At 51.1% G+C, this 59000-nt stretch overlaps 2 protein-coding genes across 2 annotated transcripts; one reads left to right on the forward strand and one right to left on the reverse strand.

The window, feature by feature from the left end:
• Positions 1 to 1764: 1764 nt before the first annotated feature.
• Positions 1765 to 3366, reverse strand: LOC135978686 (maestro heat-like repeat-containing protein family member 7). The gene is made up of 3 exons (XM_065579539.1): positions 3153 to 3366; positions 2340 to 2444; positions 1765 to 1989 (listed from the first exon to the last, which is right to left on the reverse strand). The coding sequence occupies exons 1-3, from the start codon at positions 3210 to 3212 to the stop codon at positions 1765 to 1767; spliced, it is 390 nt and encodes a 129-aa protein (XP_065435611.1). The 5' UTR covers positions 3213 to 3366.
• A 35642-nt stretch (positions 3367 to 39008) lies between these two features.
• LOC135978685 (up-regulator of cell proliferation-like) lies at positions 39009 to 45082 on the forward strand. The gene is made up of 3 exons (XM_065579538.1): positions 39009 to 40642; positions 42487 to 42618; positions 43785 to 45082. The coding sequence occupies exons 1-3, from the start codon at positions 40360 to 40362 to the stop codon at positions 45080 to 45082; spliced, it is 1713 nt and encodes a 570-aa protein (XP_065435610.1). The 5' UTR covers positions 39009 to 40359.
• Positions 45083 to 59000: the final 13918 nt, after the last annotated feature.

The following is a 59000-nucleotide window of genomic DNA, read 5'->3' on the forward strand; positions in this document are numbered from 1 at the left end:
CTCACCCAGAGCAGGTGGTTGCTGGGATAACATGATCCCAGAGCACTAGGAACCGGCTTGAGGCCCGGAGGGGATGAAAGGCTACGAGAGGTGGCTAGGGGAGTTGGCAGCCCCTAGCATGAGCAATGGCAGCGTGGCGTGTTGATGTGATGCCTGTTAGGAAATAGCCTTGCTGGAGAGCTGGGTCTGCCCTGCTTTGAGCTGCTCAGGGGACAAGCTGGCACCTACCAATGGCACCTGCCTGGGTTCATCCTCTCCTTGCTCCCAGGTCAGCGCGTGGGGATGGGATGGGAGTGACTGTCAATGGCCTGGAGGTGAAAGGCCCTGGGGTTCCCTCCCCAGTTGATCCCTCTTTGGTTACCTCGTCCCCTAGCAGCTTGCCGGCTTCCCCAATGATGGAGTAGGTGAGCAGCAGCCCAGCCTGGCTGACATGGAGCAGGGGGTGGTGTATGGCCTCCAGCGCCCCGTGAAGAAAATTTTTTTTCTGCTCTTCCGTGAATATCTCACCAAAGACCTAAAACCAACAGAACCAGAGCCCTTGCAATGGCTCAGAACCAGGCTCCAAATCCCTCTGGTGGCTCACAAGGTGGAGAAGAGTCCTGGGGCAGCCAACCTTTGGGGTCCCATGGACCAAAGAACCCCCTTCAGTAAGAGGCTGCAGGCACTGAGGCCTCCAATAGCTCTTTCTGGAGCAGGATTCAACCCAGGTGCCATGAGATGCTGGAAATGGGTCTCCGCACTTTGAAACCAGCTCACCCAGACACTCTACTGCTCCCAGCAGCAATATCTCCTGCAGCTCACCCGCTAGAGGTGAGGGGTCTTTTAGATCTGGTTCATTCCCACGCCTCACCCCACTGACATTCCCAGGAACCTCACATACTCTGCTGCAAATAAGTAGCAGGCTCTTGCCCTGTGTCCATGACACACTCACTGCAGGGGGAGACAGCTCCACACCTGAGCTGCTGCAAGGCACCGGCAGAGAGTCCTTACCTCTCCCACCCTGGCCAGGTTTCTATAGCCCAGGCTCTCGGTATCCTGGAGCCCTTCCCGGCACCACAGCTCTCTTCCCTCGGTGATGTTGAGCCCTGGGGGAGAAAGACACACCCATTGGGGAGGTTTGGCATTCCGCTTTCACTGCCGGTTTCCGTCTGGGTGCACACTGGCCAGGGTCCTCGTGGCATCCACAGCCCAATGGAATCGCAGGGTCCATACCAGGCGGTTTAGTACCAGAAGGGGGATTTGTTTTAGTCATCACAGTAATCATGTGACCCTTAGAGTCATTGTGCTCTGGGAGTGGGTGCCTGTTAATGGTGGTGTCTAATACTGAGAACCCCCCACACCCACTGAAGTCAGGATCTGGCCCTGACTACCCAACTGGTGACATCCTACAAGCTTTGTGTCCTTCCCCTGTGGTCTCTGCTCCTACCCCTGCCCTCATGATGGGCTCTTTCCCTCCATGTCTCTCAATAGCTCTGTTCCTGTCCCCTCACGAGCTGGCTGCCCTGTGGGTGGGCTATTTCCCTGGGCTGGCGACAGAGCCGGGCTCTGAAATAAAGCAGCCAATTTCCCTGGCACTTTCACACTCATCTCCCTAATTCAGAGAGAGTGGAAGAGAAAGAGTCATCATCTAAGGTGGGATTGGTCTCAGAGGAGGGGGCTTCTTTCTGTAGGGTCCCATTGCCCAGCAGAGGGAGTCTCAAAGGAGGGGCCTTGTTACTATTGGGGTTCCTCTGCCCTTCTACAGTGGGTCTAAACAGAGAGGCCTTAGTCCTCTAGGCGTCCCAATGGCCAGCTGGAGCTAGTCTCCGAGAGGCTTGTTTCCATGGGGTCCCATTGCCCAGCTGGGTTCTTACCCCTCTTCTGCACCAGGAGCCTGTGCAGCCAATATATCCCACCCCTGGCTTGCCGGCTGATGTCCTCGGCTGGGTGGGATACATGGAGACCCAGCTGCAGCACAAAGTCGCCTGCCATGGAGAAGTCGGAGGAGGTCTGGTGGAAGGAGGAGAGGGGAATCCATCAACCTTCTCCCTTCAGCTCTCCAGCGCCCCTGGGCCAGAGCTCTGCTCCCACACCTCTGTAGGAGGCGCTGGGCGAGAGGAGCGAGAGCTCTCTGCCCCCGTGGGAGCTTGGAGCAAAGGGACCAGGGCAAAGGCCCTCTATGAGCACTTACTGCCTAGCTGCTCCAGAATAACAAGGGCCCTGAGGCCAGGCACAAATCTGCCAGCCAGTGGCCTATGGAACGCAGTCCCTTGCGGACCCAGGGGGACCAATTAGCCATGGGATGAGGGACTTGACTCAAGCCCTGACTCTGCAGGATGCTGGGGTCAAAGGTCACTTACGTCAAATCCAGGCAGGGAGGTGGCGAATTCGAGCAGGGCAGCGCTGCTCTGTATGGCCCTAGCTCTCTCCAGGGCCCTTTTTGATGGGATCCAGACATGGATGTGCTGCGGGAGAAGGAGGCAGGGGAGGGTCAGTGGGCAGGCGTACCGGCTCTACAAACGAGCCTCTCCCAGTCCCCATGGGGCTTACACCTTGCGCTCAGGGTGGAACAGCTGACCCCTGGTCGCAGAGCTTGAAAAGGGGGTCCATGACACTGCCCACGTCTTGCTGAGCACAAGCTCATCGTCTCTCCAGGCTGGGACAATGGTCAGTCTTAGGGCTGGTCCGTTCGCCCTGAACCCCTGATCCATGAACAGCACATCAGGATCAAGGCACATGCCCTGGACCCCAGACCCCAGCTGCAAGGGCCTTGGTAGGATGGATGGAACGGCCGTGAGGACAATCCCTCCGGGAACTGCAGTGTCCCTAGGACAGAAGAGCTGATTCCCTGAGGCTCCTCCTGTATCTCAGGGTCTCCCTAGAAAGGAGCCAGAGACTTTTCTCAGAGGCCCATGTCCTGCATCTCACAGGGGTTTCAGTCTCTCAGTCCCCAGCCAGGCCTGCTGCTCACTGTTAGTGCTTAATGCAATCGGGCAGAGCGCTGGCTGACAGTCCCAGCTCCTTCCCCCTGCACTGGCAGCTCTGGGAAAGTGTGGCCGGCTGGGTCCAAGCTGGAAGGACACAATGGAAATGTGGCTCTTCTAATATCTCGTTTGCTGCCCTCCCACAGGGTTCAGGGGCAATTCCACCCCAGACCGTCCCATTCTACTCACCTCCAAGAGGTGCTGCAGCTTCTCCAAGCTGGGGGTCTCGCTCAGCAGGCCCCTGAGCATGCTGTCCAGGCTCTGCAAAAAGCTCTTGTGGAGAGCCTGCAAGAGGAGGGAGCACCCGCCAGTCAAGGGACATGGGGCCACACCAGTCAGGGGACAATTAGGAGGATTCTCTAGGAGCCCTGGCAAGACTCAAAAGGCACATCCTGGCCTCTCCCATTCACATCACTCCAGAGAGACTAAGCAAAAGTTCATGGCCGGATGCCTGCTGCCTCTTCAATCCTTGCTCTTAGCAGTTCTCTGCACAGCGCCTGGTACCCAGCAGACTATGGAACAGCCAAACTGCAGTGGGTGGGAAGTAGGATCCCCGGGAGAGTCCAGGCAGCAGATCACAGAATGAGGAGAGGAGGGAAGGCTGGGATCAGCCACGGAGGGGTAATGCAATCCTCTCTGGAGAGAAGGGGCCCCCACTGCCAGTTTCTTGCGGACCTGTTCCCAGCTCTGCTCACCCCTCCCCTATTCTCAGCAGCTCTATCAAAGTGAGGGAGCAGGGACCAGAGCCTGCTCCTGCTCCGGGGACAGAGAAGTAGGATCAGGACCTACCTGGAAGTGGGTGGTGTCGTTCCCAGTGCCCATGGTGAAGATTTGATGCAGAAGCGCGCTCAGGAGGCGAGATTCCAGCTCCAGGGACAGTGGTGGCTTCAGTTTGCTGGCAGAAGAGAGGAGCCTGTCGTACACTTTGCAGCACCAGCATGGTGCTGGCACTGGCATGGACATCACCCCCTCCCCCACAGTGATCCCCTCCCCACGGCCACTGTAACGTTCCTGGAGTGAAATCCACCCCCCAGCCAGGAAAGAGGGGACGTTCCCGCCTCCTCTGCTGGGGGATGGGAACAGCCACAGCTGGGGGTAACCTAGGCTGAGGAGGATCTGTGACTCCCAGCTCTGGGCCCGATCAGCACCAGGGTTAGGGCAGCTGGACGGGAGGGTCCTGATACCTGAGGCTGCAAACCACGTCCATGGAGCTGGAAATGATGGAGCTCGGCTCTGACACCTCAGGGAGAATTTCAATCAGCTCCTGGGAGATCCCAAGGAAACAAAACCATGTGTGAGACCAGGCCTCGCAGACCCAGAGGCACTTCCCAGGGTGGAGGCCAAAGTGCTCTGCAGAAACAGCCAGTGTCACCCCCACCCCCAACCAGCTGGGCCCCCCCATTCCTCCCATCCATCAAACTTCCTTCTCCCTCTCCCACCCAATTCCCCCCTCCCCTCCCCTCCTTTCCCCTCCGGGCTTACAATTCCCCACTGCCAGCTCCTGATCAGTGTCACAATTATCCCCTTCCCTGCTCCCCAGCCCTCACCCCAGGAACCCCTGTCCTCTGCTTCCCCCTCCAACCCAACTAACGCTTCCTCCCATGTCTGGCTGCCTCGCCCCAGGGGCCGGGCACGGGGTCCCACTCACCGCAATGCTCTCCACAAGGGCCGCTTTGGAAATATAGGGCTCCAGGGTGTCCCACCCCTGCTGCTGTGCCAAGACACACAGACTCAGCACAGCGTCGAGGAAGCGGAGCTGATGGGCCCTGTTCCCCATCAGCTAGGAGTGGGGTGGGGGGAGAGAGAGAGAGCCTGTTACATAGGGACCTCCCCGCCCAACCCAAACCAACTCCAGGGCTCAGGACCTCCATGGGGTTGGACAGGGAAAGCCGCCCCTTCCTGAAACCAGTGTTGCCCGGCACAGACCGGGGTTGTAACTTGGACAGTGTCTGCGGGGAGCGGAAACCTTGGCCTGTGTGGGACAAATGTCCCCACTTTGGGGTGCCAGAGAACAGAGGAGACGTGTCCCCCCATTGGGGGTGAGGGATTCTCTTGGACAAAACCCCCCTGCCTGGGTGGAGATGGAACAAGGGGCAGGACGGACTCGGTGGCAGTGCAGCTGGGGGATTTTTGTACCTTATCTCTGCCCTGGAGATACTCCTGGATCTCTGTGATGATGTCTTGTTCCAGGGACACATCTTCCTCCTCCTCCTCTTCCTCTTTCTCATCATCATGGGCACTGGGGGGCTCTGCACCAGGGAGGGAAGGAGAAAGTATAATCCCTTCTGCTGCTGGGGGGATGCAGTGGACAGAGAAGGCTCCATGTTTCCCCCTTCTCTGTAAGAAGCCCCATGGCAGCGCGGGCCCCACCCTGCCCCTGCGAGAGACGCCCTCAGCCCCATGAGCCTCAGGGCCCCGTGGCAGTCACCCCCCCGCCAACATGATCAGGGGAGGCTGGAGATCCCCAACTCCACCCAGCATCCCCTGCCGCGGAGTGTGGCTGTGCCCCCCCCCCACTAGTGTTAGTGGGGCTCACATGGGTCAGTCCCGGCACCTTGGCGAGCCGATGGGCACAGGGGGTTACTAGTCCCCCACCGCCCCAGTCCTCCTCCCTTTCCCCTGGGTCTCCCCTCACCTGCAAAGAGGGAGCATTCATCCGCACGCCTGTCAGACCATTCAGAGGAGCTGCTGGCCCCTCGGGAGTACGAGAAGCTGCTGGTGTTGGTCCCAGAGTCGCTCAGCTCCTCCTCCTGGCTGGCGGGGGGCTCCTCAGGGACCAGGGTGGGGCTGGTGCAGGGCTCCTCAGGGGCCAGGGTGGGGCTGGCGGGGGGCTCCTCAGGGGCCAGGGTGGGGCTGGCGCAGGGCTCCACAGTTGCCAGGGTGGTGGGTGGCTCCTGCTGGGCCCTGGGGTGCAGCTCCTGGCTCCTTGGCTTCCTGTGAAGGAAGCCCCAGAGCTGCCTTGCCCGGCTCCTGCCCTCTCCTGGCTCCCTCCTCCGTAGCTGTACCCGGGGCCACCTCCATTTGGGCCCAGAAGGTGCCTCAGGGTCAGCTAGGGGAGCTGGTGTCATCCACTTCCTGCAGCATGCCAGGCAGCTCCTCTGTTTATGCTGGCCACCAGCCTCTTCCCCGCCCGTGGGGCCAGAGGGGCCGCTCTCCTCCTCAGAAAGCTGGATGTTCTTTCCCTCTGGCTCTGGAGCCACCTGCCTGGCCTTCCTCCTGAGCATCTGCCTCAGCCGCTCCATCCTGGAACTGAGTGGGGAGCAGCCGTGAGTCTGGGTTCAAGGCAGCCTCTCATTAATGGGGCCTGCCTGCTCCCCTGCCCACCTCCCCTCCGCTGAGGCAATTCCTCCTCCCCACACATCCCACCCCAGGGCACAGGAACCCTCATCCTGGGGAACAAACTCTGCCAAGGGACGGGCTGGGAGCCCTATTGGTGGGATATTTCCACCACACTGGGGATGGCTCTGGAGAACTCCACTTACTTACTCTAGATGGGATGGAGCTGGATGGCAGATGCTTGCTGTTGGTCCTTCCTTTACCCTCCTCCTCGATCCTCTGCACCCAGGTGGCCTAGAAGGGGTGCTGCAGAATCCCCTGCCAGCAGGGCAGGGGGTAGAAGTGGGGAGATCGAAAGTGACTGTGAAAACAAGACAATGTTTTATTGCCAGGGGATGGATAAACTCAGGCGAGCAGCCAGGGATTCACAACACTGACCGACGAACAGAAGGACACCTCCCATCTCAAGGTCTCCTAGTATCTCACGCACATTCCTGAAATGTGAGGGCCCAAGGGCTCTAGGGGAGTGTCTCCAGCCCCACTGTTGGAAACAGAGGCCTTGGCAGGAAAAGCCACTGCCTCAGGGTTGCACTGGGAGTCAGGGATAGAGCCGAGGATGGAGCCCAGGAGTCCTTTGTCCAGGCTCCCGCACTAACCGCTAGAGGAACACTCCCTTCCAGAGCTGGGAAGTGCTAGTCTCCCTGGCTCCGAGGGTGACCTGTTGTAGTGACTGACGCATTTGCTACTTGTCCCCCATCCAAAGCCAATAACACATCTCTGTGTTGGCAATCATGAGTTAGACCTTCTCAGCACCCCTCTGTCTCCCGCAGCTGTCAGGTATTCCTTGGATTATGGAGGCTTGGATGCTAACAGGACTGGAATTTGTTACTGGCTCCCTGGGTGGTTCTAGCCAATGAGGGTCTCAGTCTAGCCTCAGAGGCCCACACCCCCAGACACTAAAGATCAAGGTGGATTGATTTCATTCCAAATGATTTGTATTTGTATTTTTGAGTGATTTTCCTAATGAAAGATTGATTCTCATGAAATTCTAAGTGGTGGCCGATGACAGAACAAGGAGCAATGGTCTCAAGTTGCAGTGGGGGAGGTCTAGGTTGGATATTAGGAAAAACTTTTTCACTAGGAGGGTGGTGAAGCACAGGAATGGGTTACCTAGGGAGGTGGTAGAATCTCCATCCTTACAAGTTTTTAAAGGTCAGCTTGACAAAGCCCTGGCTGGGATGATTAAGTTGGGGTTGGTCCTGCTTTGAGCCGGGGGGTTGGACTAGAGACCTCCTGAGGTCTATTCCAGCCCTAGTCTTCTAGGATTCTATGAATAGGTAACCATTAAAACATGCTGGTTTTGCAGGATACATAAGAACAAAAAGGTTAACTGAAATATTTGTTTTCATTTCAAACACACTGAGGTAAAGAAGTATCTCTAGTTCGTGCATTGAGCTGATTCTTCCTGGTCATAAACCTCCTTCCATATTTTAGAGGTAGTAGCTCACATCTCCTCCTCTCTAGTGTTTATTCATATATTACAAGAGGAAAAGAAGCCTTCATTCTTTTTCAACTCCCAATCAGTTTCTTAAATTGGAATGAAGTAGCTGCATCAACTGAAATGAAGAAAATAGTCTTTTTGCACCTGCAGAAGAGGCGATTGCTGCCGAAATCTGGCTGAGTATTTCAACAACTTCTGCACCCCCAGGTGCTAAGGCCATGACTTCCAACAGTTCAGTGCTTTGACTTCCTCTGAAACTTGGCAGCAAACATGGACTTCTTCATCGATGTATTTATTTCAATGACTTTCCTAGGCTAGAGCAACTATAGGCCTTAACATAGCTTGTCATAGTTTCAAATTTTATACTTGATAGGTTTGTTTAAAAAAAAAACCTTTTTAAATTTAAATTTAAAAAATCCAGTTTAAATTTAAAAAAAAAATCTCTTTGGGGGGGTTTTCATTCTGAAAAAGCCATTGATTGGTATTCCCCTTGATTTTAGAAGAACTACTTCATTTGAGAGAATCATAAACTGCTCTTAAAGGAGAGGAGGCAGCAGAATTCATCATATCAGTAATTTGTTGCACCTTATTTGCTCAGTCTTAAACAAACAAGTGTCCAAAACTCTAGTTAGTCTCTTTTATGTAGGCCCAGCTAAGAGGTGGTAGGGGGGCAGGAATGCTGTCTCCGTCCCTGAACCAGTATTAATTGCACAGGATATTGCCACAAAACCTCCATTTTACTGCCAAATTCTCTAAGCCATTCCTCTTCTGCGCTTCCTGGTTTATACGTTTCAAATCTACAAAACCTTCCCCTTGACTGTCCCTGCCCAGGCGGTGCAGCAGGCAGAGGAACCCGAGCAGTAACACTGTGACCCCAGAGGTAACTCAGCCCCCCTGTCACTCACTGACTCCACTAACCCTGAGCATCAACCCGAAGCCTGCGGCCTGCCTTGGGCATCGCTCCCACGGAAACCTGCAGGCTCATTTACTGACTTATGCAAATCACCTGTGGAGAGTTAGCTCTGACTGTCTGAATTCACTCTAAAGCAGTGGTTCCCAAACTTTAACAGCCTGTGGACCCCTTTCACTAAAATGTCAAGTCTCATGAACCCCCTCCCAAAAATGAATATTTCCAGGGATTTTCAACTTTACCTGAGTATAAATTAGAAAAGAAGTGATCTTGGAAATATACAATTTGTTTTTATGACATGCTTATTACACACTATTCATTATTAATTATTATTTATCATTACAGTATTCTTATTACATTATGAAAACGGCAACACTCTTCCAAGATCTCACTTTCGTAGCTTGTATCACTTGGAATAAGCCTGTTATAAGACAAGGCTCCTATGTTTCATCAAGGAGTATCAGATGTGAAACAAGCATAAAGGTATTTAAGAAGCCAACTTAAAGAGTTCCTCCTACACAAGCATTCAGGTCTTGAGCAGTCCAGGCAAACAACGCACATTACAACAAAGTTTAAACTTGTTCTTCATAATAATTTTAAAAACAATCCTAGCTGCCTATTTCATTTTAAAAACAGCCAAAAATATCTACCTCCCTTTCCATTTCTTATAAGGAGTCTTGAAATTTAAATCTCTTCAGTGTGATAGATATGCTTGCTTTGATCTGCTTACCTCTTGGAAGTCCAGGGGCTCTGGGCTGCTGGCCCCATGGTGCCTGGGGTCCCTAGGGGCAGCTCTGTCCGCCATTAGGGATTTTTTTCCCGAGAACCCCCTGTAACATTTCGCGAACCCCCAGGGGTTCATGAACCTCAGTTTGGGAACCACTGCTCTAAAGTCACAATGCCCTTCAGCTTACAACACCAATGTAAGGGACAAGAGGGAAGGAGGAAGAGGGAAGCAAAATGATCAAATTCCAAACACCCCCAGCGAGTCACAGATTCATAAATTCCAAGCCCAGAAGAAACCACTGCAGTCTGACTTTCTGTTTTCCTTCGGCCATAGAACGTCCCTCAAAACAATTCCCATAGGAATTAGAGCAGATTTTTTAGTAAAACACCCAATCTTGATTTTAAAACAGGCAAGTTGTGGAAAATCCAGCACAAGCCTCAGTGAATTGCTCCAAACTCTGATGTTTAAAATGCTCGCCTTTTTTCCAGTGTGTATTGGTCTAGCTTCAACTTCCAGCCATTGTCTGCTCATAACCTTTATCTGGTAAAGTGAAGAGCCCATTAATAAATATTTGTTCCCATTGGCTCACCGCTTAACCTTCTCTTAGATTGAGCTCCTGTAGTCTGTCACCACAGGGCAGGTTTTCTAATACTTTCATCATTCTTGTGGCTCTTCTGTGAACCCTCTCTGATTTATCAGCATCTGTCTCAAATTGTGGACACCAGAAATGGACACAATATTCCAGGAGTGGTTGCACCAGTGCCCAGTACAGAGATATTGAACCTCTATACCTCTACTTGAGAATCTGCTAGGACAGAGTCCCCTATCTTGTCCTTAGAGCCTATATTTTTTCTTACCTTCTACACAGATGACGATTTCTTTCAAAAAAATCCACACCGATATGAAAAAAAATTCCTCAGAATGTCCTCCACAACAACTGTCTCTTGGTCCTCTGAGAGAACCGCGAGATGGAGACTTGCTGCAGCAAGGCTACAGGGGGTCTCTGAGGTTCCCCCTGCCCTGCATCCCTGTCCTGCCTGGCTGTTGTCAAGGGAGCTCTGTGAGGTCACAGACGCCTCATCATCTTTGCCCAATAGGCTGAGTTCCTGCCAAAGGCCTTTGTGATGTCACTGCCACACTCACCATTCCCTGGCAGGCCTGATGCCTGCCCCTGGCCAGCCTGGTTGGATGTTTGAGCTGCACCCCAGATCTCCCCACTTGCTCATTATTGATTCTGGGGAGCAACCAGGCCACCTGGTAAAACAGCAGAGTCTGTTCCTCACCCCACACTGAGTTTTTCATAGAGGCCCAGATTGTGAAACAATTCAATCTCCTAATCTGGCCTCTATACCACGGGCTATGAAATTTCAGACTCTCAGCACCCTATTAAGCCCAATTGCTTGTAATTAACTAAAAGGACCCTTCCAGAATGAAAGGCAGTTGTGATGTGAGGACACCTGGAAACAGAGACTTCACCTCTCCCCTGGGTAATTTATTCTAGTGACTTGTCTCCCTCACTGTCAGAATTAAACGTGAAATTGACAACCTTTGATAAGGGCAAAATTTATGACAATCTTTTAAATAATTTAAATAGAAGAGAAAAAAGAACATTAAGTGGAATATGTTCACTGCCAAGTTTTTCAGACAGTCGCACCACTGATGTGGTAGCTAAGGCCCTGGAAGGAAAGTTAGCTGAAATGCTAGCCTAGCTTTGGACAGCAATAACTTCCTTGAAAGGTGCAGAAAATATTGTCTTCATTTCAGTTTATTCAAATAGTTCAGTTCAATTGACTAGTTCGTTGAAATTCAAGAAAGCCATTGGGAGTTCACAAAACAGGCAAACTTGTTTTCCTCCCTCAATCTATGGATAAAAACTACCTGTGAAGGGATGAATCTACTGGTTCATCAATCTAGAAACACGTGGAGACCAGAATGTATCATTTCAGTTCACTAACCACACATCAAATTTCCTTGGTTTAAGAAATCAGTTAGTTTTAAAAGCAAAACATTTTGATACAACTTTTTTCTTATGCTTCTCTTTCTAGCTCTGGCATAACCTTGATGTGTGACCAAAGAGAGGTCACTTCTTTTCTTTTTCCCTCTGTATCATGGGGATGGAGAAAATTCTCTAAGTCCTAGCAGGAGAGAGATTTGAGCAAGTCAGGCGTGTTAGGGCCCTTGTGCTCTAAAGGACAATGGATGATTGTTGTTTGGGACAAGAATCCCGACGGATTTGATACTTGTCCCCCAACCAAAGTCAATAGCACATCTCTGTATTTTCAATCATGAGTTAGACATTCTCAGCACCCCTCTGTCTCCCGCAGCCCTCAGGTGTTCCTTGGATTATGGAGGCTAAGAGAACTGGAATTTTTTACTGGCTTCCTGGGTGTTTCTAGCCAATGAGGGTCTCAGTCTGGCCTCCGAGGCCCACACCCCCAGCCACTAAAGATCAGGATGGATTGATTTCACTCAAAGTTTTTTGTATTTGTATTTTTGAATTATTTTCCTAATGAAAGATTGATTCTCATGGAATTCTTAGAGCTGGCAGATGACAGAACAAGGAGCAATGACCTCAAGTTGCAGTGTGGAAGGCTTGGATATTCGGAAAAACTTTTTCACTAGGAGGGTGGTGATGCCTTTGAATCTGCTAGGATAGAGTCCCCTATCTTGAACTTAGAGCCTATATTTTTTCTTACCTTCTACACAGATGACGATTTCTTTCAAAAAAATCCAGTCCGATATGAAAAAAAAAAACGCACAGAATGTCCTCCACAACAATGGTCTCTTGGTACTCTGAGAGAACCACGAGATGTAGACTTGCTGCAGCAAGGCTACAGGGGGTCTCTGAGGTTCCCCCTGCCCTGCATCCCTGTCCTGCCTGGCTGTTGTCAAGGGAACTCTGTGAGGTCACAGACGCCTCATCACCTTTGCCCAATAGGCTGAGTTCCTGCCAAAGGCCTTTGTGAAGTCACTGCCACACTCACCTTTCCCTTGCAGGCCTGATGCCTGCCCCTGGCCAGCCTGGTTGGATGTTTGAGCTGCACCCCGGATCTCCCCACTTGCTCATTATTGATTCTGGGGAGCAACCAGGCCACCTGGTAAAACAGCAGAGTCTGTTCCTCACCCCACACTGAGTTTTTCATAGAGGCCCAGATTGTGATACAATTCCATCTCCTAATGTGGTCTCTATTTCCAGGGCTATGAAATGTCACACACTTTGCACCATATTAAGCCCAATTCTTGTTGTGCCTTTCTTGGCTAGATCGAATTAGCCCTGCCCCATGATATCCGATCTCCCCGTCCTGCTGGGAGCCCCCGAGCCAGGAGCACCCCAGTAGGGGCCTCCTTGCTGTTTGTCTGCCGGGCTGGTGACAGGACTTCCTCTGCGTGGGGATATCAGATGCACCTCCAGAGGCAGTGCAGAAGTGAGTGCACTGCATCAGCCCAGCGTTGGGCTCAGGGCTTTGCCCTTGGCAGCTTCTGCTCCAGTCACATCTCTGGGTGCCCGGACTCAGAGCTTCTGGCCCCCTGTGGCTGCAGCCAGTGCTGGGGAACTGGGCTCAGGACTTTCATGCCCCTCCCCACTCCTGCTGGCACTCTGGGTGTCCGGGCTCGGGTCTTCTGCCAGGCATCTGCAGCTGAGGCTCGGGGCTTCCCTTGCCGTTCCTTCTGGGTCTCAGGTGTCTCTTTTTCTAGATGTCCCGAAAATGGTAGGAGCCGAGGTGCTCCCAAGTAGTAGGTAGGAGCTGAGGTGCTCCCAACAGCAGGAACCCTCCTGCACATCTGGGAACCTCCTCTAGCTTCAGAAAGGTTGCTGGCTGCTGCCCTTGGAGCCCAGGTCTGAAGGCACCACACACGTGAGGGTGGCCATGCTGTGACCCCTACAACAACCGCTGAACTCCCCTATTCTCCTATTTTGGTCGGGACCCCCATGGTTACAATACCATGACATTTCAGATGGAAACAGTGGTCAATTTCAAGGCCAGAGTGTTTTTAAATTAGTCAAACTGAGCCCTGAATTTGGTAGGGACCTGGCTATTATGGAAGTCCTAGCAGGTTTGCACTCCCGGTTCTCCTGAAAGGCCATTGAGAATTCATGCTGCCTGAGAAACTTCCCAGAATAAGCTACCGGGACTGGGGGGGGATGAAGGAAACCAACCAAAGCCTGAGCTAGGATGGAGAGCATTGATCCCAGCGGTGTTTGAACCCCTCCACCCCCACCTGCCTGCCTGCGGTGAAACGGACAGAGAGACACTGATTTCTATTGGTGAACTTGCTACAGACCGTGGGCTTCAGCACAAGCCGTGCAGCCCATACTCTGACCTCTTGGATAAACAGCAACGTTGGCTTTTTAGAAACCTTCCCCCCAGTGCTCTGCATCCACTTGGGATTGTGCCCAGCAGAGGCTGGTGGAGGGGAGGGGAAGGCAGAGGAGGCCATGCAAATGTCGTGGCGTCTGCACTACCCCACAGACACACACCCAGCAATGCACGGCATAATAGCCAGGACAGTAAATGATTTGGCCTTAACCTCCAAAATCCTCAGTGTTGAAAGTACAATTTATCTAGAAAACAATGGGAGGGAGGGGTTAGAGAGTTGCAGTAACCACCTGGATTTCCAGTCTCTGGCCAGGCACATCCCCCTCTCCACAGTTTTCACTGATATCTTCTCCAAACTGTATCAGAGGGGTAGCCGTGTTAGTCTGAATCTGTAAAAAGCAACAGAGGGTCCTGTGGCACCTTTGAGACTAACAGAAGTACTGGGAGCATAAGCTTTCGTGGGTAAGAACCTCACTTCTTCAGATGCAAGTGAAGAAGTGAGGTTCTTACCCACGAAAGCTTATGCTCCCAGTACTTCTGTTAGTCTCAAAGGTGCCACAGGACCCTTTGTTGCTTTCTCCAAACTGGTCCTCCTGATATAATCTGAGGTCACATCCTGGCCTGCAGGGACATTGGCAGGATCTTCACTGTTCCCAGCTGCAGCATCACCCTTGTTATCCTGCCTGATAAGGATCCCGCCAGGGCTCAGCTAAATGGCATGTATCATGACAGGCTCTTTGCTGAGGGCCCTTGACAGCACCCGCACCCAAACCCCTCAACCCCAGCCCCACCCCAGAGCCTGCACCCCCAGCCGAAGCCCTCACTCTCTCCCACACCCCAACCCCAATTCTGTGAGCATTCATGGCCCTCCATACAATTTCTATACCCTGATGTGGCCCGTGAGTCAAAAAGTTTGCCCATCCCTGGTCTAAGGCCACCAAATGTTCGCAGTTACATGGCCCATGAAGCTCGCCTCCATCACTCACTGGTTAAAGCTTCAAACAAGCCCCTTTGTGCTTTCTCCCATTCTGCCCCCCAAACTCGGGAGGAGCTCCCTGTAAACATCAGCAAAACGACCTCCTCATCCCAGGGATTGTTTGATTCTTCAATTATTCCCATGTCCAGCAGGCTAAGCTCCTTCTGAACCTGCTGCTGCAATGTACCAGTTCTGTGGGGTGCTTTGCTGGGTGCAGGTTGTGATCCCACAGTGTTAATCTTAGGCAACTTTTGTGAGTCAGGCCTGGCCTGCTAGATAATACCTGGCAGTGACTTTGCAGCACAGTCATAACCTCTGTCTTTTCAGTTACGGTGACCTCTTCACACACCTCAATGCTCTCGAGTGGTATTCAGGCATCAGATCCGTAAGGGGCTGTCTTACAATCCTCTGCACAGAATAGCATCTTGACAACAGCTTCACTATTGTGATGCACTTTTAACAGCCTGAGGTGCATCCCTGCTGGGAGGCCTGTGTACTTTGCAGGTAACAGTGTGACCCCTCCCTACCACCTCGGAAGGCCCCTCCCATCAGTTTTGCAATTTGTACTTTTCCACGAGGAGTAACAACTGCAGCAGATCACCTGCATCAAATGATCACTCACAAGGACAGCAGGACCCCGTTTATCCCCTTGAATTGGGACCAGGGCCAGACTGGTTAACTAAAACTTCAGATAATCGGATGAATGGGAAAGTGCGAGGCTGCAGCGCCATCTAGTGACCATAGCAGATACTGCTCATTTCTGGACCTGTGTGTGCTGGTTGTTGGGTTAATATGGAGAACCGGATAATGGAGGGTCGGATAAACAGAGTTCTACTGTATTGTGCTCATCCCATTCTTTCCGAGCTGCTTGGCTTTTAGTGAGGCTTCGCTTCGCTATTCCAATCATGGATTTAGGGAAACCTAATTTAGGCTCCTCCCTGTGAAGGGGAAAGGAAAAGTGAAGTGCTTCAGTAAGAGTAAACTTACCATTGTTTTCTGTTTCAAAAGGGCATTTGGCTTCAGAATTTTATTTCACTTTTTATGAGATTGTGTCTTTTATGTTTTGTGGCACACAAGCAGAGAAGTTAGAGAAAACATAAAATTCTCTTGCTGGAAGTTCGCAATGTTTTGCTAATTGGTTTCTTAGGAGCCAGAACAATAATGTGTGTGGAATCATCATTACTGTGTATTCTGTGTAGTTATGTTGTTGGCTTCTTTAGGAAATTTGCAAAAGAGGAGCACTGGGAAAGCCTGTCCCCCCCCCCCTGTTCCCCCCCCCCACATACGCACTACACATTTGCTGCCCACTGGTGCTGCCTGAGCAGTAGCATTGTGACATCAGAGATAATCCACCACTCAGCACTCCCTCCCTCCAGTTCATTTTCATACTTGGGGAGAATGACTGGCACCCTGGCTACCATGGCAACAGTTACCTTTGACAACTGATTGCCCCCAGAACATCATCACAGGAAGGAAGTTGGTAATGAAACAGGGACACATTTGGACAGGCAGGACAGCCTCCTGCTGTGCTCATTTGGGTTTGTCCTGTGATAGGGTCCAGTGTTTTTTTCCAAAGGGCAGTTGTTTGCTACTTTCCCTAGTAAGGGCCAGGTGAAAACAAGATGCAAAATTCCAGCTCTTTTTCTTGGATATTGTTTATCTGCTTCTTACACATTCAGGGTTCTAGCTGAGAACTTTCACTGAACAGAAAGTTGCATAAAATAAGTTTTGTTTTAATACAGTTTAATTTAATTACTTTCCATACTCTGATCAACACGGCACTGAGTGGTGAAACAGAGATTTTCACAAAGATAACAATGGCAATAAACTATATACTGAAAACAACACATGAGTAAGAGCTTCATTGTTTAAATAACACATATATAAAATATTTTCTTTCTATTTAAAAAAAACAAAGGAAATCAACAAACAAAAACCCCTTCCTTTAACGTTACTTAAGTTTGCTTTCATCAATAAACTAAACCATAACATAATTAGGAAACACAAAGTCAAAGTTTTAAAAAGGATTAAAAGTTTACAAAGTTTTGCATTCTCAGGTTAGCAAAGGTCATGCTCTCAGAGTTCAAGTAAATTGGAAAACCAGCATCATACATTGCAAGTAGCACCCTGGGCCGGCAAACAGGATGGAACATGGCAGGTACCATTGCTGGAGCAGATGCTGCATGCCAGGGACCAAGTCACGCTCTCCGCCGCACTGTTACAGCCCCTTGGGAATCAGTGATGAGAATGATGTTAAACCTACCCCGGGCCATTCCACCAGCACAGTATAACCACACCCTGTCCTTCCCCTGGATTGCTCCAACCTGCCTCCTAGAGCAGGTGCTGGGTCGGGGAGACAAGGGATGTGTTCTACATCAGGCACAGAGCCCATATCCCCCCAGTGGCAAAAACCTTTGCAAAACTTTTCAAGATAATGCATCTGCATGTGATTATCCCCTGTCCCCTAGAGAAATACGGTGTATTTTAATGAGTCTGCCCTTACTTGTCTTGATGATCAGAGCTCAGAGGTGCTACAGGGATCCTCTCCCAAATGATGCTATGCCAAACATAAACGCACTTCCATCCTATACTTTGAAATCAAGAGAGATGACATCTCTCCGAAGGTAGGAGTGAACACTATTTCCAGTACAATAAAACTGAAATCTCCTTTTGATAGTTACATCAGGAAATAGCTCTTTTCAGAACACCTTGCCCAAGGCAGAAATTTGCAGAAGTCAACTTGTTGATTATTTGAATCTATAATGCAGCCACGTGGGAACAGAAAGGAGATTGTTCTGAGTCTTTCACATGAATTCTCTCTTACAGTCCATACCTTGGGTGACTTCTGGAGTGGATTATTGCAATGTTCTCTACAATGAGCCACTCAGCCCAAGCACAGCTACTGCCAAATGCAGGTGTCCACTGAATTGCAGGGGATATTACACCTAGGAGGACATCCGGGACCATTGAAGCTAATGGGAATTTTGCCATAGACTTCAATGAGGCTGAGATTAAATATGTGGGGAGTGATGGTCGAGCATTCTCACTGGGGGTCTCCTACACCTGGAGGTCATTTCCCTGGGCACACATGTCCAAACTCTGAGTTTTCAAGGCACAGCGTAAGGCTCAGCTCTTTCTCTGAGTGCCGAGGTTTGGTTGTGGCGAGCACGGCGTGTTGGAATGCATGTTCATTAACACTTTGTAGAACATCACTGCTTTGCCGAGCAGAGACAATGTCTACAAAGGCTCAGTCCAATGAAAGTAAATCATTTTCTGTGAATTGGATGGGCTTTCAGTGACATGGTCAGCTCAGATGCTCTACTGAGCATTATGTAGAATGTGTTTACATTAGTCTTTTCTCTGATGTTTTTAACTCCATCTTTCCTTGACTTAAATAGAGGGGAATTCTACAGCCTCTTTTGAGAGCACTTTTCGCTTGCACATAGATAGATAGATAGATAGATAGATAGATAGATAGATAGATAGATAGATAGATAGATAGAAAATGTTTTTTAGGATCTGAGATCTGTGAACAGGCAGGAGAGTTCTTTTAGCATTAAAAATGTATTTATGGTCATCAATCCTGCACTTCCTTTAAAAGTGGGGGTAGGAAATAGCTTAATAGAAATTTGCTAGAATGTAACTATCTGATCTCTGCTTCTGATTCTCTTCTTAGAAGGAATTTGGTCTGCAGAAGCATTTGGATTCACCGGTCTTTTTATGAAACACTGAATAAACACACAGAAATTACCAGATTGGATCAGACCCGAGCTCCATCTAGTGTCTTGTCTCTGATACTGGCTAGTACCAGATGTTTCAAAAGAAGGTTTAATAACCTTCAATTGGCAGGTGTGGAATAATCAGCCGTTCCCCCATCTCGCCCTGATCTCTAATAGTTAGAGACTTATTTAAGTCCTGAAGCATGATGTTTCGTGTCCCTTAAGCATCCACATTGATTCACTATGCCATATAAAGCTGTCAAATCCCTGCAGTTTCTTTGTAATTCTGCTTAACAGCACTCCTAGGATCTTCAGACATTTCCCAACTTCTCAGCTCACCCAGAAGAAGAGCTCACACCACCAAGGTACTGAGCACGTTAGCCCCAATCCAAAGAAACATATATGCACATGCTTAACTTTAAGAATGTAAGAAGCCCCATTGAAATCAACATGCTTAAAATTCTGGGTGCTCCACTTCAGGAAAGATGGAGCTAGATTGGAGACATCCCAGAGGAGAGCAATAAAAATGATGAAAGGTTTAGAAACGCTGGGGGATGGACTAGATGACCTCTTCAGGTCCTACGTTTCTATGATTCTATGAAAAGTTATGCACCTGCTTAAATGTTCTGCTGGACTGAGGCAGGAATGCTCAAATCCCTGCAGGATCAAGCCCTGAATGACCTATTGTTCTTTGCTTGGATGCATTTGATGAAAGAAATCAAGTCCTTCTTCCTTGGTACCTTCTGTAGAACTGCACATTAATCAAGCTGCCTTTGAAGCTGAATAATCATTTTATTTGTAATATTTGTCTATGTGCCGACTGACTGACATGCTAGTTGGCCAAAACCAAAGAATGGGTAAAGAAATAAATGACACACATGTGTATGTATGTCATGTGTATGAATATGTACACACACACACACCCACACACACTTCTTCTTGATCTTTGGCCACAAAAAACATACCACACATACATATCTGATGATCACACTAGACGTTCACTACCTTTTACATTGCCAGGGTGTTATGAATGCGAACCAAGCCATGCCCATAATTTCAGAAACTGGCATGTGCGACATGAGCTAAAAACAATTAACAATTATATGATTTGGCAATCACTATTGTGACACGGGGTGAGGAAAGAGGTGCATTGAGAATACTGACATATGATGAAACAGATTTACAGGCACTTTCTTATCTCTATAAAGTCAGGTTAAAAGATAAATCTATACATAGAATATTTTTTCTCCTGCTGAGTATAGCTCATCTTAATTAATTAGACTCTTCGAGTGGGTAGGACAACCCCCACCTTTTCATGTTCTCTGTATGTATATATATCTCCTCACTATATGTTCCATTCTATGCATCCGATGAAGTGGGCTGTAGCCCACGAAAGCTTATGCTCAAACAAATTTGTTAGTTTCTAAGGTGCCACAAGTACTCCTGTTCTTTTATTAAAAAATTCAGCACCCTCCCTAGAAGCTGATGCTGCATCACTGACCACCAAGTTCAATGAATGAGAACTGCATGGGACAAAAAAAGCTCGAGGGTTTAACACTCGGATCAGTGTCTGCGCTCCTCTCTTCTTTCCTCTCGTGTTGGCACCATTATCGTAGCCCTGACTTCTCATGTCAGCTATCGCAATTCCCATATCTTCCAGCTTTTTAAGAAGCATATTTGCCATTCCAGCTCCTGTAGTATCATCAATGTCAATACATTCTAGCAAATGCTCTCTGACAGCCACCATGGCAGGGACATTTTCACTAGGTTCTGTTGTTGGTACAACACGCACCAGTAAAGTCATTCAGTAGGTGAGGTCCTGGCTGTTGTGGAAGAAGCGGGAGATGTGCTGCGCCTTGTGCTGGAAGATGAAGACGGCCGGCTTGGCGCTGCCGCTGGAGGTGGCGGGGACGCGGCGAAGGTTCGGGGAGCCCGGGAGCGGCAGCACCTCCCGGGCGGGCACCGAGCTACCCAGGGGTCCGCCAGGGTCCTGCCTTTGGCTGCGCCAGCGGATCTCGGCCACCAGCCAGGGGAGCAGGGGCAGCGTGGTCCGTCCGCCCAGGCAGGACCAACCCACATACCACAGCCTGAAGCGCTTCTCCCGCATCGCCCTCCCCCCGGGCTGCGGCTGTCACCCCCCCTCCGCCCCGCCTGGGCTCGCGGCTGTCACCCCACTCCGCCCCGCCTGGGCTGCGGCTGTCACCCCCCCCCCGCCTGGGCTGCGGCTGTCACCCCCCCTCCGCCCCGCCTGGGCTGCGGCTGTCACCCCCCCTCCGCCCCGCCTGGGCTGCAGCTGTCACCCCCCCCCCGCGCCTGGGCTCGCGGCTGTCACCCCCCCTCCGCCCCGCCTGGGTCGCGGCTGTCACCCCCCCCCCCGCCTGGGATCGCGGCTGTCACCCCCCCCCCCCCGCCTGGGCTGCAGCTGTCACCCCCCCCCTCCGCCTGGGCCGCGGCTCTCACCCCCCCTCCGCCCCGCCTGGGCTGCGGCTGTCACCCCCCCCCCCGCCCTGCCTGGGCCGCGGCTGTCACGCCCCCCCGCCCCGCCTGGGCTGCGGCTGTCACCCCCCCCGCCCTGCCTGGGCCGCGGCTGTCACGCCCCCCCGCCCCGCCTGGGCTGCGGCTGTCACACCCCCCCCCCCCGCCTGGGCTGCGGCTGTCACCCCCCCTCCGCCCCGCCTGGGCCCCGGCTGTCACCCCCCCCCCCCCGCCTGGGCTGCGGCTGTCACACCCCCACCCCGCCTGGGCTGCGGCTGTCACCCCCCCTCCGCCCCGCCTGGGCCCCGGCTGTCACCCCCCCCACCTGGGCTCGCGGCTGTCACCCCCCCTCCGCCCCGCCTGGGCCACGGCTGTCACCCCCCCTCCGCCCCGCCTGGGCCGCGGCTGTCACCCCCCCCCCCGCCTGGGATCGCAGCTGTCACACACACACCCCCGCCTGGGCTGCGGCTGTCACCCCCCCTCCGCCTGGGCCGCGGCTGTCACCCCCCCCGCCCCGCATGGGCCGCGGCTGTCACCCCCCCTCCGCCCCGCCTAGGCTGCAGCGGTCACCCCCCCCTCCCGCCTGGGCTGCGGCTGTCACACACACCCCCCCACGCCTGGGCTGCGGCTGTCACCCCCCCCCGCCTGGGCTGCAGCTGTCACCCCCCCCTCCGCCCCGCCTGGGCTCGCGGCTGTCACCCACCCCGCCTGGGCCGCGGCTGTCACCCCCCCTCCACCCCGCCTGGGCTGCGGCTGTCACCCTCCCCCGCCTGGGCTGCAGCTGTCACCCCCCCTCCGCCCCACCTGGGCTCGCGGCTGTCACCCCCCCCTCCGCCCCGCCTGGGCTCGCGGCTGTCACCCCCCCCCTCCCCGCCTGAGCTGCGGCTGTCACCCCCCCTCCGCCCCGCCTGGGCCGCGGCTGTCACCCCCTCCCCGCCTGGGCCGCGGCTGTCACCCCCCCTCCGCCCCGCCTGGGCTGCGGCTGTCACCCCCCCTCCGCCCCGCCTGGGCTCGTGGCTGTCACCCCCCCTCCGCCCCGCCTGGGCTGCGGCTGTCACCCCCCCTCTGCCCCGCCTGGGCCCCGGCTGTCACCCCCCCCCCCCGCCTGGGCTGCGGCTGTCACACCCCCCCCCGCCTGGGCTGCGGCTGTCACCCCCCCTCCGCCACGCCTGGGCCCCGGCTGTCACCCCCCCCCCCACCTGGGCTCGCGGCTGTCACCCCCCCTCCGCCCCGCCTGGGCCACGGCTGTCACCCCCCCTCCGCCCCGCCTGGGCCGCGGCTGTCACCCCCCCACCCGCCTGGGATCGCGGCTCTCACACACACACCCCCGCCTGGGCTGCGGCTGTCACCCCCCCTCCGCCCCGCCTAGGCTGCGGCGGTCACCCCCCCCCTCCCGCCTGGGCTGCGGCTGTCACACACACACCCCCACGCCTGGGCTGCGGCTGTCACCCCCCCTCCGCTCCGCCTGGGCTGCGGCTGTCACCCTCCCCCGCCTGGGCTGCAGCTGTCACCCCCCCTCCGCCCCGCCTGGGCTCGCGGCTGTCACCCACCCCGCCTGGGCCGCGGCTGTCACCCCCCTCCACCCCGCCTGGGCTGCGGCTGTCACCCTCCCCCGCCTGGGCTGCAGCTGTCACCCCCCCTCCGCCCCGCCTGGGCTCACGGCTGTCACCCCCCCTCCGCCCCGCCTGGGCTCGCGGCTGTCACCCCCCCCCCGCCCCGCCTGCGCTGCGGCTGTCACCCCCCCTCCGCCCCGCCTGGGCCGCGGCTGTCACCCCCTCCCCGCCTGGGATCGCAGCTGTCACACACACACCCCCGCCTGGGCTGCGGCTGTCACCCCCCCTCCGCCTGGGCCGCGGCTGTCACCCCCCCCCCGCCCCGCATGGGCCGCGGCTGTCACCCCCCCTCCGCCCCGCCTAGGCTGCAGCGGTCACCCCCCCCTCCCGCCTGGGCTGCGGCTGTCACACACACCCCCCCACGCCTGGGCTGCGGCTGTCACCCCCCCCCCCGCCTGGGCTGCAGCTGTCACCCCCCCTCCGCCCCGCCTGGGCTCGCGGCTGTCACCCACCCCGCCTGGGCCGCGGCTGTCACCCCCCTCCACCACGCCTGGGCTGCGGCTGTCACCCTCCCCCGCCTGGGCTGCAGCTGTCACCCCCCCTCCGCCCCACCTGGGCTCGCGGCTGTCACCCCCCCTCCGCCCCGCCTGGGCTCGCGGCTGTCACCCCCCCCCGCCCCGCCTGGGCTGCGGCTGTCACCCCCCCCTCCGCCCCGCCTGGGCCGCGGCTGTCACCCCCTCCCCGCCTGGGCCGCGGCTGTCACCCCCCCTCCGCCCCGCCTGGGCTGCGGCTGTCACCCCCCCTCCGCCCCGCCTGGGCTCGTGGCTGTCACCCCCCCTCCGCCCCGCCTGGGCTGCGGCTGTCACCCCCCCTCTGCCCCGCCTGGGCCCCGGCTGTCACCCCCCCCCCGCCTGGGCTGCGGCTGTCACACCCCCCCCCCCGCCTGGGCTGCGGCTGTCACCCCCCCCTCCGCCACGCCTGGGCCCCGGCTGTCACCCCCCCCCCCACCTGGGCTCGCGGCTGTCACCCCCCCTCCGCCCCGCCTGGGCCACGGCTGTCACCCCCCCTCCGCCCCGCCTGGGCCGCGGCTGTCACCCCCCCACCCGCCTGGGATCGCGGCTCTCACACACACACCCCCGCCTGGGCTGCGGCTGTCACCCCCCCTCCGCCCCGCCTAGGCTGCGGCGGTCACCCCCCCCTCCCGCCTGGGCTGCGGCTGTCACACACACCCCCCCACGCCTGGGCTGCGGCTGTCACCCCCCCTCCGCTCCGCCTGGGCTGCGGCTGTCACCCTCCCCCGCCTGGGCTGCAGCTGTCACCCCCCCTCCGCCCCGCCTGGGCTGCGGCTGTCACCCTCCCCCGCCTGGGCTGCAGCTGTCACCCCCCCTCCGCCCCGCCTGGGCTCACGGCTGTCACCCCCCCTCCGCCCCGCCTGGGCTCGCGGCTGTCACCCCCCCCCCCGCCCCGCCTGGGCTGCGGCTGTCACCCCCCCTCCGCCCCGCCTGGGCCGCGGCTGTCACCCCCTCCCCGCCTGGGCCGCGGCTGTCACCCCCCCTCCGCCCCGCCTGGGCTGCGGCTGTCACCCCCCCTCCGCCCCGCCTGGGCTCGTGGCTGTCACCCCCCCTCCGCCCCGCCTGGGCTGCGGCTGTCACCCCCCCCCCCCGCCCCGCCTGGGCTGCGGCTGTCACACACACCCCCGCTTGGGCTGCGGCTGTCACCCCCCCTCCGCCCCCTGCCTGGGCTCGCGGCTGTCACACACCCCCCGCCTGGGCTGCGGCTGTCACACCCCCTCCGCCCCGCCTGGGCTGCGGCTGTCACCCCCCCCCTCCCCGCCTGGGCTGCAGGTGTCACCCCCCCTCCGCCCCCGGTCTGGGCTCGCGGCTGTCACCCCCCCCCCCGCCTGGGCTGCGGCTGTCACCCCCCCTCCGCCCCGCCTGGGCTGCGGCTGTCACCCCCCCCTCCGCCCCGCCTGGGCTGCCGCGGCTGCAAGGTCCCCGGCGAGCCCCGCTCTGCAGGCAGCGAGGCGAGCGAGCAAGCGCTGTGTCTCGCCGCTGTCCCACCGCCAAGCCGCCGCCTCCCTCCCCAGCCCTGCGGGGTCAGCCCCGGTGCGAGCGCAGGGGACGGAGGAGACGGTGGCTCTGGGGGCGGAGGGCGGGAGCTGCGCTCCAGCCGGGGCTCTCCACTCGCAACCCCGGTCAAGGAGGCGGGAACTCGTCCGGCCCAGAGTCCAACCCAAACCAAACATGGCCTGGCCACTCCCACCCCGCCGCCGCCCCGCCCGCCCGGCCAGGGGTAAGAGCCGGCTCCGCTCCGGCCCCGAGCGCCCCCTGCTGCTGCTGCTGCTGCACCTGCTCGCGCTCCGCCGGCCGCCCAGCGAGCCCGTGAGAAGGGCCCGCACATACCCGCCGGGAAGGGGCAGCGGCTGCCGCTTCCCAGCGCTGTCCTCTCGCTCAGCTCCAGTGAGGTTCGGCTTCCTGACCCCCCAGGAGCAGGATGGGGCGGGAGGGACCGGGAAGAGATCAGGTGGGGGAGCTGAGCTGCGAGGGAACGGAGCAGAGCTGAGAAGTTGCAGGGAATAGACGAGAACGATTCTAAAAAGATGTCTAGGCTTTAACATCTGGATCTCTATGTCCAATGCTGGAACCGCAAACATCGAGAGCGATCGAAAAAGTAGAATTAGATTCAAGCCCCCATGCGGCAAGCTGAGCTGTTCGGGAGGGTCCCTGAGCCCTTATGGATCAGGGCCGTGCTAACTATCTCCTTGTGCCTGAACAGTCCCCCCCCCATTAATGCGACTAATTGTTTTGTTTGCAGTATTGTTGTAAGACTTTCCTTTGCACACCCCACACAGGAAGAAAAATATTTTGCTGGAAAAAGGAACTCAGCCAGTAAAGAACGGTACATAATACAGCAGCATCTCACTGTTGAGTGATTTTCAGGTTTCCAGATGTTTTTTTCTTATTTTCATTTTTGCAAGTGTTGGATATTTTAGGCTTTTTCTTGTCATAATGACATCTTTTGATGTCAAATTGGCCACCTACTGCAAATGTTGATTATTATTTTTTACTTGAAGACACATATGGACAATTCCTTTTCAATCCCATCCCACCCATGGTCATGACACTGAAATATTTTTCTTGACTATTTCCTTTTGTACACATTTGTGGTATCGGATAGCAATAGCTTCGAGCCCTAGTTAGTTCATAGTAATATAGTGTAATGGTTATCATCTTGACCAACACAGTTGCTTGAACCAGGAACTTCTGGAGCTGAAAGCTTAAGTGTTTACAACTTAAGCTGAAGAAGCAGTCTTTAGTGCTGGGGAATTCAACAGCCTTACATCCTCTGTGACTCAAGGACATGTAACACACATTGAGCAGTGGATTATTATTTATTATTTGCATTACTATAGTGGCTAGGAGCCCTAGTCAAGGACCCCTTTGTGCTAGGCACTGTACAAACAGAACAAAAAACAGCCCCTGCCACAAAGAGTTTGCAGTCTATAAGACAAGAGACAACAAATTAATACAGCTAGAGGGGAATACAAGGAAACCATGAAACAATATTGAACAGAACTACAGCTAATCAGAAAGGAAGAAGGCAGTGCTAATAACATATATCAGAGGCATAACCGTGTTAGTCTGGATCCACAAAAACAAGGAGTCCGGTGGCACCTTAAAGACTAACAGATTTATTTGGGCATAAGCTTTTGTGGGTAAAAAACCCCACTTCTTCAGATGCATGGAGTGAAAATTACAGATACAGGCATAAATATACTGACACATGAAAAGAAGGGAGTTACCTTACAAGTGGAAAACCAGTGTTAACAAGGCCAATTCAGTCAGAGTGGATGTGGTCCACTCCCAATAATTGATGAGGAGGTGTCAATACCAGGAATGGGGAAATTGCTTTTGTAGTGAGCCAGCTACTCCCAGTCCCTATTCAAGACCAAATTAATCGTGTTAAATTTGTAAATGACATATGAATCTAATAACATATGAATCTCATTGTTAAAATATAATTCCAAAAGTGGCTGAGATTGTAAAAGGTGCCTCCTCCAAGCAGCAGCAGCATATCATATACCTCCAAGAAGCAAGAAGGTTTTTCAATTGGGAAAGCACAAACTGCAAATCATTATTGTTTACTGGTTTTCCCAACAAAATAGCATTTTGTATTTTAGATACAATTATAGATAGGGTGTGCCTTTCATCTCCTAAGGACATGCTCCAGTTTTATGGAATGTTTCTCTAAAGCAGATGGTGAAGACATGAGGAAAACTAAAAATATGTGAAACCTGAGACTGAAATTCTGGGGTTTATTCTAATGTGTGTGTGTGTCTTGGTACAGCACCTGTAAAATAGCCAGAGATTTCTCTTTTTATTACTGTTGCTGCCCACTTACGTAAAGCTATTTGGCTGACTTGCTTAATGCAATGTTAGATTTGGTTATTTTGATCCACCCAATTTATTTTTAGTGCTAAATTCTTTCTAAACGTATACACATTTACATAAACATTAATACTTTTGAGATAATTAAGTTCTCAACCTTTAATCCAGCTACCATAAAGTTTCAGTTTTCAAAGCCAGTCCTCTCTCGTCTCAACTTCATTCTTTTACACATCTTTTAGCATCTAGCCAGGCCCTTTCCTGGGCTTCACCAATGAATGTTTAGATGGTGCAGCCAGTGATGCAATGGTGAGTGACAGGTGCCACTTAATAAACCTGTCTCTCCAGGAGAAGCTCCAACGGCTTCAGGCATAGGAGTGCCTATGGGTTGAGCAGTCGAACCCCTGGGGGAAGGAAATGTCCCCAGAAAAGCAGATGAGCCTGAATTTTGTTGGCCAACGGTATCCACTCTATTGGGACCATACCCATCCAAAGAAAAGGCGCAGCTGCGGATGACAGAACAAGGAGCAATGGTCTCAAGTTGCAGTGGGGGAGGTCCAGGTTGGATATTAGGAAAAACTATTTCACTAGGAGGGTGGTGAAGCACTGCAATGCGTTACCTAGGGAGGTGGTGGAGTCTCCATCCTTAGAGGTTTTTAAGGCCTGGCTTGACAAAACCCTGGCTGGGATGATTTAGTTGGGAATTGGTCCTGCTTTGAGCAGGGGGTTGGACTAGATGACCTCCTGAGGTCCCTTCCAACCCTGATATTCTATGATTCTATGGCTGATGTCAGGTGTGCAGTCCAGAATAACAGAGTAATATCTTGCTGACTTCAGATCTGCCACAATCTTCTGTTTGACTTTTGTTGCCAGTAATTGTATGATCTCATTTTGAATTGTTTTTCCAAGGTGGTGGGGTGTGTCCATTTCTTGGGTGGTGACTCTTCTTAGATGCTCCTGGAGTACAGCATCAAATTCAGCCATCAGCTCCACAATTTTAAGGAAGTTTCCATTCTTTTCCCCATCAGCTAGGAGTGGGGTGGGGGGAGAGAGAGAGAGCCTGTTACATAGGGACCTCCCCGCCCAACCCAAACCAACTCCAGGGATCAGGACCTCCATGGGGTTGGACAGGGAAAGCCGCCCCTTCCTGAAACCAGTGTTGCCCGGCACAGACCGGGGTTGTAACTTGGACAGTGTCTGCGGGGAGCGGAAACCTTGGCCTGTGTGGGACAAATGTCCCCACTTTGGGGTGCCAGAGAACAGAGGAGACGTGTCCCCCCATTGGGGGTGAGGATTCTCTTGGACAAAACCCCCCTGCCTGGGTGGAGATGGAACAAGGGGCAGGACGGACTCGGTGGCAGTGCAGCTGGGGGATTTTTGTACCTTATCTCTGCCCTGGAGATACTGCTGGATCTCTGCCCCCAAGGGAGCTTGGAGCAAAGGGACCAGGGCAAAGGCCCTCTATGAGCACTTACTGCCTAGCTGCTCCAGAATAACAAGGGCCCTGAGGCCAGGCACAAATCTGCCAGCCAGTGGCCTATGGAACGCAGTCCCTTGCGGACCCAGGGGGGACCAATTAGCCACGGGATGAGGAACTTGACTCAAGCCCTGACTCTGCAGGATGCTGGGGTCAAAGGTCACTTACGTCAAATTCAGGCAGGGAGGTGGCGAATTCGAGCAGGGCAGCGCTGCTCTGTATGGCCCTAGCTCTCTCCAGGGCCCTTTTTGATTGGAGCCAGACATGGATGTGCTGCGGGAGAAGGAGGCAGGGGAGGGTCAGTGGGCAGGCGTACATGCTCTACAAACGAGCCTCTCCCGGTCCCCATGGGGCTTACACCTTGCGCTCAGGGTGGAACAGCTGACCCCGGGTCGCAGAGCTTGAAAAGGGGGTCCATGACACTGCCCACGTCTTGCTGAGCACAAGCTCATCGTCTCTCCAGGCTGGGACAATGGTCAGTCTTAGGGCTGGTCCGTTTGCCCTGAACCCCTGATCCATGAACAGCACGTCAGGATCAAGGCACATGCCCTGGACCCCAGACCCCAGCTGCAAGGGCCTTGGTAGGATGGATGGAATGGCCGTGAGGACAATCCCTCCGGGAACTGCAGTGTCCCTAGGACAGAAGAGCTGATTCCCTGAGGCTCCTCCTGTATCTCAGGGTCTCCCTAGAAAGGAGCCAGAGACTTTTCTCAGAGGCCCATGTCCTGCATCTCACAGGGGTTTCAGTCTCTCAGTCCCCAGCCAGGCCTGCTGCTCACTGTTAGTGCTTAATGCAATCGGGCAGAGCGCTGGCTGACAGTCCCAGCTCCTTCCCCCTGCACTGGCAGCTCTGGGAAAGTGTGGCCGGCTGGGTCCAAGCTGGAAGGACACAATGGAAATGTGGCTCTTCTAATCTCTCGTTTGCTGCCCTCCCACAGGGTTCAGGGGCAATTCCACCCCAGACCGTCCCATTCTACTCACCTCCAAGAGGTGCTGCAGCTTCTCCAAGAGCCAGAGAGAGACCAGCCTGTCCCTGATGCAGGAGTTTGCGGGCAGGGGGGGTGGATGAGACTGGGAGGGTTAAGAAATCTGTTTCCTCTCTCCCCAACCCCTGTTCAGCATCTGCTCTCTAGTATTTGTGTGCATGAGCTCTGCTTGACACCAACCTCAGCCTCTATCTGCAATACTTCTCCACTAGCAAGCACAAAGTGTGAGTGTAGAAGAGAATTTTTTAATGAATGGATGGAAGTCACCCAACTAATTAGGGAAAATGCTGCAAGCAGGATTCATAATCATAAAACTGTGAGCAGGACACACACCCCAGAGTGCGTGGGGCAGTGCCTTCCACCTCAAGTTCTTGAGTTTTACAACCAAAAGTTCCTTTTCTGTGCCCCTCTCTGGTCCCTCACCACACCCCACTCACTGTAGTTGTCCTTGGTCGGTGAGGCCCCAGGGTTCAGAGGTGCATCTGTGTGAGTTCACCTCCCACCCGAGGAAGAAGGCTCCGCAATCTGAACACTTGCTCTGAACATGCCATTCCTTTCCACTCCGCTGGCCGGCCCACCAGCTGCCCTTCTGGCCATCTGCTTACCAGTCACCTGCTTGCCACTCCTGCTGGCTGCCTGCTCGCCAGTCACCTTCTGCTGTCATCTGCCTCCCAACTCTTAGTGAGTATCAGCTCTTAGTGGGGGTACCTGAAGAGCAGGCTGGGCAGAAATGCTGCCCCCCGCAGTGATTTCAGCTCTAGTGAACACTTAACAAAACAAAAAACTCCTAATAGAGCCTATCTAGCTCTATCATTGAACAGGGGGGAGGAACAGGTTAAACCAGACTGGGGGACCCTTGGGCAGAGACCACACCTCCTGTCTGGGACACCTGTCCCCACCCCTTTTACTCTCACAGGGGTCTGGCATTTGAGCCCCTGGCTTAGTGAGTTCCTTTCAGCTGAGGGTGACCCCTCACTCAGGACAGGCTGAGCACAGTTCTGCTCCCCTTTACTCATACAATAAAGACAACAACGTTGATAACAACATTTCACTACCCCTCCATTCAGTACTAAAGTGATTTGTAACCCAGCACCAGCCAAAGTTGATCAATTTGAGCAAGGCAGTTCTATCTGCTAGATACATAAGCAATTCGCTCCTGAAGTCTCTCCCCCTCCCCAGCTAGCAGGTTGGCAGGTTTTATTAAGAAGTGATCTTTCTTCTTTGTGCAAATTATACCTGTCAGTATGCCCAGCTTGGGCCGCTAGGTAACTTTGGACAAGTCACTTCACCATCTTGTGCCTCAGTTTCCACATCTATAAAATGGGGATGATGATACTGATCTCCTTTATGAGGCACTTTGAGATTTACTGATAAAAAGCATTAGATGAGAACTAGGTATAATTATTAGTATTAGAAACAGGGAGAGAGACAATATTACATAGTGGAACATGATATCCCTAGATTAGTCATCAGTCAAGGTTATTGGTCAACCTGCAGCTCCGGAGCCACATGTGGCTCTTCTGAAGTTAATATGAGACTCCTTGTATAGGCACTGACTCCGGGGCCGGAGCTACAGGCGCCAACTTTCCAGTGTGCTGGGGGATGCTCACTGCTCAACCCCGGCTCTGCCACAGGCCCTGCCCCCACTCCACCCTTTCCCACCCCCTCCCCTGAACCTGATGTGCCCTCGCTCCTCCCTCCTTCCCCCCACCCCGAGCCTCCTGCATGCCACAAAACAGCTGATCGGGAGGTGCAGGGAAGGAGGGGGAGGCGCTGATTGGCGAGGCTGCCGGTGGGTGGGAGGCGTGGGGAGGGGGAGCTGATGCGGGGCTGCTGCCGTATTACTGTGGCTCTTTGGCAATGTACGTTGGTAAATTCTGGCTCCTTCTCAGTCTCAGGTTGGCCACCCCTGCCATAACCTCTGGCTCTAACAGCATAAGCCTCTACTGCCTGAGCTAAAAGAGCAAACCTAGTAAAACGCAAAGATAGTAGGAGACTTAAACACTACGTTTGGTTTAGTCACTAGATGGCGGCAGTGAGCCATTTCTGTTCAACTGGGTTATGCTATAATTTATATAGATTGGCATTAACAGGTCAGGTTACAGGCCTGAGTGAGTGGTGGTGTTGTCCACAGTGATTGAGAATGCTAGCAGGGAGGGCAGAGGGGAGATTGAGAGCTCTGTTTTAGCCATGTTGAGCTTGAGCTGATGACTAGACATCCACAAGGTGGGGACAGAGAGAGAGGCCTGGATTTTAGTTTCTACAGGAGACAGGTCTGGAGTAGAGAAGTAGATCTGTGAGTCGTAAGCGTAGAGATGATAGCTGAATTTGTGTTGTCCTTAAAGCTGTAATGTTAACTATTTTTTAAATATAAATAAAAATATTAAGTGCTCATAAATTATGGAGCTAAGGGACAGATATGGTAGAAAATTACACATTCCATCCCATGAGAAATCCCAATATTTTGACATTCTTTTTTTGTCCCGAATCAGTATGAAAAGTAAAAATATTGCATTTTTTCATTAAATGAAAAATTCTAAACAAATTTCCATTCTGAAATGGCGAATTGTTTTGCATTGAGCCAGTTTGACATTACACTGCATCTGACTAAGGTGATGCAGAGCTTCATGGGAGTTGTAGTTCAGATACCTCGTGCCTTCATTCTCCTCTATGGGACATGTGTCCTGCTGTACGTCTGGAGCAACTCCACTGGAATCAGAGGAGTAAGGGCCAGATTATGATCCTGGTGATCCCACTACAAAAATCCAGACCAACCACACTCATGTCAGTGGAAGTAGGGCTGGATTCGGCTCACAGTGACCCCAGTGTAAATCCAGAATGATCCTGCTGATGTCAATGAAGTTAAGACTAGGAGGGAACAATTCTGCTTGGCTAGGGAAGGGCTGAGGTTCAGAGAAATACTAGACTATGCATCTTTGCTGTCATAAATGTCCATGGTTCTGCAATACTGCCCCAATCTCAAAGAAAAAAATTACATAGTAAAAAAAGGCTGCAAATTTGATTTTGAGATGACATCAACCCTGAAATCTCTCCTTCTGTTTTACTCCCTTCCTGCAGAAAGAAGAGCATTTCATGACATCCTGGCCAAGCTAAACCTGGAGCGGCACAGAAGCAGGAAGCTCAGGCTGAACAATCTCCAGGAAATCAGCACAGAGAGTGTACAGATCTGGGCTCCCCACACATTAGGAGATTTACCATGGCATTTCCTGAGGAAGCTCATGGCTCTGAGTGGGATGGCCAGAAACACAAGTCTTGGGCATCAGGCACCAGATGAAGGAATCAGTGAGGATGAGGAGGAGCTGGATAGTGGGGACAATATTTTCCAACGTAGTGACCCTGGCACTACTGATTCTCTGAACCCCCTCGATGTTCTCTGTGCAGTTCTGCTTTGCTCAGACAGTTTCCTACAGCAGGAGATCCTGTCCAGAATGTCCATGTGCCAGTTTGCCCTCCCTCTGCTGCTACCTGCCCTCGACACCCCCAGGTGCATCCTAATGCTGTGGGCCGTGAGGGACATTGTGAGGAAGTGGAGGCCGCACTCCCTGGCAGAGAGCAGAGGGTTCAGAGAGGAGAGCCTGGTGCTCATGTCCGTGCCAACTATTTCCTTTGTGCGGATGGGGAGCTGCAGCTTCTCCAAGTCCAAACTCCTCAATGAGGTTCTCAGCCCCTCCCAGCAGCACCACGATTTCTTCATCCATCGGGACATGGAGTCTGGGAACGTCCCTCGGGAAATCGCAGATGGGCTGGTCGAGATTTCCTGGTATTTCCCTGCTGGGAGGGAGAATTCAGATCTTTTCCCAGAGCCCATCTCAATTACAAACCTACGCGGAGACATTGAGTCTCACTGGCTGCAATTTAGCTTTTTAACAGTGGTCTCCTCAGCAGTGTTCATTGTTACTGAGAGCATCAACGAGAGACAATACACGCTCTTATCATCTCTGCAGGGATCAGCCACTAAATACTACTTCATCCTCAGTGCCCTGGCGGACAAACACAGTGAGTCACTTGAAGAACTTGCAAAGTTGGCTCCTGTCTTAAAACTGGACAAATCCCATGTGCTGGAGAATGTGAACACCAGAACTAACATGCAGCTTGAAAAGAAGCTTCAGTCCACCATAGGCATCCTAACGATGTCTCCTAACAAGAGTATCAGTATTGCAGCCATGGCTGTGACGGCACGTAAACTAGGAATCCAGGTAGATGAAGTTGATGAACAATGTCAGAGCACAAGCAACTGGGCTAAAGAAATCACTGCAGAAATACAAGATGTGGCAAAGTACAAGAGGGAAATGCTGAGACTGCAAGGGGACATTTGGAAAACGGGGGTTAAATTAGAAAAGAAGCTGTGTAGAATGAATAGGGAGGCATCCACGGAGACCCAGGAATCTCATCTGCGTGAGAAAGTGTTAGAGTTACAAGCGCAATGGAATCAATGTGATATCAGTGTTGGTACCATGAAATGTATTACTGGAATAGAAAAACTTTCGAAAGTGGAAGTCCACAGCTTCCTAAAATGGATGAGATTTAATCTGGAGAACATTAGTAGGGGGAATAAAAAACTCTCTCTAATGGAAAATAAATATAAAGAGAAATATAAAACTGGAGGCAATGTTTATCAGAACTAGATGAATTATTCTCTGCCAGATCCTTACGGGTAGAGCATTTCATGCGTGAGTTGGGGCAGTTTTATGAGACAGAATGCACAAAGGTCAAAGAAGGAATAAAAGCAAATTGGCAAAGGCGATTCATCCATCTCCCAGATATAGCTGCTGACCTGATGCTGGAAGGGTTTCCTCTTGAGCTGATAGATGGAGATTCATCCAACATCCCACTGCAGTGGGTGACAGATGTTCTGACTCAGCTCCATGCCAAGGTGGGGGGAAGGTCCAGAATGGTGGTTCTAACAGTGCTGGGCATGCAAAGCACTGGGAAATCCACCCTCCTCAACACCATGTTCGGCCTGCAGTTTGAAGTGAGCAGTGGCCGATGTACCCGAGGAGCCTTCGTGTCATTTGTTAAAGTTGCAGAGAACTTTCAGCAGGAGCTGGGCTGTGATTTCATCCTGGTGAGAGAGACAGAAGGCTTGAAAGCCCCTGAAATGCCCACACTGGAGGATAGTTATGAACATGACAATGAGCTGGCCACACTGGTGATTGGACTGAGTGGCATAACAATTATTAACATGGCCATGTCGAACGCCACTGAAATGCAACATATTCTGCAAATTGTGGTCCACACATTTCTCAGAATGAGGGAAGTCAGGCACAAACCTTACTGCCAGTTTGTGCATCAGAACATCAAAGATGTGTCTGCACATGAACAAAATACTAGGGATATGAACCGTATCCTGGGGCAGCTAAATGAAATTACCAAAGCTGCAGGAAGGATGGAAAAACAATGCAGGGAAATTAAAATTTCTGACATCATGGACTATGATCCACAGAAATACAAGTGGTACATCCCTGGGCTATGGCATGGAGTCCCATGGCACCAGTGAATATAGGATACAGTGAGAGTGTATGCAAACTAAAGAAGTATTTGTTTAAACTTATAAGGAACTATTCACTGAGCAGCCCCCGTAAGGACATTCCCCACTTTATTAAATGGGTGAGGAGCCTGTGGAATGCAGTGAAACATGAGAACTTCATCTTCAGCTTTAAAAAGAGCCTTGTTGCTGAGGCCTATAGCCAAATGTCTGGTAAGTTTGAAGAGTGGGAATTGAAACTCCGTGAGCTGATGATTTTCTGGGTAACTTCAATGGCAAATATTATTCAAAGTCAGACACCAGATAAAGTGGATTTTGGTATCTTACAATGTAATGTTCAGGACCATCTTGTATTTGCTGAACAGAATATTTTGGATTGTTTAGGAAAATATTTTGACATTGGAGAGGAACACCTGATGGAAAAATACAAAGAAGACTTTATCAGGCGCACAAGCAGCCTCAGGCAGGAACTTGAACATTATGCAATAAACAAGTTGGAGGAATCCATTTATATTAGAAAATACTGGCTCAAGGTAGGGTTTCTAAAGTTGGAGTACATGAAAACCATTGAAGAGAATCTAGACAGACTCGGGAGAGACTGCAGGAGAAGACAACAGAAATTAGACAATAGGGAACTGGAGAGTGAATTTGAAATAATGTGGAGAAAAACTTTATCAGAGTTACCGTTTGCATTTTCACAGGAATGTGCCATAACTCAGGAGATGATGTTCCAACTCGCAAAGGATCTGAGTAATGGAGCAACTGTTGATACTTTGGCATCCGTAACCATGAAAACCTTGTTGAGTTGTGAAACCAAGTCATTCCCAATGAAACAGCAGTACTTAGACTTGCCATGTTTTAAAGCTCTGATTCCATGGTTTACACAGGAATGCTATCATAGACTAGAAGTACTGGCTAAATCCTTAATGGCCAAGTGCATTAGTTACACTAAAAGAACAGGAGTACTTGTGGCACCTTAGAGACTAACAAATTTATTAGAGCATAAGCTTTCGTGGACTACAGCCCACTTCTTCAGTTACACTGAAGCAAAAGTAAGGTCCAAAGCAGGCTACGATGAAACCTACTTCAGAGAACTGCTGAATATGGTTAATAAGAGGCTCCAAGAGGAGGATGTTCGGAAACTTCCCACTACCCTTTCCTTTGAAACTGACCTGAAATTTCACATTTTGTGGAAGGCGGCTTATGCATTTCAGAAGATGAATAAAGATTTTATCAAAGGAAATTATCCTCAGCAACATGTGGAACAGCTGAAACCTCAGTATCTCTCCATATTTAAATATCTTTATTTGGAGACGGATTCCTGTGAAAACAGGGTCCAGGATTTCTGTGATCGGTGTCTGAAACCTGCCCTGAAAGATTATGTTAATAACAGACTTGGAATGGAAATAGTGGATGACTTTCTCAGCAGGGGGAAGTCCACTGAATACCGCAGCCGGAGTGTCTTCCACTTCACAGTGCAGAAGAAGCTGCTGGAGGAGATGAACTTTGACAACTATGTAGAATACATTAATAACTATGAAAAAATTGTGAAATCCTGGACATGGAGATGTCTGTTAGATAACTACTACCAGTCGGAGGGCTTGCAAGATTTGGAGAAAGAGATTCTGTCCACAATAATAAAGAAAATCAGGGACGCACTGGAAATGACCAAAGATAAAAAGACTAGAACAGTCTGTGCATTTTTATTCCATTTTTGTGAGATGATACAGAAGGACCTAGTCATCCCCAGTTACAGTTTAGTGGGTGTATGGGCTCTCAACACAACAGACACTGGGAGTTTCTTTGCTTGTATTCAGTCCTTCCTTCCTGATCTAGAACAGCAAATCTTAGCTGAATTTCAAGATTTGGAAGTTGAGTCTAAATTCTCCAGTCTGTCAGTGAAGCCCCAGGATGAAATCTTTAAACGAGTGTTTGGCTGTGGGAAGCAGTGCCCATTCTGTAAAGTCCCTTGTGAGGCAGACAGCCGTCATCACAGGGAGCATTTTGCATCAGTGCATCGGCCTCAAAGTCTACAGAGATTCAGGAATAGCCATGCTAAAAAGCTTCATTATTCTTTATGCTCTACTGATGTACTTTATAATAACAAATTCCAAAATTCAGACACAGAATGGAAACCTCATCCTTACAAAGATTATCGTGACTGTTACCCAGACTGGTACATCCAGCCTGATCCCAGCATCGTGGCTTCTGATTACTGGAAGTTTGTTTTCAAGGAATTCAATCACCAGTTTGCTAGAGAGTACGATGCTCTGCCTGCTGATCTCCCAGAGGAGTGGGAGGAAATAACCAAAGAGCAGGTACTGAGAGCATTAAAAAAAGTGTGATGAAATAGCCCAATTGCTGAGAAAGTCTGTATAAGTGAGTGAGTTCTATTTTGACAGAACAAGGAAGAATAATTCCTTTTTTCCTTTTTTTTAAAGGAAGCAAATAGAGCATGTGATGTAAAATATGTAATTCTTTTTCTATGGAGAAACAAATAAAATTCATGATTCCTAAGGAAGATTAATAAGGAAACCGATTTTTTTTCAATACAATTCCAATCACCCATCAATTTATGCTACAATTAAAGGTGATTGAAATACCCTAAATAAACATTCTGAGTATGTGTTTAATGACTAACCACATTAGTTACACTGAAAAAACATCCCTGTATTCAGGTGGGTTTCTCTTTGGTTGTTGAAACTTGCTCTCTACCTGTAACTTGTCTTTCTTACTAACACCTACCAGCGAAAACAATCCTCAACCAAACATTTCTGCTGAGCTTAGCTGTGCCTATGGCCTTCCCTACAAAATCTCTTATGTTCTTTCCCCTAGTTTTATTCTGTCTCATTGAGACATTCAGAAACTTTCGGTACCCCCTGCTCAGGGCTGATAGAATTCACCTGGTCTGACACAAGGGTGAGTCAGCACAAACAACTGCATCTCTATGCGGGGTTCTAACCTCTGATTCAGCAGGGTTAGCTCTGAATTCCTAGGCAGGGTCCCAGAAAATGGCATCCTCTTACATTTTCTCAAGACTGCTGGAGCAAAGGTGAAATCCAGTGAGCAGTTAATCCAGGGACAATGGAGAATAGCTGGAGAATAGATCAAGACCTGCACAACCCAGGTATCTTGTGGCTAGCAACTGTCTGTGCATGCAATAGAAAGTGGAATTCATTACAGGTCCCTCTATGGTCTGGCCCATGCTACATGCTTTGTTCTACTGTCATGTCTGGGAAGCAGCAGACAGGCTCTTAAATTAACATTGTACTTTTATATTGTTAAGTGAATTTGATGGATGAGGATTTATTTTGGATGCTGTGTACTTTGCAGCAAAATGTTTGCAAAAGGAACAATTGGAGGAATAAAGAGAAACAGTTGAAGACAGAGTCTCCGACACAAGGCAGTTCCCCTCAGCTCCCTCTCACACTGATAAGATGTTGTCTTTTACTTCTTTTCATTTATTTGTAGACATCTCTAAGTGGCTCTTCCCTGTCGCTTCGTAGCAGTTCAGTAGTTATTGCTTAGTTAAAGGACATTTTGAACTGAAAAGTAATTTCAAACTGAAAAAAAAAAGTTTCATTTTGCAAATGTCAAAAAAAAAGTGGGGGCGGTTTTGGTTTGGTTTGGCTAGTTGTTTTGTTTTACAATTTGGCAGAAAGGACACAAATTAACAAAATGTACACAATTCTTGCAGACTGTCTAATAATATGCGCTAGTTGGTGTGCAAATGAACTCCCCTTTATACACAAGGCCCTTACTAAGGGTACGTACAGCAGCCAATATAATGCCGCCCCCTGTCTGCACAGAGCTCACTGAAGGGTTGGAACTATAGGCATTTGGGGGGGGAAAGCACATGTAATGTGTTCCACTCCGCCACATTATTGACCCAACATCAACATACATATTTACCCTCAAAGAAAAATAAAATCAATAAGTTTTGTGCCTCAAACAGAATTTCTTCAGCTCTGAAAACTTGGGCCCATTTTCACATCTTTCTACAGAGGTGAGAAGACAATTTCAGAAAGTCCTGTCAGAGCTAAGAGTTTCACAGAAGCAAACTGCTCAGGCAGAGCGATGGCCTGGAAATTCACCCAGAAAGTGCAAAGGACTGGCCCATTCGGACGCTAGGCACTCTTCCTTGGCAATTCCTGAGAAAAGCCATGGGGGGCTTTGAATGTGGGGGCCAGAAGTACTAGCCATTTGATCTGGGCTTCAGATGATACAGGAATTAGTGACTAACACAGGATATCTTGGCATAGAGACACAGAAGCCAGAGTTTCTCTGCACCCCCTCAATGTTCTCTGTGCCGTTCTGCTTTGCTCAAACAGCTTCCTACAACAGGAGATCCTCTGTGTTTGGCACTGGTGCTACCGCTGCTGGAATCCCATGTCCAGTTCTGCTGCCCACAATTCAAGAAGGATGTTGATAACGTGGAGAGGGTTCAGAGAAGAGCCACGAGAATGATTAAAGTATTGGAAAACCTGCCTTATAGTGACAGATTCAAAGAGCTCAATCTATCAAGGCTTTGTCTGCACTAGAACTTTTGTTGGTAAAACTTTTGTCGGTCAGTGGTGTGGTAAAAAAACACACTCCGACCAACAAAAGTTTCACCGACAAAAGCGCTGGTGTGAACAGCGCGATGTCGGTGGGAGATGCTCTCCCACCGACATAGCTACCGCCACTCGTTCGGAGTTGCCAGCAGGAGAGCTCTCTTCTGTCGACACAGAGCGGCTACATGGGAGACTTTACAGCAGTGGTACAGCTGTGCCACCGTAAGGTCCGTAGTGTAGACACAGCCTTAGTTTAACAAAGAAATTAAGCGGTAACTTGATTACAGCTTATAAGTGTCTTCAAGGAAAACAAATATTTAGTAATGGGCTCTTCAGTCTGGTAGACAAAGGTCTGACATGATCCAACGGCTGGAAGTTGAAGCTAGACCAATTCAGACTAGAAATAAGTTGAACATTTTTAATAGTGGGGGGAGTTAACCACTGGAAGAATTTACCAAGGGTCGTGGTGGATGCTCCATCACTGCCAATGTCCAAATCAAGATGGGATGTTTTTCTAAAAACATCTTGGAGTTATTTGGGGAAATTCCCTGGCTCGTGTGACACAGAGGTCAGATCACAGGAGATCATGCTCAGAATGGTCCTTTCTGGCCTTGGAATCTAGGAGTCGGAATGCAGGTGCCGAACTCTCATGGGCCTAAGTAAGTGACTTGGCCAAGGTCACACAGGCCATTGAACCAGGCCTCCCAAGTCCCAGATATAGAACAGAACACCTAGGCCTTGCCTGGGAATAGTCACTTTTGGGGTGTGTTTGATTTCACAGCTTGCATTCCTTCCTTAAAATCAGACGGGCAGACCTATTTAGTGGGTGCCTGGAGGATTTGCAGTTGGAATGGTAAGTGACATGCTTAGCCCTGTATAGTGTCCTTTGGGGAGCTGTCACAGGAAGTGCAATGGGAGGGCTCTGCTGAACTCAGCAGGGTTTTAGTTTCAATTTTGGTCTAGCTGCTTCCTGGTTCTCTCTTTCTCGGTGATGGCCCAGCAGTTTGCTTTGGGTCCTGGCTGAGGGGGTGGTATGGAGAAGACAGGCAGCAGCAACTCCTTGCTGCTAGAGACCCTGGATGACCTGGGGGAGGATGATCTCAAGAGATTCAAGCACAAGTTGAAAAGGATTCAGCTGGAGAAGGGATACCAAGCCATTCCCTGGGGCCGGCTGGAGAAAGGGGATCCGGTGGATGTTACTGACCTGCTGATCAGGCACTACGGGGAGCGCTACGGGGTGGAGGTGGCTGTGCAGGTGCTGAGAGAAATCAAGCACAGAGCACTAGCAGAGAGACTCACCGAGGCTATTTCAGCTGGTAAGGCATAAGCCAGAGAGAGCGATTCCGACCTGCCCCTCCTGCAAGTGACTGAGGTGGGGAGAGACTCGGTGGACTAACAAATCTGTTCTCTCTCTGGGTGATTCTTCCCTTTCTGTGATCAGCTGCTGCTGCCTGTTACCTAGGTGCCTGAGCCCAACTAGAAACCGTCCCTAGCTGGAAGCACGTGAAAGGCCAGGAGCACTGATCCCTTCAGTTCTTTGGCCTTAGCTCCCAGCAATAACTGAGCTCTGCAGACAGCTGACAACCTGGGCATGTCACATGAGGGTGGACTATGTGCCCTTTGTGGTAAGGCACCGAAAGACGCTTCTGTTGGGATCGACCAACTGGCAGCACCACTCCAGAGTCCAGAATGTGAAACGTGTCAGCCTAAACTGCGTGCAGTGTAGTTGTAGCCATGGTGGTCTCAGGATATTAGAGAGACAAGGCGGGTGAGGAGGTCATACCTGAAGAAGAGCTCTGTGTGGCATGAAAGCTTGTCTCTCTCACCAACAGAAGTGAGTTCAATAAAAGGTATGACCTCACCCGCCTTGTTTCTCTAAGACAAAATTGTCAGTTAGGCCTCAGCCTTGACATATTTCACCAGGATCAAAAATATTGCACCCACAGATCAGGCAGTTAGCCATCCCACTGCTACGTTTTGCACACGGAGTTCATTTGCAGGCACCCCCAAAACCGGCACATATAATATTGCCGAGGCCCCTCATTTTCTTGCTTTTATTTTGTTTTAAATTTCCTGGGAATTTCATCTGTTTTTTTTTTTTTTAAGTGTGAAAATTGGTACAAACTGAAAATGAAGGGCCAACAGCCCAGAGGCAGTGAGGTGCCCTGTACTCATCGGGGAGGAATGGGGGGGCGGCAGCAGGAGGGGGGTGAGTGAGGGAATCTTGATCTCAGGTAGGAGGTGGGGGGAGGCAGAGGTAGGGAGTTTGTCTGAAAAGCACCTAGCACAATGCTGAGACAGAGTCTGAAACCATTACTCACTCATTTTCTGAAACTGACTAGATTTCACAGGTGGTGGTTTCCTTTTAATATGTTTTTCACACACACACACACACACACGTGCATGCCTAGTTACCTGAACTATGTACAACTACACCGACTATGTACACCCACACTGAGTAGGCACACCCACACAGACCACACACACTAACCCGCACATTCACTGCAGATATACTGACTGCATTCACACATTGACTGCACGTGCACACGCACATACACACACACTGATTGAACACATCCGCACATGATTGAATGTACACACACTGATTGCAATGTACACACACAAGTGTGCACTGATCCCATGTACACATATTGCACATACACACGACTGCACACACACACTGATCATACATACACTGATTGCATGTACACACATTGCCTGCACACGCACAAAAACACACACACACACACACACACACAGACTCTCACTTTACACCCATACACTGACTGCATTCGTACACACTGACTCCACATACACACATGCACAGACTCTGACCATGCCCACAGAGATACCCAAAATCTCCATTTCTAAGATCAAATTTTAAAAAATATTGTACTGTGTGCTGTATTCTTTTTTTTAAAAAAAAACAACCCCACAAATGCCCCATTTATGCTAAGAAACACCCCCCCAAAGGTTTATATAGAGAGACCCACAACCAGCTCATTTCCGACTGCCCCAGACTGAGCACTTTAAACCAATCTCTCCTTGTTTGCAGATTGTTCCTGTTTGCTCACTGAGGCAGGAGTTCGAGATGCCCGAGCTGGAGGGGGTCAGTGACTGAGAGCCATTCATTTGTGCTTCCTCTTGTTTTCCTTGCTAGATCTTTTAAGACGGAAGCAGAACTCGGACACGCCACAAGCCCCAGAGCTGGGGGAGAAAGGTGATTTTAACCCAGAGCAGGAATCAGAGACTCAGAGACACCCAGAACCAGAGGAGAGAGACATTTCCCAAGGTATTTGCATTTACAAACTCGTCTCTGCAAGGGATGCAGTCCAGGAAAGCAATGTAACTGCGTCCTCCATACTCCACTCCCAGGGGATAGCCCCATTAGCTGCCACATGAAGGACATTCAAGACTCCTGTGATGTACACATGAATTGCAATAGCCAGAGATTTAGCTGTACAATGAAGTAACCTGCACTCACCCCACCTGCGTATGGCAGGTGCTGAGGGATCCGGGGTGCATGGGGGTGTATGGGGCTGGTAGCGAGAGCGTCTCAGTGCCTACATATCATGAACGAGATGGGAAGAGCATCCATCTGGTCTGTGCATGGAGGTGGGGACTCTGACCAGTTGTGGGAGGGTAAATTGAGGTAGAGTGGGCTATCTAGCCAATAGTAAGGTGGTGATCAGGAGGGGGTGGGAGAGACGCATATCCTTATATGGAGAAGTATAAGACAGAGGGTATGGCCTCTGGTCCTAACATGGGAGTGAGGGGGGCAGTCTGGGATCCAGCTTATACCATAAGAATGGCCATACTGGGTCAGGCCAATGGTCCATCTAGCCCAGTATCCTGTCTTCCAACACTGGCCAATACCAGATGCTGCAGAGGGAATGAACAGAATGGGGCAATCATTGAGTGATCCATCCCCTGTTGTCCAATCCCAGCTCCTGGCAGTCAGCCAGAGAGTATGGGGTGACTGCAATGTTTAAGGCATTATGTCACGGGTGGCAGGGAAGAAGAGCCTGTGACTTGTAGCTGAAAGCAAGATGAGGCGTTGTGAAAAGGGGAACACTTAATATGGGGGATGATAGACAAGGGTAACAGGGCAGAGTTAAGGCTAGAGGCGGATGGACATGGGTAAAGAGGCAGAGTTAAGGTTGGGGATGGGTGGTGTGAAGGTGTAAGGGGCCAGAGTTAAGGTTAGAGGAGGGCGTACATAGGTAAAGAGGCAGAGTTAAGGTTGGGGATGGGTGGTGCGAAGGTGTAAGGGGCCAGAGTTAAGGTTAGAGGAGGGTGTACATAGGTAAAGAAGCAGAGTTAAGGTTGGGGATGGGTGGTGTGAAGGTGTAGGGGGTCAGAATTAAACTTGTGGGGCTGGACATCTGGAAATGGGCACAGTAAAAGTTGGAGGAGGCTGGACATGGGTAAATGTCATGTTCTTATTTTTTTCTGCAGAGAGAAGACGAGCCACACAGGGAGTTCTGGAGAAGTTGAACTTGGAGCAATACAGAAGCAGGCAGCTCAGACTGAGGGATCTCCAAGAGATCAACCCAGAGAGCATAAAGAACTGGGCTCTTATCACCTTAGGGGATTTACCATGGCATTTCCTGAGGAAAGTCATGGCTCTGAATGGGACGGCCAGAAGCACAAGGCCTGTGCATGGGGCATCTGATGATCAAGAGTCCAATGAGGTGCAGAAAGCACATGTTGATTACAATAATCTTTCTCTGAGTAACATGGACAGTAGCAATTCTCTGCACTCCCTCGATGTTCTCTGTGCTGTTTTGCTTTGCTCAGACAGTTTCCTACAGCAGGAGATCCTGTCCAAAATGTCCATGTGCCAGTTTGCCCTCCCTCTGCTGCTACCTGCCCTCGACACCCCCAAGTGCACCCTAATGCTGTGGGCCATGAGGGACATTGTGAGGAAGTGGAGGCCGCACTCCCTGGCAGAGAGCAGAGGGTTCAGAGAGGAGAGCCTGGTGCTCACAGCAATGCCAACCATTTCCTTTGTGCGGTTGGGGAGCTGCAGCTTCTCCAAGTCCAAACTCCTCAATGAGGTTCTCAGCCCCTCCGAGCAGCACCACGATTTCTTCATCCATCGGGACATGGAGTCTGGGAACATCCCTCGGGAAATCGCAGATGGGCTGGTCGAGATTTCCTGGTATTTCCCTGCTGGGAAGGAAAATTCAGACCTTTTCCCAGAACCCGTTGCGGTTACAAACCTGCGTGGAGACATTGAGTCCCACTGGCTGCAGTTCAGCTTTTTAACAGAGGTCTCCTCAGCAGTGTTCATTGTTACTGAGAGTATCAACGAGAGACAATACACGCTCTTATCATCTCTGCAGGGATCAGCCACTAAATACTACTTCATCTTTAACTGCAAGATTGAGAAACCCGAGGAGACCCTGCAATTCCTGTATAAATTAGAGTCGGTGCTGAAACTAGACAAACTAAGTGTGCTGATGAGAGAGAACACCCTAAATCATGTTCAGTTTGTGGAGAAGCTGCAGCTCACCATTGGAAGCCTCATGGAGTCCTCTCTCAAGAGAGCCTCCGTGGCAGACACGGCTGCGACAGCACGAGAATTAGGTATCTGGGTGGACGAGGACTCTGAGGAATGCCAAAGTGCGAGCAAACGGGTGGCAGGAATCACAGCGGAAATAAAGGACGTGGCAAAGTACAAGAGGGAAATGTTGAGACTCCCAGGGAGTCTGTGCAAAAAGTTGGCCAAGGCGGAGAAAGAGCTGTTCTGAATGCAACAGCAAGGGGACGCAGCCTCTGGGCTCCATGCATCTCAGCAAAGAGAGGAATGGTTGGACTTATATACCCGGCCGGATAAATGTGAGCTTACTGATGGGATGGTCAAGTTTATTACTGGGCTAGGAAAACTCTCTCAAGTGGAAACACACTACTTCCTAAAGTGGATGAAATACCATCTGGGTCATATTGCTCAGGGCAATCTCTCCAGCCTGCAGGCTGACTATAAGGAGAAATGTCATGTTAGAGGAGATGATCCCCAACATAGAGCAAAACTGCATGAACCAATTTCCTCCAGTTCCTTAGGGGTTGAGCATTTCATGCGTGGGTTGGGGCAGTTTTATGAAGCTGAATGTGCAATGGTGAAGGAAGGAAAAAAGCTAAAAACCCAAAGGCAACTCATCCATCTCCCAGGCATAGCAGCTGACCTGATGCTGGAAGGGTTTCCTCTAGAACTAATCGACGGAGATGTATCCAACATCCCACTGCACTGGGTGACAGATGTTCTGACCCAGCTCCATGCCAAGCTGGGGGGAAGGTCCAGAATGCTGGTTCTAACGGTGCTGGGAGGGCAGAGCACTGGGAAATCCACCCTCCTCAACACCATGTTCGGCCTGCAGTTTGCAGTGAGCAGTGGCCGATGTACACGAGGAGCCTTCATGTCAGTCATTAAAGTGGCAGAGAACTTTCGGCAGGAGCTGGGCTGTGATGTCATCCTGGTGATAGACACAGAAGGCTTGAAAGCCCCCGAACTGGCCAAGTTGGAGGACAGTTATCAACATGACAATGAGCTGGCCACACTGGTGATTGGACTGAGTGACATAACCATTGTTAACATGGCCATGGAGAACGCCACCGAAATGAAGGGTGTTCTGCAAATTACGCTAGATACACTTCTGAAAATGAAGAAAATCAGGCAACATCCAAACTGCCAATTTGTGCATCAGAACGTCAGTGATGTGTCCGCACATGAACAAAACACGGGAGATGGGTATCAGCTCCTGGAGCCGCTGGATGAAATGACCATTGCCGCAGCTTGTACAGAAAAAGGAATCAGGAAAACGAAATTTCCTGGTATTATACATAATGATGCAGAGAAATACAATTGGTACATCCCTGGCTTGTGGCATGGAGTCCCTCCCATGGCTCCAGTGAACATGGAATACAGTGAGAGTGTGTTTGAGCTAAAGAAATACCTGATTGAATTCATGAGACGATACTCATCTAATAGACCCCTTAAGGACATCCCCCAGTTTAGTGAATGGGTAAGGAGCTTGTGGAATGCTATAAAACATTCAAATTCTACCTTCAGTTTGAGAAATAGCTTTGTGGCTCACTCGTATAACCAGCTGTTTACAAAGTATTCTGAATGGGAATGGGATTTCCGCAAGGAGATGCATCTCTGGGTGTCTGAGCAAGAAACTTTTATCCAGAATCAACCTCAAGCTGAAGTAGACCATGTGGCTTTAAGCAGGTTAAACCGTGAAACTTGGCAGAAACTGCAGCAAGAAGAACGGAGGGTCTTGGATTCTTTGCAAAACTACATTGGAAGCGGAGCTGCAAATGTGCTTCTGACAGGGCAGTACAGGGAAGATTTCATCAGGAGCACCAATGGCCTGACGAAAGAACTTGGACGGTATTGGCTCAGAAAGTGTGAAGAAGCACTTGACCACCAAAGCAGCCCTGAGAGATTGAACCATCAGATCCAAGCCGTGAACATGAAAACAATGAAAGGGAAAGCGGACGGTCTGTTGGGACACTGCAGGAAAAGAAACCTTTCCACCTTTCCAAAGGGGATCAGGATATTCTGTGAGGCGTGTCTGAGGCCTGCCCTGGTGGATTATGTTAATAGGATGCTTGGTATAAAAATAGTGGATAATTTTCGCAAGAGTGCACAGGGGATTGGATATGGCAATCGGAGCTTCTTCCAATTTTGGATGCTGAGTAGACTCTTGGAGGAGATGAACTTTGATGGCTATGTGAAATATATTAATAACTACGAAGAGTTTGCCAAAACGTGGATATGGACACACCTGTTAGATCACTACAAAGAGACTAGGGGCGTGGAAGATTTGGAGAGAGAGCTTCTGTCCACAGTAATAAAGAAAATCAGGGATGCTCTGGAGAACTCCAAGACTCAGACTGACTTTTTAGGCAGTTTTTTCAAATATTTGCAAAGGGATCTTGTAATATCCAGGGACAGGTTAGCCAGAATCCAGCTTATTAATACAACAACTCCAAACCAGTTTCCCATTGCTGTTCAAGACTTTCTGCCTGCACTTGAGCAAGCAATCTTATCCCAGTTTAAAGACTTGGATGTTGAGTCTAAGTTCTCCATCCTGTCTCTGAAGCCCCAGGAGGAGATCTTTAAGCACGTGTTTGGCTGTGGGAAGTGCTGTCCATTCTGTAAGGTCCCCTGTGAAGCGGAAGGCACTGATCACAAAATTCATTTTGCCTCAGTCCACCGGCCTCAAGGGCTAATGAAACCTAAGAGAGTCTTTTTACCCTGTTTGGCACATGGCCCAAAACTTGACTATTCTCCGTGCTATTCTGGGTGGCTTATCAGGGATTCCCACATCCACATAGGTTACCGCCATTGTTTTTGTGAAGATAACAGTGTCTTGCCCTGTCGTGCTCCAGCAGATTCCGGCTACAAAACTTCCAACTATTGGAAGTTTGTTTTCAAGGCGTTCAACCAACAGTTTGCTAGAGAGTACGGTACTAAACCAGCCGATCTGCCCGGGGACTGGGATAATGTAACCCAAGAGCAGGCACTGAAAAGTTTAGAGGAAGCTTTTAAAGGGGCAATCTCAGTGCCAGGTCAAAACTGGCTCCAGGTTGTACAAAAGAAACCTAAGGTGTTTCCATGAAACGTATTAAATATACTAAATCTTCCGCAGCAGAGTTTGCATCTGGAATGCTACCGCTGAGTCTACCTCACACTAAATCATTGGCTCATTGTCCCCCTCTAGTGGTTGGAGTATATGTATACATGTCTGAATCTGCTACTGCCGTTAAGTTACTGGAGCCGGTCTTTTGCCTCAGGCAGTATAGACTCAGGTTTTGAGATCCAGCAGTACTGGGTTCAGTCCTCACTGGTGACCCAACACGTGCTAGTCAAGGTTGGGAAACAATGGATTACACTGACCAGTTGAGGAGAATGTCTGGACAACATCTTACGTTGAAAAGAAAACTCTAGGAATAATTACTTCCATAGCTTCAGTGGTAGAAGTGCATGCTGGGAAATGGGAGGTTTGTGGGTCAAACCCCACTTATTACCTATGGGAGGAGTTTTATGGTTGCATATGACAGAATTGGATTTCCCAGTTTTCTTTTTTAAATACTGATATATTTAATTATTATTATTATTTATAGGGATTGCTGTAGCACCTAGAAGCCCTAATCGTGCTGTACCAGGCGCTGTACAAATAGAATAAAAAGGTGGTCCCTGTGCTGCAGAACTTGAAATATTTAATTCACACATTGAGAAAAATCTCTCTTCAGCTGGGCATTAGCGTTAAAAGCTATTATAAAAAAGGGTGACCCAGTTGTTAAGGTGCTAACTTGAAAGACTCGGGTTCAATTCCCTGCTCTGCCACAGCCTTGTTGTGTGACCTTGGGACAGTCACTTAGCTGTTCTGTGCCTCAGTTTCCCCATCTGTACAATGGAGAGAATAGCTCTGCTCTGCCTCACTGGGGGGGGGATATGGGAACAAATGCATGGAGAATTGTGAGGGGCTCGGATACTACAGTAAAGGGGACTTGTAAATGGATGATGCAACGAAATACAGGGTATTCCGCTTTTCCACAGTAGCAGGTGGAGAGGTAAGAATGACTCCCTGCTGCAGCTACTCAAGGACAAGGTGGAGCTATGGCTGGCCAAAGCTGATCAGCAGGGCAGTGGAAAGTATGTAGCACCCTCTCAAGGGATGGAATAGGGAATCCCATCGACCATTGTGGTTTCCTGCAGCAGAATATGCCAAGATCCTTTGCCTGTGGTGGACTGGCTCTGTACTACGGGGTGGTGTTTATAGGGCCTGATCCAAAGGCATGGACATTTGAACATCGCCGGACTTTGGAGCAGGCCTGTAACACACTGGAATATGGTGCTGGTTCAACCATGCTTTGCCAGCCAAATCAAGAGCCATGTGATCTATGTTTCTATTTTGATTATGGGAAACCGGGTTTTAGACTGTGACCCCCATCCTGTCTGTATTCCTTTAAAGAAACTGTATATACTTCCTTACAACAAACTGATTTTTTTTTAATCCCATGTAAGACCAGAATAATTTTGCATCTAAAAAACTAAAACGCAGAAAGACCCAAGGGGATGATTTATTTTGTGTGCAGTTTGGTCCTGATTCAGCAAAGCCCTTAAGCCCAGATCCTCAAAAGGTACTTAGGTGCCTAATTCCGGGGGGGGAAGGGTTAGGTCTCAGGTTCCATCCTGAGCTGACCTTTATAGTGAAAGGAGGATGATAGGTCGGGTGGGGATTAGCCATGAAGGGCCTTGAAAGGGAGGACAAGCAGCTGACCTGTGACATGATGGCAAAGGGGGGAGGGATAGCTCAGTGGTTTGGACTTTCCAATGTGCCGGGGAGTGCTTGACCCCAGGCCCTGCCCCCACTCCACCCCTTCCCTCCAGTGCCCCACCCCGCCTCTTCCTGCCCCGTTCTGCCTTCTCCCCCGAGCGCACCGCATCCTCACTCCTTCCTGGTCTGCCCCAGAGCCTCCTGCATGCCGCGAAACAGCAGATCGCGACGAGTGGGAGGCATGGGGAGGGAGGTGGAGGTACTGATTGGCAGGGTCTGCCAGAACACAGGAGGCACTGGGGGGAAGGGGGAGTGGAGGCAGGGCCTGGGGTCGAGCACCCCCTGGCACATTCGGGAGCTGCCGGTGGGTGCTCAGCACCCACCATTTTTTCCCTGTGGGTGCTCCAGCCCCAGAGCACCCACGGAGTTGGTGCCTATGCTAGGTCCTCACATCCAGGCTGAGTCCAGTAGGATGGTGTTGTCCACCGTGATTGAGATAGGAGGTAGGCCCTAGTGGGGAGGGCCTGGGGGAGAAAGATTAAGAGCTCTGGTTTAACCATGCTGTGCTTAAGCTGATGGATAAACATCCCCGAGGGGATGTCAGAGAGACAGGCCAAGACTTTAGCTTGTACAGAAGGAGACTGGTCTGGGGTAGAGAGTTAGATCCGTGAGGTGTCAGCATCAAGATGTTACCTGAGTTTGTGTTGGATGTAAAGCTGCCATGTTAATATTTTTAGTTCTATTTAAAATATATAGTTAAGTGCTCATAAGTTATGGTGATATGGGCGATCGATATGGTTGAAAATAATACATTCTATGCCATGAGAGATTCTGATCATTTTGACATTCGTTTTATCATACGGATTCGGGATAAAAGTCAAAGTTCTGCATTTTATTCACAGAATGAAAAATTCTGAAAACATTTCCATTCTGAAACGGCAAACTGGTTCGCTTTGAGCCAGTTCGACATTAAACCGCCTCTGACTCGGGTGCTGCAGAGCTTCATGGGAGTGGTAGGCCAGATACCACATGCCTATGTGAGGCGCTGCCTGCTGCAAATCCGGAGCCACATTCCGATCTCAGTGACCGTGGCATAAATCCAGAGTGACCCCACTGATGTCAATGGAGTCAGTGATCCCGATGTAAATCCAGAGCGACCCGACTGATGCTAATGGTGATAAGACCTATAGGGAACATTTCTGCTTGGCTAGGGGAAGGGCTGAGGTTCAGAGAACTACTAAACGATACATCTTTGCTGCCACAAATGTCTAATGGTTCTGCAACACTGGCCCCTACTTCTTGAAATGGATGAAATGTAGCCTACATTACAAACCCTAAACCCAGGTTTACAATGCAGTGTGGATGCTCAAGTGCAGACTAGGAAACACCAGATACGTCTACACTGCAATAAGACCCTGTGACGAAGTAGAGTTTTTCCCTTGTTATGTTGTATACGAGTCTTACTGTTTTGCGTGAATACTGTGTGTACCTCAGTTTCCCTTATGTATTACTTAAGTATCTCAGTGGTGGGACACAGGTGTGTAATTGTTGCAGAGATGCCCAGAAGGCAGGTGTGACAGCCGGAGGTGTTGGAGAATGGAGAGGTGCAGGCCAGGTCACCTATTTGCCGGGGAAAGAGACAAAGGAAGGTGGTGGGCAGCGGGGGTGGGAGGGTGACAGAGACAGTCCATTGTCACCAGGGCAAGAAGCCTACACTGCTTCAGCCTTCAAGGGTCTGACCTGGAGCATTCGGCACTTCTGGTCTCACTGTGCACTTCCCGCAGCAAGTCCACCTGGATGGGACCCCGGGGGAAGCCAAAGGGGCCCTGCACCCCAACTCCGCAATCAGCCGGGACTCTCAGCCAGCATGTAAAACAGAAGGTTTATAGTCGACAGGACCACAGTGTAGAACAGAGCTTGTTAGCACAGAAAGCAAGAACAGTCAGTAAAGTCCATCTTGGGGGAGAGAGGCCCAGAGCCAGGGCCCTGGCCCTCCCTCTGAATCCCAAGCCAGGAGAGACTGGCTAGTTTCCAGAGCTGCCATCATGATACATCACAACTGGCTGACATGTCCCCTGTAGTCCTACCCTGGCACAATTTGGAAGTTCATGGCACTGTCCGCTATTCTAGCTGTTTGATCTTCAGGAGTAGCTTCAGGATGCATTAGGCGAGGTATATCTAGTAGGGATAAGGAGGTGCTGCTTCCGTTGTACAAGGCACTGGTGAGACCTCATTTGGAGTACTGTGTGCAGTTCTGGTCTCCCATGTTTAAAAAAGATGAACTCAAACTGGAACGGGTACAGAGAAGGGCCACTAGGATGATCAGAGGAATGGAAAACCTGTTGTATGAAAGGAGACTAGAGGAGCTCGGGTTGTTTAGTCTGACCAAACGAAGGCTGAGGGGGGATATGATTGCTCTCTTTAAATATATCAGAGGGATAAATACCAGGGAGGGAGAGGAATTATTCCAGCTCAGTACTAATGTGGACACGAGAACGAATGGATATAAACTGGCCGTGGGGAAGTTTAGGCTTGAAATTAGACGAAGGTTTCTGACCGTCAGAGGGGTGAAATATTGGAACAGCCTTCCGAGGGAAACGGTGGGGGCGAAGGACCTGTCTGGTTTAAAGATTAAGCTAGATACGTTTATGGAGGGAATGGTTTAATGGGATAACATGATTTTAGTCAAAGGAACAGCGTGCCATCGCTGGTAAATAGTATAATGGCTAATGAGGGTCAGGCTGGAGAATCTTGCCTACGTGCTCGGGGTTTTACTGATCGCCATATTTGGGGTCGGGAAGGAATTTTCCTCCAGGGTAGATTGGCAGAGGCCCTGGAGGTTTTTCGCCTTCCTCCGCAGCATGGGGCGGGGGTCGCTAGCTGGAGGATTCTCTGCTAATTGAAGTCTCTAAACCACATGATTTGGGGACTTCAGCAGCAGAGTCAGGGTAAGGGTAGGGACGGTTTTGTGGCCTGCATCATGCAGGAGGTCAGACCAGATGATCATAATGGTCCCTTCTGACCTTAAAGTCTATGAGTCTATGAGTCCGTCAGCTGGTAGCAGCAATAGGGTCTTATCCTCTCTGGGAGCCAGTGCACTACAAGGATATGTCTACACTGCCTTGTAAGCCTGGTTTGTGGGGCTTGTGGACTCGGTGGGTGGGTATGTCTTCGCTGCAATAAAACCCCCACGGCTGGCCTGGGTCAGCTGACTTGGGCTTAGGCTGCAGGGCTATAAAATTGCCCTGTAGATATCTGGGCTTGGGCTCCAGCCTGAGCCAGGACATCTACATTGCAATTTAATAGCACCTCAGCCTGAGCGCTGTGAGCCCAAGTCAGCTGCCCCGGGCCAGCCATGGGGGTCTGTCCCGGACTCACAGGACTGATGCTCTGGAACTGCTCCGAAGGAAGCCAGTCAGGGCTCTTGTTTAGCGTGTCTCCTCTCTCTGAGCTTCAAGCTAGGGGCTTGCTTAGCTATTAAACCCCTAGACCGTAGAAATAGCGAGAGGGGAAACGAAACCATCTACAGCTCTCAAGGGTAGTGAAATCCAGACACAGGAGTTCTTTAGGGTAGTGTAACCGGGGCAGTCGCCTCTGGAGCACCTCCTGCTGCCACGTGTGGTACTGTAGGCCTTTCCCATTCCTGGCACCACGTCGGTGTGTTGCCAACCTCACTTGGCAGGTCTTCAGAGGCTCAGCCCTCTGACTGTCACAGTCAAAATGAATCCCTTCCAGGGTAGTAAAACAGTCTGCCCTCATCAGGCCCAGCTCTGGGGCCAGGTCAGGACCTGCTAAGCCCCTGAAGTACCTTTTATCTGAGCCTGCTGGGCTCTGACTGGCTGCATCCGTGCAGCCTCTCTAGGCAGACCTAGAGGACCTTCCTCTGCCGCTGCTTGTGTGGGGCAGGGTGTAGTAGGACCGGGGCTTTTCCAGCAGGGGGCGACGAAGGCCCAGGTGCATCCCGGCACAGGTAGCGATCAGCATCAAATTCCGGGATGGGGGATTTGGACTGAGTATCGGGAAAACCCCTTGTGCGATGCATCAGAGTCGGGAATCGCCTCCCAAGACCAGGGCTGGGACCCGGTGCCATTTAAAATTTAAAATTGAGCAAAGCCTTGGAAAGCTGATTGTAGGGAACAATTCTGTACTGGAAGGGCCGGGGGGACAGACTATGAATCGCTCGTAGCACCCTGTAGCGCAGCACGGAGGTCAGCATTGACTGCCAGGGGAGAGCGCCCCCTACTGAGCCCCCCATCTGGCACTCTGCATCACACAACCCTTATCACCACGCTGAGGTCTGCTCTGACTGCCAGGGGAGAGCGCCCCCTACTGAGCCCTCCATCCCGCTCCCTGCAGCACAGCGCCCCCTAGTGCCCCATTGGAGTCAGCACTGTCTGCCTCAGGAGAGCGCCCCTTATCATCATGTGGGCATTGGGGTCTGTACTGAGTGTGAAGGGGAAGTGCCTGCACCCTGCTCCCTGCAGCACAGCGCCCCCTAGCACTTGACTCCAAGGAACTGCTCTATCAGCTCCCTTTCCCGCTTGACCCTGGCCAGCCCAGCCCGTTTGGCTCAGGAGAATGGTTCTGACAGAGCCCTGTTGGCGGGCTCAGCCTAGCCAATGCGTCCCCACGGTTCCTTGCGTAGGGCATGCTACCGCCGCCCTGATTAGATGATTCAAACACACGTGCTCTGGGTCAGGAAGTGGGTGCGGGGTGGGCAGTAGCCGGTTGGCCTCGGGGGCCATCAATCACGCCAGCAGCAGGGTATTTGAACAAGAAGGAGCCCTCGATAAGGCCACTCCCTGCTGGCTCGCCATTCATGGCACAGCTCAACTGCCCTGCTGCTCGGAGTCTAGGTACGTAATTGTGCCTCAGCCTTTTCTCCTACGTTCTCTGGGAGCCCGGCCCTTATCTTGGGGCGGCGCTGGCTGGCTTTGTATCCCACTGGGCCCCCTGAGCTGTACATCAACGGCTTCAGCAAACTGACTGGCAAGCCGTGCATTGTGGAATACAGTGCTGTAGTTATAACCCTAAATGCTGCATGACTGGCTGGCTCAGAGAATAGGATAGGGAGCTTTTCCCCTCTAGGGGGTGCTGGCTCTGATCCAGCCCCAGGATAGGGGACTGGCCGGTTTAGGGGATCAGGGAATGGGATGTAGGCCTTTTCTCTCTCAGGAACAACGGCTCTGATCCAGCCCCAGGATAGGGGACTGGCCGGTTTAGGGGATCAGGGAACGGGACACAGAAGCTTTCTTCTCAGCCGAAGTCGAAAGAAGATCCAGGGGTCCTGGATCTTAATCTTCCACCGTAACCATTAAACCACAGTCCCCCTAAGAGCTGGGAATAGAACCCAGGAGTCCTGTATCCTAGCCCTCCCCCGTCCCTAACCCACTAGACTCCACTTCCTTCCCAGAGCCAGGGATAGAACCCAGGAGTCCTAGCTCCCAGCCCCAACTCAATGGGCCCCACTACCCTCCCAGAACCAGGGATAAAACCCACAAGTCTTGACTCTCATCCCCCCTGATGTAACCCCTAGACATCACTCTCCTCCCAGAGCTGGGGCTAGAACCGGGAGTCTAATGTCCATTCCCCTGTGTTCTAACCACTAGCCGACTCAACTAGCTCAGATCTCCTGTGTGCTGTTACTGCTGTGATACCAAGATGTCAGGCACCTTATAAATATCACAGGGACACCTACATGTCAGGTTTTCATGAGACGGTAACACTCAGAGGATGTATCTACTCCAGCTTTTCCCTGCAAAGTAGACCAGGTGCTAGCACTCCTCAGCACTTTCACTGTCACGTCATCTAGAACTGCTATGAGCCATGCCTGTTTTAGACCTCCCTCCACTGCTCACGGCAAGGCCACAACTAGTCTTCCTCCAGCACAGCACAAAGATGTTACTAACCATTGGAACAAACTTCCAGGGGAAGTGGTGGCTTCTTCAGTTCCAGAGCAGTTGCCTTTCTGGAAGAAGTTCCAGGCAAACACAAGTTATTGGGCTCACTGCAGAGGGAACTGGATTACATTCTCTGGCCCGTGCCACACAGTAGATCAGAGTAGATGGACAGGTGCAGAGAAGGGCTACTAGGATGGTCAGGGGAATGGACAGCCAATCTCATGAAGGCTGGAGGAGCTTGGCTTGTTTAGCCCAGGTTGATGAAGGCCAAGAGGGGATCTGTTTGCTCTCTATAAATACCTTGAGGGGCAAACCAGCAGAGAGAGAAAAGAGCTACTGAACTAAAGGGCAGTGTTGGTGCAAGAACAACACGGGGATAAACTGGCCAGGAGTCAATTCAGGCTGGAGATGACCAATTAATGACCAGGATTATATGCCAAAGTTGCCTGGGAGAGCAGAGACTGGACTTCATGACCCAGGGGGTCCCTTCCAGTCCCATGTTCCTATCTGATGGACAGTCCCTTCTTGTCTTAAGCTCTACAGGTATGTCCACATTGCATTGTAAACCTGGGTCTGTGAGACCCGGACTTGTGCACTCGGTGTTTCCACGCCTGATTTGAGTGTCCGCACTGCACAGTAAATTTGGGTTTTCATTTGCTGGACTCGGGTCTCGCAGCCATGTTAACACATCCATACTGCTCTGACTCAGGTCTGTGGCTTGACCTGCGTCCACACTGCAGAAGGACAGGGTTTGGACCCAAATCACAGGGGGACTCAGGCTCTGACCCATTCTCTAGCAGCATCCTAGACCCACGTCCGGGGTGCTTGCTGACCTGAGTCACACTGATTTGTGTGTGGACAGAAGTAGGGGCTTGGGCTCAAACCTGAGTCAGAACCCGGGCTTAGTGTGCAGTGTAGACATAGCCTATAAACGCCCAGCACTCTATCCAGAACTGTCGTGAGTAATAATGAGATAATTAGAGCCAGCTCCCCAGCTGGTATCAATGGGCATGGCTCATCAAGTCTCATCAAGCTGCCTAGTGGGGGTGTGGTCTCAATGGAGCCGGTGTTTTCTTCTAGATCTGTAGACAGCAGTCCCGAAAACATGATACACGCGGTTACCTGGTCTGAATGGAATGGATGTGTCGGGTTCACGCTGTTTAGGTGGAAATCCCAGTAGAATTGGGTTGCAAACAGCGCCACCTATTGGTTCCATCAGGATCCCTCCCCGCTTACTTCAGTAAGCATTTGCTTACTGTGCGAGAAAGGGCTCTAAGTTGGAAGGAAGAAGCATCTTGAAAAGATGTAGGAAGGGGAAGCTACCCCCAACCTTGCTCTAGTAGCAGCCTAGCTTCTCTAGCTAGCCAGGAGAAAAGTTGGCCCTGACTCTTCCATCTCACTCATTTCTCTTTGGTTTTGGTGTCATCATAAAACAAGCACTGGTGTCCTGTGTCCCATCAGGAACTTCCTGCATTCCTTTAGGAAATGCCATCTAGGGTTCAGAGCAGGGGGGCTGGGAACAACCGGGACCTATCCCCAGTTCTTGGAGGGGAGTGGGGTCTAGTGGGTTGGAGCGGGGGATGCTGGGAGCCAGGACTCCTGGGTTCTATCCCCAGCTCTGGGAAGGGAGTGAGGTCTAGTGGGTTAAAGCTGGAGGGTGGGGGCTAGCCAGGACTCCTGGGTTCTATCCCCAACTCTTGGAGGGGAGTGGGGTCTAGTGTGTTAGAGTGGGGGATGCTGGGAGCCAGGACTCCTGGGTTCTATCCCCAGCTCTGGGAAGGGAGTGAGGTCTAGTGGGTTAAAGCTGGAGGGTGGGGGCTAGCCAGGACTCCTGGGTTCTATCCCCAGCTCTGGGAAGGGAGTGAGGTCTAGTGGGTTACAGCTGCGTGGGGAGGCTGGGCGTTCAGGATATCTGGGGACTTGCCCTAGCTCACAGCGGGATTGGAGTCACAGTTACTCCCAGAATTGAGAACAGACCACAGGAGTCCTGATTTCCAACCCCCCGCTCTGATCCACTAGACCCCACTCCCCTGCTTTAGCTAAATAAACCACACTGCCTCTGTTCGATCCGATCTGTGCTCTTTGACTCTTCCCGGCTTCGAGAATGCCCATTAAATTCACATGAGCGCTTCCTGCGGGTGGAGGGGCCATGCCATGGTTTCAAAGAACAGCTCCCGGACTCTGCCGCAGATGGGGTGAGGAACAGAAACTGCTGAGTCATGTGACACATTAACAATGCTACCCGCTAAGAGCAGCACCCTGGCTTTGCCTAGCTGATCAAGAAGGAAACTTTCCTCCCCAGCAGGAGAAAGTTCAGTATCCAGATTAAGCAGCTTTATAGACCCCGTCTGACCATCTCGGTCACCCATCGGAGGTGTGAAGGAGGCTGGATCAGCTTTGTCAAGACAACAGGCGGAAGGTAAAAAGCTGAGGAGCTGTAGGTGGGAGTCTTGGCTCAGATCCACTAAAAAGCCAACAGTAAAATTCATACTTAAGTTCTCTAACTTTACGGCCTAACTGGGGGCTTCGTTTTAAAGGAGTTATTGCAAGAGATGAACTGATCACTCCCAGAGTTCTCTGGTTACTACAGTTCAGCTGGGATCCATCAAATGAGCAAAAGAAAAGACAGTTTAAGGCATGAGTGTAACCTGAGAAATGAGCGAGTCTGTCGGAGTCAGGACACCTGGGGTCTCTCTTTGCCACTGATTTGCTGTGCAAATTCTGTTTGCGAATTTCTCCCCTGGCTGGGCTGGATCGAATGGAGTTGGACGTCTCTGGGCCTTCACACCCTCATCTGCAAATCAGAGGCTTATTAATGAAATTATACACCGCATCTATGGTGTTTATATGTCCCAATTGTCACAGTAGCCGAGCACTTCACAATCTTTAATGTATTCACACTCAGACACCTCTGTGGGGCAGGGCTATTATACCCATTTTACAGATGGGAAACTGAGGCACAGAGGATACAGCTACACTGCAAAATAAAGCCACAGGAGCAAGTCTCCAAGTCTGGCTCTATATACACAGGCTCATGCTACAGGGCTAAAAACAGCCACACAGGCATTCCTTCTCCGGCTCTGAGTTTCATCCCTTCACTAGGTTTCACAGGCCCAAGTCTGTAGGCCCAGGCTCTGAGATTCACTGCTGTGTGTGTTTTTCTGCTGGGTAGATGTACCCAGACAGACTAAGCGATTTGCCCAAGATGACACAGGAAATCTGGCAATTGAATGAGGTCTTCCGAGGCAAAGGCTGCTGCCCTACCCACGGATCCACCCATGCTCAACACTTACTTGAAATGTACAACTGAAATAACTGTTATTTTCAAATGCCAGCTTTTTGCTCAACTGTTTTGCTCTCTGTGTGTGCGTATCAGAGTCCTGTCTTGCTGCTTTAACAGCGGTTTTACTCTGTTAGCTTGGTGGAGTCAAGATCTGAGCCAGACTCGAATCTGACTCCTGCATCGCATACAGGTTGTTCTT

This window comes from Chrysemys picta, unplaced genomic scaffold, assembly GCF_011386835.1.
Source record: "Chrysemys picta bellii isolate R12L10 unplaced genomic scaffold, ASM1138683v2 scaf403, whole genome shotgun sequence".
Taxonomy (NCBI): domain Eukaryota; kingdom Metazoa; phylum Chordata; order Testudines; family Emydidae; genus Chrysemys; species Chrysemys picta.

Excerpts from the sequence above, each read along its gene's own strand:
- LOC135978685 (XM_065579538.1), top strand. The coding sequence starts at position 40,360 with ATGGAGAAGACAGGCAGCAGCAACTCCTTGCTGCTAGAGACCCTGGAT. Across the intron at positions 40,643-42,486 it reads CACCGAGGCTATTTCAGCTG|ATCTTTTAAGACGGAAGCAG; the intron begins GTAAGGCATAAG and ends TTTCCTTGCTAG. Across the intron at positions 42,619-43,784 it reads GGAGAGAGACATTTCCCAAG|AGAGAAGACGAGCCACACAG; the intron begins GTATTTGCATTT and ends TTTTTTCTGCAG.
- LOC135978686 (XM_065579539.1), bottom strand. The coding sequence starts at position 3,212 with ATGCTCAGGGGCCTGCTGAGCGAGACCCCCAGCTTGGAGAAGCTGCAG. Across the intron at positions 2,445-3,152 it reads AGCTGCAGCACCTCTTGGAG|CACATCCATGTCTGGATCCC; the intron begins GTGAGTAGAATG and ends CTTCTCCCGCAG. Across the intron at positions 1,990-2,339 it reads CCTCCCTGCCTGGATTTGAC|ACCTCCTCCGACTTCTCCAT; the intron begins GTAAGTGACCTT and ends TCCTTCCACCAG.